The sequence below is a fragment of the Eufriesea mexicana genome, unplaced genomic scaffold (genome assembly GCF_001483705.2).
Source record: "Eufriesea mexicana isolate 0111107269 unplaced genomic scaffold, ASM148370v2 scaffold1247, whole genome shotgun sequence".
In the NCBI taxonomy this organism is placed as follows: domain Eukaryota; kingdom Metazoa; phylum Arthropoda; class Insecta; order Hymenoptera; family Apidae; genus Eufriesea; species Eufriesea mexicana.
Window position 1 is genome coordinate 495,524 of NW_016909379.1, and position 64,811 is coordinate 560,334.

Sequence of the window (64,811 nt, forward strand, 5' to 3'; positions counted from 1 at the left end):
ATCCTCGATTTGGTCAGATACAAAGCATTAAGTAACCACCGTACACCTGGACCTCCCTAACTTACTGTCAGACCAAGAGACAATCACACTCACACGTTCCCCCTGTGACAAAGAAAATGAGACGAAAGCAGAGCGTGAAAGTACCCTTATACCTTAACACAGAACTCCTTCTTCCTACAATCCCAAACAACACGCTCCAATCTCTCTTTCTCTCCAGCACACACACTCACACAGCCCAAACGAAAAATCCTTCCTCTCAGAAACATCTGAATCTGGCGACTACATCGCGAGGCTTTAGCGTAGCCAAGTGCTAACAATTCCGACTAAAATCTGAACTCCTGAGAAGCAGCTGTTAGACCCTCGGCAACGTCCATTGCACGTGGCGCAGCGAAGACATGCTACCCCTTTCTGCATCGTAATCAAAGGGCTAGCAGACAAAGGCACGTACACGTGGGCGCTTCTTTTCGCGCTAGAAGACGCATCTCGGTCCTTTCGTCGAGGCGACGTTGAAACGGGAAAAGGGAAACAGCCAAGGAGGAGGCAAAAACTTGCGAGAAGCAGCCAGGTTCCAGCGAAGCGATGTACAAACGGAAACGGGGCGGCGTTTAATCGTGTCAACGACTCGCGAGATCCCGGTAATTAATCTCAAACGCGGATCCAGCCGTGTACGTTCCGAGAAAACCGGGAGATTTCTTTAAACCCTGGGATAAAAGGGAATCGAACCGGTTCGACGGACAGGGTAGAAACATCTAGGGTAAATAACCATGAAATCCATTTACCGAGGGGGTCGATGAAAGGACCAGGAATTTTAGGTCTGGACCTTAGACTGCACGGACTTTATTTTGTATAAAGCCACTTCCCAAGAAACACATCGATTTTGCCATCTATACACTTTAGGGGGTCTGCCTTCGCGTTGTTTGTTGTTGTTATTGTATTGTGCTGTATATCGGTGGCTTATGCTTCGGTTGAGTAATGTTGGAAGGGACGAAATGAAAAGGAGGGATTCGTTTCATCCCGGGCCTGCTAATGGTTTCATCAGTAAGGCTACCTAGTAGGTCCTACCTTAGACAGAGATACTATCAATAGGTTTGGAAATTCAATATATAGCAAACGGAGGGTTTATACAAAGGACTTGCGAAAATCCTCGAGCCTCTCTTGAATCTGGAATCCATCTAGCGGCGAGGGTGAGAACGATACCGCTATATAACCATGAAATCCGTTTTCCGAGAGGTCAATGAATGGACCAGGAATTTTTGCTCTGAACCTTAGACTGCACGGACTTTATTTTGTACCAAGCCACTTTCCATGGAACACATCGACTTCGCGATCTATACACTTTAGGGGGTACACCTCCACGGTTGTTTGTTGTTGTTATTGTACTGCTGCACGTCAGGTGGTGGCTTCGATCAGGTAGCAGTGGTAGGGATGAAAGGAAACGGTAGGGATGCGTTTCGTCTCGGGCTTGCCAGTGACCTCATCATCGGTATGGCTACCTAGTTGGCCCTTAGACGTCTTAGACGAGGATACTATTGAGAGGTTTGCAATTTGCATATATGATAATCATAGAGTTTAAGACACTTGCGAGACACTAGGTCCTCCTGGATTCTCTCTTGTGATCCAGTGAACACTGTTTGCCAAAAACCCTTTCACGAAAAGTTTGTGAGAGCAATATTACACGGAAATAATTCAATGTAGCAGACCCTGCATTAGACGTGGATAATATCGATAGGCTTGGAAATTCTATACATAGAAAACAGAGGGTTTACCGAGGACTTGCGAGAATCCTCGAACCTCCTTGAGTCCGAAGTCCACCTAGCGGTGAAGATGAGAACTTTGCCGCTGTCCAAATGGATCACCGCGTCAAATCTTCGCAACCAAGCAAATCACCGTGTCCACAACACGCATAGTGAGAGGATAAGTCGAATTAGAAAATAATTCAACCTAGCAGACCCTGTCTTAGACTTGGCCACTATCGATAAGTTTAGAAAATTTATAATAGAAGAGTTTACCGAGGACTTACGAGAATCCTCGTACCTCCTTGAGTCCGAAGTCCACCTAGCGGTGAAGATGAGAACTTTGCCGCTGTCCAAATGGATCACCGCGTCAAATCTCGCCAACCAAACAAATTACCGTGTCTACAACACGCATAGTGAGAGGATAAGTCGAATTAGAAAATAATTCAACCTAGCAGACGCTGTCTTAGACTTGGCTACTATCGATAAATTTAGAAAATTTATAATAGAAGAGTTTACCGAGGACTTACGAGAATCCTCGGACCTCCTTTCATCCGGAATCCACCTGGCGGTGAAGATGAGAACTTCGTCGCTACTCGGACGCATCACCGCGTCAAATCTTGCCAACCGAACAAATCATGGTGTCCACGCTCTGTTCGTCGGTGCTTTCTGCTTCGTTCAGATCGGGCATCCACGATTCTCTTTGATGCTTCGATTCGCGTTAGATGCGAGCCGGTTATCAGCGATGATCAATTCGCGATCGTTCACGCGTACGTGACGTTAGCCTATCAATCGGGATCGATCGGGATGATATCGAGCTGGCAGAGCTTGATCGGGGAATGAAGAACACCGCGCTGATTCTGGCACGCTCCGCAGACGTCGATGCTCTAATACCTAATTACGTATGCGTGCATCGTCGTGCACGTTGGTCCACCAGGATCAGGCTCTATCCGGACAAACGGCACCGGCCTGTTCTAGTCCGATTTAACGCTGAGCCCTTAATCTCTACGTTATACCTCTTATCTGGCCAACTAGGCTGTGCCAGATCGAAAATTCAGTACAGCTATTCATTATGGATTATCCGGCGAGGCTGATCATTGAGCCGGAAGACTATATTTCGGATGGGGCCACAGCGTGGACTTGGAGACCGGCTACCGGTTGGGTAGACGGTTAATTAGACAACAGAGGAGAATCATCGTCGTTGTTTGTTGTATGGATATAATATTAGTTTGTTGATTGAGCTGAGGGTGTTGTTCGACTGGTCGATTGTTTGCGTGAGAAGGGAGTTAATTAAGGGACAATTGTTTTGTGGTTAGGCCGTTAATCGGCGTGTTCGTTGCCTGCGTGGATTGCTACTATAGTCATAGGCAAACTAGTATATCAACAAAAGATTGTGCTTTTATTTCTTTTTGTTTCCTGCTTTGTGTTCTCTATGGTCTCTTGTTTTTGATAGGTTATATTTAGACCATAAATTTGGGTTAGGTAGAGGGGGTAAAATGTTTAAAGGATCTCGTGATTGGAGATGTTAGAGGTTTTAACGAAGATGCGTGAGTTTCTGTTATTGATTAGGTTGTTGAGGAAATTACCTAAGTCGAATTAGTTATTTGTTCTTTGGTCACTAAATTCATCATTACATATACAGGGTGCCAAAATAAAAATTGACACATTAATGATCTTCAAACACATAGATCTTTTTTCATAAATCTTTTTGTAGATAGAGATACTTAAGAAATATAAAGATATTTTGTTTTCATCTTTTAATATTTATTTATTTATCAAGTAAATACCAGTATCTATAGCATGAAACAAATTATGGTCACATGGGAGATAAGTTTACTAGCTTTGGAGGTTATGTTCGAAGTGTATATTATATTATATTCTCGTGATATACGATCATTTATGTTCTCTCGTGTACTTTAGAATGTATAAACTATATCAGAGACTGTTATATTATGTATTATATTTTATACTTAAACTATAATCCATGCATTTTCGCTAATGCCAAGTTATTCGTATACTTATGCACGGTAATGTGCATCGCATAAACCACGATGGACCTGAAATCGATGAGATATCCTGATCAACAATTCAGTCGGAGAGAAATCAGGTTAGTCTGAGGTATGAAACGTCAAATCGCCTTCTGGAGCGTTGATGGTGATCGAAATTAAATATTCAATCAGCGCTGAATATCGAATCAAGCGTGAACGAAGAGGGCCAAGGAAGATCAGGAAGACTCAGGCAATGCCTTTATGAAATTACGCTAAACGATCACCGCCATAAAAACGTCAAACCTATTTCCATGGATCATGTGCAGTGAAATATCCACTTTCCTTCAGCCCCACTCCTCCGCCATATTGTCTTCCTAACCTCTCCGCGCTTCCATCTTGATTTCTGCTCGACGGTAGGAATTGCCTGCTTGATTCTATCGTTTATGGTCGTCGATATCTCGTGACTTTTGTTTTGACTTTACGAGAAATTTTATGGAGGGTTGAGATGAATATTACGGTTTAGTGTATTTGTCTTTTTCTTGTTGGAAATATAGTAAATTCTGATCTCCTTTTTTAATAATTTATGAGTATGTTAAATATAACGAAAATAAATTTTTAGGAGATAAATGTTTTCTAATTGTCCTGATTTTTGAAAATCGGTGATTGGTTATGCGTGGTATCGTTTAATTTTATGGAGGGTTGAGATAAATATTACGATTTTATGTATTTGTCTTTTTCTTGTTGGAAATATAGTAAATTCTGATCTTCTTTTCTAATAATTTTTGAGTATGTTGAATGTTATGAAAATAAATTTTATTATACGAGATAAATGTTTGCTAATTGTTCTGTTTTTTGAAAATCGGTGATTGGTTGTGCGTGGTGTCGATTAATTAACCTTTTGCACTCGAGATAAAATTTCGAAGATCGATATTAATTGATATGTCAAATTTAAAATAATGTAACTGTGTGAGAGGTATCGAAATCAAATTATTCTACGTGTTAATTATTATACGATTCCTTATTTATTGCTCAAAGAAATATCGTCAGCTTTATAACAGAAAATCTTTAAACTCCTATTCTTCTTTAGCCAAAAAATCATCGAGTGTAAAGGATTAATTTAGATGATTTATGAAATTTTGCAGGCTTAATTTCGATAAATTTTTGTACCTCCAATATAAATATTGCAAGTATATAAGTAATAATAAATGATGAATTTAAAATGTTTCTTTGTAATAGTATTGCATTGAGAATATTTGCTAATGTTATATTGTATAATATTGTATAATTTTATAATAATATTTGTGCATGTTATATTGAGAATTTATTAAATTTAAACTCACAGAAGACGTCGTGAGTAGGGGAAGATTCGTTCTAACCCTTGAACCGACTTTTCTATGAAAAATTAATACGTGGAACTAAATTTTGTTAAAATAAGAATATTCTTCAAAAACAAATTCAGAATTGACTATAAATGACGTAATATTCGTCAATAATTTATATTCAAAGCAATTTCTATTCTTACCCCTTAACTTTCTCGAGTTTAATTAAAATTGTAGATGATCCCAGGAAGATACTAAATTCTACTTATCTCTGCAGAATAAGCTCTTCATCTACTGTTCCCTAAACTACATTCTGAACCTTTAATATAAATGTTGAAGAACTCCTAACAAGTTCAGCGGTTTAATAATTCAAGAGCCTGGCGAGTCGTTGTATTGCTCGAAAAGTTCAGTTCCCGAAAGATAGCATCTCGAATTTTTCTCGAATAATCGGGATACGTGTGCGTTTTGTATACTGAAGTTTGGTAAACAACGTCATAAATATTAAATAACATGATGAATTTAATTTAGAAATATCCACTTCGTGAATTTACCATTTCCTAACACTTAAAACCACATACGCACATATATAGGGTGTCCAGGTTGTACAACCGGATAGGCCATGCTTCTGCATGAAAAAGCAAATCAAAAATGTAGAATAAAATTTTTTCATTCGAAGCTTCGTTGTCGAGAAAATCGACTTTGAATATTCACCGAGTACACGTGCACTGAACTATGGCTTGGATGGGTAGACCATCGATACACCAGCATCGGTGGGATAATCGAGGGGGAGATAATTCTACGTGAAAAAGCAAATCGAAAATGTAGAATAAAATTTTTTCATTCGAAGCTTCGTTGTCGAGAAAATCGACTTTGAATATTCACCGAGTACACGTGCACTTAACTATGGCTTGGATGGGTAGACCATCGATACACCAGCATCGGTGGTATAATCGAGGGGGAGATAATTCTACGTGAAAAAGCAAATCGAAAATGTAGAATAAAATTTTTTCATTCGAAGCTTCGTTGTCGAGAAAATCGACTTTGAATATTCACCGAGTACACGTGCACTTAACTATGGCTTGGATGGGTAGACCATCGATACACCAGCATCGGTGGTATAATCGAGGGGGAGATAATTCTACGTGAAAAAGCAAATCGAAAATGTAGAATAAAATTTTTTCATTCGAAGCTTCGTTGTCGAGAAAATCGACTTTGAATATTCACCGAGTACACGTGCACTTAACTATGGCTTGGATGGGTAGACCATCGATACACCAGCATCGGTGGTATAATCGAGGGGGAGATAATTCTACGTGAAAAAGCAAATCGAAAATGTAGAATAAAATTTTTTCTTTCGAAGCTTCGTTGTCGAGAAAATCGACTTTGAATATTCACCGAGTACACGTGCACTTAACTATGGCTTGGATGGGTAGACCATCGATACACCAGCATCGGTGGTATAATCGAGGGGGAGATAATTCTACGTGGAAAAGCAAATCGAAAATGTAGAATAAAATTTTTTCATTCGAAGCTTCGTTGTCGAGAAAATCGACTTTGAATATTCACCGAATACGGTGGTATTCTTATGCTCCACCCACCTTAGCCGAAATTAAGTGCACGCATACCCAATGAATATTCAAAGTCGATTTTCTCGATAACGAAGCTTCAAATGGAAAAATTTTATTCTTTATTTTCGATTTGTTTTTTCATGTAGAATTACCCCCATTCCGTTTATACTACCGTTGCTGAGACACATGATACACATTTATATAAACATATATAAATAACATACAGACGTTCATATTGCAAATAATAATAATCAGTCCAATTTAAGTAATTTTTAAATTCATATTTTTATATGGGAAATTCAAATTTTAAATTGTTTATGAAAAATACGAATAATATGCTGTTGAAATAATTTGTAGAAGCATGTTGATCATGCTTCCATTGTTTTAACGACATATTTTTAAAATCGTAGCGGAACAGGTAGATTCGTTTAATAAATTCCTCGAAGCTACTGAAATTGAAAATTCTCCAATTTCGCTGTAAGATTTATGCGCTGTGGGATTTGATATTAGAGTATCGCGTGAATTGCAGTCTCCGAGTTAGTATTCTGTCCAAAAATGGAATTTATTCTTGGCTATTGAGATGTGAAACGCAGACGGATAGTCGGTCCAGAAAGTTCACGTGGAATCTAATTTCCGAGCTTGCTTACCTTCCCTAGTTGATGTAACCTCCTCGCTGCTGCTGATTGAGAGACTTCAACCTTTTGTGCGAATCCTCGACTGGCAAGTTTTAAACTGAATATCAGTCCAAACTCGACGAACACCGAGAGAGAGGCGTATTGTTCAGATAAAAATTCACATTCTTCAGGTACTTGGAACGCTGATATTCTCTGGTGTTCAGAACTTCGTTGTTAAATGTACCGTAAATATTATCCTCCATTGTATTACTTTCTTCGGGGTCGTATAATATTATACAGGTTGGTCCTGCAGCTGAATGAGATCACCTAAATACCTATATTTCCTATAAAGAAGGTACCCTATGCCTCTTTTCCTACATTTCTATGCGACATAAGGAACAATAACGAGTTTCTACGTTAAAATGCTACGATGTTGCCTGTGTCATTCCAATTCTCAAAGTCGTGTGCTACAAAGATATTCACTTACTGAAACAGACAATTAACAATCACGTAATTACGTTCTCAGCCATTTTCCAAGAGTCAAATTTAATCTTACTGAGACACCTGATTACTGCAACATCAAGTACAGCTGATTCTTAGGACTTTGGAAACTATTCCTACACTGCGAGACTAGCAGCAAGTTTAACCCCTATGGAGACTACAATAAGGATTCACAGGTAGCGACGAAGTTAAGTCACTTCGAACCCTATCGCTTGATTAGCTTCGCAAGTTAGCACAGGAGTAAGGAAAATAAGTCGATGGCTCTACCCATCCATCACATCGACGATGTCCGCTAGTTTCCGTCAGTTCAAGTGACTAACACTTCGACTGGAGTCGAAAATTGTATTAAATAGAGCGTTTTTCTTCCAATTAGACCCACGATCCATTCATAGGCCTTGTGACGCACGCGCAGTACCCTCAATGGCGTCCAAAGTACACAGTCGCATCGCAACTTTGGGAAGCCTTTCGCTACTATGGGTGACTATAGTCATCGGCCATGTGGTGCCACCTGTACACGACGGGCGACTATAGTCACCGGCAACGTGGCGCCACCTGCACTCGACGGGTAACTATAATCGCCGGCCACGAGACGCCACCTGCGCACGATGGGTGATTATAGTCACCGGCCACGTGGCGCCACCTGCACGCGACGGATAACTGTAATCATCGGCCACGAGGTGCCACCTATACACGATAGGTGACTATAGCCACCGTTCAGAAGGCGCCACCTACGCACGATGAATGACTATAGTCACCGGCCACGTGGCGCCACCTGCACGCGACGGGTAACTACAATCACCGGCCACGAGGCGCCACCTACACACGATAGGTGACTATAGTCACCCTTCAGGAGGCGCCACCTACACACGACAAGTGACTATAGTCACAGGCCATAAAAATTAACCCAAAGTTAAGACAAATGCTCCCATTCTACGTAACTCTCCTCTCATAGAATTGCAAACGCTATTGCAATTATCGGTTTTTCTTTTTCTTTTTCTTCCTCTCCAAAAGACTTGGCCCGTAATACCAAAGACTGAGCAAGCGTAATGTTTCTACCTTTGACACGGTGGTTCGTTCTACATAACGATGCCCACCATAGCGAAAGGGTTAAATCCCTTGCTCTGCTCTCGTGACACTTCAGAAACCCATAACCTAGAATAACAGTAACCGATTCGATCCTGACATTGGACGAGGTGCCTCTGGAAGCCTCGAGGACCCAGCCTCTCTCAAAAATAGCCAAGATCCTCAACCGTGACAGGAATTACATCAACCGTGTCCACTGATAGACCAGATTCTCATAGTCCAGTCGTGGAATAGATCACTACCTGAGAAGCAAACCCAAGAACCCTGGACAGACGGTCTGCCTCGACACCCTACGAGTCTCATCCTGCTACTTGGCTCTGTACAGAAGCATCGTTGCCGGTACGTTCAGCAGCAAACGATGCGAAACAGATCTCGTGCGCGGTGAAATTGAAGGAAGACGAGGCGACATGGCCGGCAAAGTTGCGGGCGTTGGAAACATAGCAGGAAGAAGCGATTCTGTCGAGAACGAGGCGGAAGAAAGTTCCGACTGGCGTGGACGGGGTTGGTTTCAATCGGAAATGGGCTTCCAACCGGCCGAATAAACGACAACCGAGCCGTGATAGACGGTGGCGGTGCAATTTAAACTTTCCCGTTCTCGCCGGCTTACAGCTCTTTCGCCCCACGGACCAACGGGGGATTCTGGGTGACAGCTCAGAAGAAAGACGCCGAAGGACGACAGGGATAATATACATAAACCCTGGATCCGACTCAAAACGATCAAAGTATCGGCAAGATTTTTGGCAACGGTCCTACGAACATTGGTTGTTGCAGAGGAAACTGGGACTGGGTATCTTGACAATACTCGTGGAAGAAAATGTTTCCTGAATTACGTCCGACGAGGCCAGATATGGGACAATTACGCGTGACCAGGACAGGCTCGTTAATTTCCGGGCCCCCGTACATCCGCAGATCGTACATCGCGGAAGAAAATATTTTCAGAAACTTATTTTTCACGTTTAAGAAATTAAATAAATTTTATGTAAACGGGGAAAAGAGTATTGGAATATTCGTAATTTTGTTTGTTTGCGTGGTATACGGTGACTCGAATAAATTTTATGTTTGGAACATAATATCGTGGATGGTTTAATCCCTATGGGTATCACAATTGCAAACAAGCATATTGCATGGCTTACGAAAAATTTACCGAGATACTGTTCTATATTGCTGCATGTCGCAATGGACACCCTGTATGTAAGATATAGTAATACCGAAGCGAAGAATTCAATTTTCAAACCGTAGAAATAATTAGGGAAAATTCGTCACAGGTTGGCTGAATAAAGCATATCCTTTTTTAACAAAACGTAGTGGAGATGAACGGGTCTGCAAACGGAAGAGGATGCTGCAACGGTCAATATTTGAAATAGAAAGCGAATTTTACAGGGAAACGATCAAAGCGATGAAGAATACTTTTGGTACATTTCCAACGAGCCAGGGTCAAAGCGGCGCTCTAGTTATGTTTAATTTCATTACGAATTCCGACGAGTACCGTTTATGACCATCGAGAAATATTTCCCTGATAGAAATGGAGAAAAAAGCTGGCAACACGGCGAAAAGGTAAAAAAAATTTTTAACGAGTAATACCGAGACTCGTAAATTATTCGATATGACTTTTTGAAATTTCGAGGTATTAAATTTCGAGGTATATCAAAAAATCGAGAAAAACGAAGAAAAATTTAAATTTAGGTGAAAAACAAGAACGAAAGTGAAGCAGAATGGTATTAACATGAATATTCTGCTCCGTGATATCACTATAATCGCGATGTACTTTGTTCCTTTTCTGTTCCATAGAGTACACGCACTCTAGATGCACGACGTACATATATTTCTAGAACCGCGCGACGTTCCTGCCATCTAGCGTCAGAACTACACGTAATTGATCATATATTACTTATCTTTTAACAGAATGACTAATTATAATACGATTGTAGGATTTAAAATGACATTCATTTGTCATACTAATCTCGATAATAATTTACAATACTGTAAAATTTTATAGTAAGTCGATAAATTCTCTGTGACACAGCTTTTGTGACAGACGTAACTATAAAATATTCTCTTAGTTTAAAAGGTATTGAGCAATAAAAAGATTTATCTGTAATACGATTGGACTATCTAAGGTTTCACTTAACATGGAGAGTTTAGAGCTTCTTCGTGGGGTTATAAAATCGGAATATTTTTTATAGGAACATTTGGGATAATGGAATTACTACATCAAAGTTAGGTTATGTACTTGTAAATGGACACTCCGTTGTTATACAAGCAACTTCTTGAATAAATCTGTAGTTAACGGAACTCTTGGTGCGTCGGCTACGTGTAATGGTTTCCCTGGCGGCCATTTTGATGTCCGCACCGTACGCGACTTTCCCGCGTTAACCTAATTGTCGCGGAACGAGCTTCTAAAAGAAACTGGGTATAAAAATAGGACACGAAGTCCGGGAAATCGATAATTCTACACGTTGCATTCCATAATATATAGCGCTTATGGAGATCTTTATAGCGTTCGCCCATTTTGGGCTCGCCCGGTAAACAATTCATGGCGGACATTATTAACGCGTTGCGGATGAAACTTGAAATCCTCTTCCCTCTGTTCCAACACTGTGGTTTCATCACGAGAATTCTGTGTTCTCGTGTTGCTATTAAATAATAACTGTGTAAATATTATAATTTAATACTATTTAACTATTATGTAATTTAAATTGTTATTATATAATATATTATTATACACCATATAGTAATTTTGGTCGGTACCAGCTTGCTATTATTAGGTTAGTATGCGAAATGTCGTTTCATTAAGGTTGAATTTTCCAATTTTTCAATATTTATATATATACAAATATTAATGTGGATTCTTGTTGTTTTCACTATGCTTTTAATTTTGTGAGAAGTATATTAGTTGTTGAATTGGTTAAGTTATAGGTTTAGGCATTAGAAAATTTAAAAATATTAAATAACTATTTTTGAAGAAATATTATTTCTTTGCGTAACATAATATTTTTATTTATTAAGACGTGGAAGAAACAAATATTAATCAAGGAATTTTTCTTGGTTTATTATTTCTAATGGTTTGATATATGCTGTATCTTTTTATTTGCACTTCTTTTAAGATGGCGTTTAAAATAGCACCGTTATCTTTTAAGTTGCACTTCTTTTAAAATAGCTTCGACCTACTGGTAAGCAAACTAAAAATACGTCTCGTCCCTGAAAGATTAATACTCTCGCGATTGTAGACCAACGCATGGTTCAGTTCATAAATTGGAACAAGTAAAATCATAATCTTTTTAGATGGATGGAATATGATTGTTTAATTCTGATGGATACATCAAGATTATGTATCAGTAAATATTATAGGAATAATGAAATAAGTTTATAGGTTATGATCACACTATAAATTCTCATATATATAATAATTATTTATCAATAAATAGTATAAATAATGAAATGAGTTTGTAGGTTATGATCAGACTATAAATTCTCATATACATATATATATATGTTAAGATTACATACATACATACATTTATAGTGTGATCATAACCTATAAACTCATTTCATTATTTATATTATTTATATTCTTTATTGATAAATAATTTCGATGTATCTGACAGAATATAAATACGTATATGTATGTGAGAATTTATATTGTGATCATAACCTATAAACTCATTTCATATATATATATGCCAAAATTAAATATATATGTACATATATATATCTCTACACATAGTCTGTTCTTCTTGGTTTATTCTTTATCCTCACTTTCACCATTTAAATTGCCAACCTGAAACTTGAAAACGTTTAAAAAATATAAATAAATAGCTCAAACTTTGTTTTAAATAAAACTAAAAATAATTTTTATTGTATCTTCGTATCTAACTACTTATTTCAATCACACATATATTATATTCTATGTATTGCAACTATTATTATAATCAACAAAAATAATTCCATAGTCTTCAATAATATAGCGCTTATGGAGATCTTTATAGCGTTCGCCCATTTTGGGCTCGCCCGGTAAACAATTCATGGCGGACATTATTAACGCGTTGCCGATGAAACTTGAAATCCTCTTCCCTCTGTTCCAACACTGTGGTTTCATCACGAGAATTCTGTCTTCTCGTGTTGCTATTAAATAATAACTGTGTAAATATTATAATTTAATACTATTTAACTATTATGTAATTTAAATTGTTATTATATAATATATTATTATACACCATATAGTAATTTTGGTCGGTACCAGCTTGCTATTATTAGGTTAGTATGCGAAATGTCGTTTCATTGAGGTTGAATTTTCCAATTTTTCAATATTTATAGATATACAAATATTAATGTGGATTCTTGTTGTTTTCACTATGCTTTTAATTTTGTGAGAAGTATATTAGTTGTTGAATTGGTTAAGTTATAGGTTTAGGCATTAGAAAATTTAAAAATATTAAATAACTATTTTTGAAGAAATATTATTTCTTTGCGTAACATAATATTTTTATTTATTAAGACGTGGAAGAAACAAATATTAATCAAGGAATTTTTCTTGGTTTATTATTTCTAATGGTTTGATATATGCTGTATCTTTTTATTTGCACTTCTTTTAAGATGGCGTTTAAAATAGCACCGTTATCTTTTAAGTTGCACTTCTTTTAAAATAGCTTCGACCTACTGGTAAGCAAACTAAAAATACGTCTCGTCCCTGAAAGATTAATACTCTCGCGATTGTAGACCAACGCATGGTTCAGTTCATAAATTGGAACAAGTAAAATCATAATCTTTTTAGATGGATGGAATATGATTGTTTAATTCTGATGGATACATCAAGATTATGTATCAGTAAATATTATAGGAATAATGAAATAAGTTTATAGGTTATGATCACACTATAAATTCTCATATATATAATAATTATTTATCAATAAATAGTATAAATAATGAAATGAGTTTGTAGGTTATGATCAGACTATAAATTCTCATATACATATATATATATATATGTTAAGATTACATACATACATACATTTATAGTGTGATCATAACCTATAAACTCATTTCATTATTTATATTATTTATATTCTTTATTGATAAATAATTTCGATGTATCTGACAGAATATAAATACGTATATGTATGTGAGAATTTATATTGTGATCATAACCTATAAACTCATTTCATATATATATATGCCAAAATTAAATATATATGTACATATATATATCTCTACACATAGTCTGTTCTTCTTGGTTTATTCTTTATCCTCACTTTCACCATTTAAATTGCCAACCTGAAACTTGAAAACGTTTAAAAAATATAAATAAATAGCTCAAACTTTGTTTTAAATAAAACTAAAAATAATTTTTATTGTATCTTCGTATCTAACTACTTATTTCAATCACACATATATTATATTCTATGTATTGCAACTATTATTATAATCAACAAAAATAATTCCATAGTCTTCAATCCTCAACATCTGCTCTAATGGCTCAAACAAAATTTTTCATCCCATTTAGGTTAGAAATATATTATCAAAAGAAGTAAAATAAAATTATTATAATTATCAATAATTATTATAAAAGAGAAGTGAATAAGAGAAACGAAGAATTTAATTTATTGTTTAAAAATCGCTTTACTTTTTCCTCTTTTTGTAAATTTCACATTTTTAAAATTCAACAAAATATTTTCCCTGCAAATGCACTTTTTGAATTTGAATGTTGAAAAATTCAAAGGGTTTAATGACACCAGATTTTTTCATCGTTGCAGTGGAGCAGAAATTTTTATATTCCGCCAGCTGCAGCGAGTTTCTATGATTATTTATCTATCAGGTTTTCAAAGGGAACGAAAACTGAAGTTTTCGACAGGTCTGCGCGCGCGGAAGAGTAATTTATTTGAACGCGGTTTTGCGAAGTGGCAGCGCAAACCGGAAGAGTCCAGCCTACACAAACGAACAAACCGAAAATCTGCAGTGACAATTTTCCATACGAGGCTCCGTTTCCAATTAAATCGACGTAAAAGACTCATCGAGTACGAAAGCCAACAATTGGTATACCACAAGTTCAATTTGTTTTCCGAAGCACTTTTACAATGCTTATTCGACTATGCATTTCCTCATAATAAAAACTGGTCCCTATACTCACTGTGATATAAAAATAAAAATATTCTTCTAATTTTTCCAACGAAAAATTAAAAAATTTCCTGTAATATCGAATAGCTTGAAGGCTATCCTTACGTCCATACTCCTTTAATATTTATTGTATTTAATATTATTACTATGTGGTTATAGTTACTTAATATAAATATTTTTCTTCTAATTTTTTGAAGGAAAAATTAAAAAATTTCCTGTAATATAGTTATATCCCTAACTTAAAGGTTATCTTTATGTTCCTTTAATATTTATTCAGTATTATTAGTGTGTGATTATGGTGAAATAAAAATTATTATTTTATACCAATTATTCTTAATTGTTAATTGATAATTAAATTTCTGTTTTGTACATTGAAATTGAAAATTGTAAACAATTATGGTTTTTCTATTTCATAAACACTATGAATTCTGATTATGTGAGATTAACAATTGTGCAAAGCATATGTCATAATGTGTTATATTGCAAGTAGGTTAACTTGGTTATATTATTAAGTCACTGGGTCAATGGTAGATTACTAATAGATTTCTATTAAGTCGCTATTAGGTCAATCATAACATTATATCATTAATGGTTCATTGTTACATTTGCTTGCTAATCATGCTCGTTATTAGGTTATTATTGTTTCTTTTAAGTCATAATTAGCTCACTCTATTGGGGTCACTATTAGGTTAGTATTATATCAATGTTAGGTCGTTATTGGACCACTAGTAGATTACTATTAAGTCTCTATTAGGTCATTATTAGGTCTTTATTTCGTCACTGTTAGATTACTATTACATTATTGAATTATTAGTGAATTACTTTTGAATTATTATTGGATTACTATTAGATCATTAGGTAATTACTTTTGGATTACTATTGGACCACTGTTGGGTTACTATAAAATTTTTACTGGATCTCTAGTGAATTACTTTTCGATTACTATTGGGTTACTATAACATCACTATTGGATTACTATTGAGCCACTGTTGAGCTGCTCTAACATCACTCTTGAATCACTACTGAATTACTATTGGGTCACTATTGAACCACTAGTGAATTACTTTTGGATTACTATTGGGTTACTATAACATCACTATTGGATTACTATTGGGTTACTATAACATCACTATTGGATTACTATTGTGCCACTGTTGAGCTGCTCTAACATCACTGTTGAATCACTACTGAATTACTATTGGGTCACTATTGAACCACTAGTGAATTACTTTTGGATTACTATTGGATTACTATAACATCACTATTGAATCACTACTGAATTACTATTGGGTCACTATTCGATCACTAGTGAATTACTTTTGGATTACTATTCGGTTACTATAACATCACTATTGAATCACTACTGAATTACTATTGGGTCACTATTCGATCACTAGTGAATTACTTTTGGATTACTATTGGGTTACTATAACATCACTATTGGATTACTATTGAGCCACTGTTAGATTGCTCTAACATCACTATTGAGTCACTACTGAATTACTATTGGGTCACTATTGGATCACTATTGAATTACTATTGGGTCACTATTGGATACCATAGAAACACTATTAACACCCCAATAAATCTTCAGTGAATAACTTAATGTCATTTTCAATTGTCAACATTTACTTAATTTACCTAAAAACAGCTCAAAAGCTGAAATCCCAAATACTCATCACATAATTTGTGATTCCTCGGTAAGGATTACAATACACGAAAATCAGCCAATCTTATCAACCCTCATCAGTGATATTATAGAACTGATAGATAGGATTACACATACAGACTGTAGAGTATTCACCGGCACGATAGATGCGAGAACAAAGGACTTTTGGTGTAGAGCGTTAGAGGTGTGAAAGAGAAATGTTTGGATCGAGTGCTCGGGATTATCTCGTGGACATAGGAAATGAATGTCTCTTAGGAATGGCTGACAGGAAAATAGAGAAAGAGGGAATATGCGTGTGCAAGGATATATAGCTAGAGAAAACGTCTGCATGGGGCAATTAAGAGGAAGAATCGAAGGGTTGAGAATTAAAGTCAGACTAGAGGGGTTTGAGAAAATGGAGAGCATGTCGAGCTATAGTATCCATTTAATTCCTTTCCCATTACGTTATCTTATCACCAAATACAGTCAAAGTTCAAGTTTTCTGAGACTTTAGACATCGAGCAATGAAAATTTAGAAAATCAAATATTTCTTAATAAAATTGTCGAGATTTTTTATCAATATTATTAATTTAATATTTCGTGTATTCGTATGTTATTTTAAATAATAATATAGTCATTGTCCATAAATTTCTATGAATTTTAAAATTCTCCATGTATTTTATAAAATTTCCGAGCTAAAATTGTGTGTACATAGAATAACTAAAACTTAAAAATAATAGATCATACTATGTAAATACAATTTTCTTCATATACAGGATTAATTTTGTACGATCCTTTCTCTAGTACAAAACAATTTTCTTAATCTATTGTACAATATCCCTAACTGTAGTTATTCATTATAAATTAAAATAATCAGTACACTATTTAACAAAACTTTCCTTTTTTTTCAAAATATTTTTATAATTACCAATTATACTAATAATATTAATAATATTTTTTTACTAACTCAGTATTATGTAAATATTAAATGTATCTAAATTCTTCGACTCAAATGTGAGAAGTCATGCTGTACACATCTCGCATAGTCGTCGCTACTATACTCTCAAAATTCCAGAACACGTATATATTTCTTTGAAAATAACATATAACAGATATAATAATAGGACACTCGATGGGTTCACTGTGTATCAAATATCGGATACGAGAGCAATTAATTAGGTTTAACCGGTAATTATCGAAATTCTTAATTACAGTAACGTGGATTGGACAATACGTCCGTGGGAGTCGAAAGCGTTCACGTCGTTTCCACGCAATTCGATATTCAAGGATTGGCAATTACGTTAAAAACAGCCTTTGATTCGAAGCCAGTTTAAACGATCGTTCTGACCGAGACAGCTTCAAGTTGCAGGCAAAGCTAGGTACAGTTGCCTGCCCAATTTCCTTCCACTTAGCTGAGTGGATTGAACAAAACTTGACTGGCTGTACAGACAACGACGCACGCTGTGAAGGCAGCTACAAAGGACCAGGCTGGCCAACCTTCATTGCGTCTCAATAGGGCTCGTATGTTAGTTATCTTGTGGATTCTTTCTCGAACGATGAAATTGAGAAATTCCAGACGGTGTTCTTTGATATTAATTGTAATTATGATCCTACTTCTTTCTTCTATATTTTTCGTGTTAAGGTGGCATGATAATTTGAAATTTTGAAGAAATCAATTTTTTTCTTTGTCTTAAGTAGTAGTCTGAAGTCTTAATAGTAATACACGAAAGGTCCCAGGTTTTGAAACAAATTATTTTTGCATATAATTGTAATATGTTGAAACGAGTCACGAAAGCTTATATTAATCAAACGATTACTTTTTGTTTTGACTGTTTCTTTGAAGTATCGCTAATTTTTAAGCGCGTCCAACTGTCCTGCCCTCTTAAGGATTAGACTCGATTAGGCTCGTTCCAAATTTTGAAACTTTGATATTCATGGCTGTTGTGTTAGTAACCATGGTGATTTTTCTTTCAGTGTTGAAGTGTAACAGCATTCTTATTTTATGAAAAATAAAAATTAGAAAAATAGAAAATTAATAATAATAAATCGAAAATTAATAAATGGGATGATTTCCTTTTATGGTGCTTTGATTTTTGGTTCTTTGATTTTTTTTACTGCTATTAATAATTTTTATAGGATTCTTTGATATTGAGATAATATCCAAGTCAAGATCCATGTGTATGTATGTATTTTGATTCTGTATATTTTATGTTGGTATTGAAGTTGCTAACTTACGATTAATCGAATTATCAAATTTCCGAATTTTTCTTTTTATATTTACCGAGAGCGTGCAACTACTTTCGATTGTATTACAAAACTGAAGCTTTAATAATTCCATTATCAGTTACTGCGTGCATAATTACTTCCGATTCGACCGTTAACTGTGTACAATGAAATTATTAAATGAAATTGAACGCCGATGTGGAAACGGTACAGTACGTTGAAAAAACATTGCCTCTTTAAAGGTACCTAAATACAGCATTTTTAACAAACTAATAAATAAATTAATCATCCAAATATGAACACCATCAGACTGTCGACATCTTGAATAAAACATTAAAAAATACAATGATTCCATCAGACGTACAGTAAATTCCAAAATTTTTAATCGCCATATCAGAATTATTCTCGAATTTCACAAATTTCTTGCTGTAAAATTACCAAGGTAAAACGGAGAAATAAAAATAGAGAAGAATGGAGGATCGGAATATGTTCTCTCAGACAAATCGTAAATACCGCATAATCCCTCGGCTTAGACGCTGAGAATAAACAACCGGAGAGAACACGTATTGCGGAACAGCGTTACTCGAGACGTTTAATAAGGTACAAACGGCTGTTTGTACTATGTGTAAATCATCCGCCGGTGCATTTCCCATAAGCGAATCGTTCGCGTGTTCCTGGAAAAGTATTCATATATTCCGCATCTGCAGTCGCACGCTCATGTAAATTACATAAAGCTTTAGGGGTGCATCGTCGTGAACGAACAGCAAGTCTCGCGTCGTTGTTTAGGGCATTGAACCGAACTGAATTTATGGATCGACCGCCAGGATGCGCCGCCATTTTTGACGCTGTCGCGCGTCGCGGTTTCGCCCATTTTTAGGTTAGGATCGCTTGTCGCGCGCAACGTTATGTCCTCGCTGTACATAATTCTAGGTGAAAAATTCGAAGACTCGCAGCTTTTTGCAATTTAAAGTTTCGAATGCAGTAACGCGTTTACATCGATAACATAACCTCAAATTAAAGGTTGTTTAATAGCTCTGAAAATCTCGATTCAAACTACTGAAAGTCAAGAAACTCGTGTTTCCTGTTTCTATTTTAAACAGAATACCTGAAAATTATGTAAAATTGAACTTATGAACGAATTGTTAAATAAATTTAAATAAATACGAATAAACTGATTACTAATTCTGAACTTATACGACGAATTATGTATGTGTGTATAATTATACAGGAAATTAGTGATTTTTGTGCACACAGTTCTATCCTTACACTCCACTTGTTGTTCTACTGATACGATCAATTGAATAGAGCTCAAACTCGCGAACCCATCGCGAGTTCAAGAGAATTCTAACATGCATAGTTCAGTAGTCATACGAGTTCTAATTGCAGCAGAATCGCATGAGCTCTGTTCAATCCAGTCCAGTAGTTATAGGAATGTTCATGTGATCAGTCTTGTGGTTCAACAAGTTCTAATTCGTATAAAGCATGGAATGATTTGTACTAATCTGTTCTAGCTACTGTCAGCAAAATGGTCCTGGAATATTTCAGACATTTTTCTGGAGTATTTAGACTTTAAATAATCCAATCGCGAATAACTTTTCAATTACACGGCAAATCCAAAGCTAAGAAAAGCTTTTACACTTAGCCCTGTGAGAAGAGTGACGGGAACAGTGCTTCGTCCTAGGAAAACTTCGACCACGGATGTTTGGACCGATACTTCTTTTACTCGAGCATCAAGGCGTGTGGAGAGTCGTCGGCGAGGTCGTGAAAAGACAATGCTGCTTTTAAGAGGATTAATGAACTAAGACCTGTGTACATTTTAGAATGACTTTGTCTGATTGAGATACGATCGTAGGATTTGGGATAAAATTTTTACAAAGGTTCTGTAATAGCTCGCCGAACTCGCCGGCTTGATTCGGTACTTTTCCCACAGTTAGGTTCAACTTTGTGGGTCAAAACTAAAAGGATTAAGGTACTAGGCTATTATGTATAATTTAAGAGCACTTTGTATTGAAGTCCCGAGTTAGAAGGTAATAAAGAATCGAAAGAAACGATGGAAAGGTTGCATTTGTACAAAAAAGCAGGGAGGGAAATTAAACGAAATGAACTAACAGGAATTCAATGGGATCTTTTAGTGTGACACGAAGAAGCACGTGTATAAAGGAGAAGAAACCTCTTAATGCCCTCAATGAGCATGGAACACGATCTAGATGCACAACGTGCGTGTATTTCTAAGTCCACGCGACGCTAGTGACATCTACATGCCGCTGTTGAAATTGTACCCAATCAATTTAGATTAGACCTATTCACTTTCGAATACTCTAACTGACTGAAATGCGATCATAGGACATACCACCGTCCAAAAGTTAGATCATACTATCATTTTCAATGTGTCTTGATAACATCAAAGTGGTATAATATACATATATTGGCGAAAGAAGGAATTATATGATTATAAATCAAATTTAATTTTACAAGAGAGGATTAATAGTGTACGATTCAGTTGATAAAAGATATTGTTCCCAAAAATTTTTCTTTCGTGCCTTTGGAAAGGTTAAGGCACATCCATCTAGAATACGTATACCCTATGACAAAGAAAAAGGGTATCTATCGCGTGAAATGTCTTCCGTGACCTGGAAAAGGTTAAGAAACACCTATCTGGAATGCATATATTCTATGACAAAGAAAAGGGATCTCTATCACGATAATAGTGCTCCGTGATCCAAAAAAAGATTAAGAAGCACCTACCTAGAGTACATATACTCTATGAAAAAGAAAAAGGATCTTTATCGCGATAAGAGTGTTCCGTGATCTAGAAAAGGTTAAGAAGCACCCATCTATCAGAGTATGTATATTATATCAAGGACCTCTATGCGTATAAAAATGTTCCATGATCTGGAAAAGGTTGAGAAGCACCCATCTAGAGTGTATATACTCTATGACAAAAGGAAAGGGCCCGCATCACGAAATTAGTATTCCCTGGTCTAGAGAGGGTTAAGAAATACCAATCTAGAGTGCATATACTCTATGACAAACAAAAAGGGTATCTACCATGACAAAAGTATTCTGTCATCCAGAAAAGATTAAGAAGCACTCATCTCCTAGGGTCTATATACTCCGTGATCCAAAAAAGATTAAAAAGCACCCATCTAGATTACATATACTCTATGACAAAGAAATAGAGTATCTACCACAACAAAAATGTTCCATCATCCAGAAAAGGTTATGAAGCACTTGTTTACTAGGGTGTATGTACTCCGTGATCCAAAAAAGATTAAAAAGCACCCATCTAGAGTATATATACTCTATGACAAAGAAAAAGAAATCTCTATCGTAACAAAACCGTTTCATGATCTGAAAAAGATTAAGAAGCACCCATCTACTAGAACATGTATACTCTATGACAAAGAAAAAGGACCTCTATCTCTATAAAAATGTTCCGTGATCTGAAAAATGTTAAGAATCACCCATCTATAGTGCATATACTCTATGACAAAAGAAAAGAGCCCATATCGCGACATTAGTGTTCCCCGATCTAGAGAAGGTTAAGAAACACCAATCTAGAGTGCATATACTCTATGACAAAGAGATATAACCTCTATCTCTATAAAAATGTTCCGTGATCAGAAAAATGTTAAGAAACACCCATCTATAGTGCACATACTCTATGACAAAGAAAAAGCGTATCTACCGTGACAAATGTGTTCCGTCATCCAGAAAAGGTTAAGAAGCACCCATCTCGAGTGCATATACTCTACGACAAAGCGGAAGCGTATCTATCTCTCGGAAAACCGAGATAATTAAAAGATCGTCGATTGAAAGGCACGGAAACTCGAGGTCTCATGCGAATCGATACTTCCTGTTCCCGGACTCTCTTGGCCGATCGGAACACCCCGTGATCCCGTGACACAGAGGCTCTTTGAGTCCTCTGCAGTCGGCTTTTACGAGCGTTACATTCGCGAAATTACGGCGGGGGGAGGGGGGGGTTACGAAGAAAAAGCTTGCGAAATTACGCGCATCTGCCGTGAAATCCCTCTTTATGTACGCGAAGGGAGAATACGCCTGGGCCAGCGCCATAATTTCCGTTCTCCTCACGGCTATGCGAATTCACGCTGAAGGTGAATTAAACGCTTCTGCAGGGACAACGTAGCGTTAGGTGATACGATATTATGGCTGAAATTGGGAGCTCACCTTGGGGAATGTGATTTCGGTTAACGCGCGTTGTCTGCTGCATCTATTTTTGCGACTTCCTCTTTGCAAAATGCGTACTCATGTAGGGATACTTTTGATTGGCAAATATAGGGAATAGATGTTCCGTCCTGGAGAGCCTATTCATAGCATAACTCTTATTTTAATCTTCGATAATTCTAAAGATTTTATTATTTTGTATTACGACTGTTACGCCCAGGGTTAGACATGCCTCGACGCCCTCTCAGCAGATTAAATCATATATCTAAGTAGGTGGCGTCTCGGGGCCGGTGACTATAGTCACCTGTCGTGTGTAAATGGCATCTCGTGGCCGATGACTATAGTCGCCCGTGGCGTGCATGTGGCGCCTGCTAGCCGGTGACTATAGTCACCCGTCGTATGTAGGTGGCGCTTCGTAGCCGGTGATTATAGTCACCCGTCGTATATAGGTGGCATCTCGTGGCCGGGGACTATAGTCACCCGTGACGTGCATGTGGCGCCTCCTGGAGGGTGACTATAGTCACCCGTCGTATGTAGGTGGCGCTTCGTAGCCGGTGATTATAGTCACCCGTCGTATATAGGTGGCATCTCGTGGCCGGTGACTATAGTCACCCGTGACGTGCATGTGGCGCCTCCTGGAGGGTGACTATAGTCACCTATCGTGTGTAGATGGCATCTCGTGGCCGATGACTATAGTCGCCCGTGGCGTGCATGTGGCGCCTCCTAGCCGATGACTATAGTCACCCGTCGTGTGTAGGTTGCATCTCGTGACCGGTGACTATAGTCACCCGTCTCATGCATGTGGCGCCTCCTGGCCGGTGACTATAGTCACCCGTCGTGTGTAACCCGTCGTGTGTAGGTTGCATCTCGTGACCGGTGACTATAGTCACCCGTCTCATGCATGTGGCGCCTCCTGGCCGGTGACTATAGTCACCCGTCGTGTGTAAATGGCGTCTCGTGGCCTGTGCCTATAGTCACCCCTAGTAGCGAAAGGATTAATATTGGACAACTGTTTCATAGTGAGTGAATGAAACATAGTGAGTAGAGAATCGTGTGTTTGAGAGTTAGAGTTGAGAGAAACCTAGTGTAATATTTTAATTTAAATGAATCTGTTTTGCCATGAAAAAGGAGTCGTTTATTAGACGCTCAGATCTGTGTCAGCATAGGATTAATCTAGCATTAATCCTACAATAATAATATAGTTATTGTAATGAAAACGGATAATGGAAATAATGGTAGTTTATCTGATTTTAAAGAAAACGAGGATCCCTGTCGTGTCATTTCGTCTTAATCCTCGTTTAGGTATGACAGCTGACTCAACTGGTATCTCTATAACCAGTTCTGATAAAACTCGAAGCGTATCTTGGTTTTCCGTTTCACTGAATTACGATTGACCTGTGACCCGTGTTATGATTGCACGGCTGATAACCCGCAATACTCGATCTTAACATCGCTGGCTGATAGTTTCAGCTCACGAAAATTGCGTGTCCCGCAATAGAACGTAGCGAGCTTTCCGGTCGACGAAGCACACTTGTCTCGACAGTTTCTGTTTACATCCAAAGATTTGGAAAACGCGAATACTCTGCGATGAATTGTAGCATTTTTTACGCTGAACGATTCCACGAATAAAAGCGATTGAAAAGCGTGGAACAGAATTTTTCGATATTGAAAGACTGGCTATTCGGGGAAATTGAATTTGATGATTCTTAGAGTGAAGAGTAAAAACAAAACACCCGATGATTTTATCAATGAATCGTGTTCTTTGTTATTTGCTCTATCTCAAATTTGATTAAGTGTGCTATAAATTGAAACTCTATCGTTTTTCTCCAATTTCGATTATTTTTCTTTACTGTTTTTAAAAGGAATCATTAATTGCAGTGTGCAATGAATTGTCAATTAGTATATACATATATTTTCAGAAAAATTTCTCAAGCTTCTGTAACTTTCATTTTATTAAAAACATTATATTATAATTAATTATATTAATTATTATTATATATTGTTATAATATTAATTTTATAATATTAATTATATTGTATTAATTAATTATAAAAATTATATTGAATTAATAAAAACAACTATATTTTTCATTTAAATAACAGCATATTGCCATTTTAAAAACAAAAAGAAATATAAATATACAATAAAATAATCAAAATAGACAGAAACCACTAAATTTTTCATTTCATTAACAACATATAGCTTGCTTAAAATATATATATATTTATATAAAGAAAAAGGGAGAGAGAGAGAGAGATAAGATTAACAGAATTAACAAAAGCCACCAAATTTCCAATTTCATTAATAACATACAGCTTACTTAAAAGAAGAAAAAATATATATACAGAAGAAAGTAATCAGAATTAATAAAAATCACTATATCTTTCGTTTCGTTAACAAGATATAGCCTCCTTACAAAAATAAATATATTTTTTACCAATATTTTGACCAAATTAACCGAATTAGTAGCAATCACCACATTTTTCATTTCATTATAACATACAGGTTATTGAAGAAAGGAAAAAATAATCAAAATTAATAAAAATCTCTAAATTTTGCATTTCATTAACAACATAGAGCCTCCTTGAAAAAGAGAAAACATACATATATATAGAACAAAATAATTAAAATTGATAAAAACTATCAAAGTAAACATACAGTTTGAAAAGGAAAAACTAATCAAAATTGTTTTGAAAAAAGGAAAAAATAATCAAAATTAATAAAAATCTCTAAATTTTCCATTTCATTAACAATATAGAGTCTCCTTAAAAAGCAGAAAACACATGCATATACGCAGAACAAAATAATGAAAATAAAAACTACCGAAGTAAACATTCACGAAATTTACAAATCTCACGGTGTGACTCAATTCAATCCCTGTTTCACCGTTGGCTCTTCATAATTCGGAATGGGAAAAAGACCCGTATCCAATTAAAACAGCGAATTCTCGAAAACATCCGCGGAAACATTTTCCAAACGTGACGTGTATCCCCATCCGGGAAGACTCGGCTTAATACGCGATAACGTTTGCGTGTCCGGCTGTTGTTTAATTTTCATAAATTACCGAACGTCAAACGCGCCTGACGGGATCAGTTTGAATGGAGCGTCGCGGCGACACGTAAAGAGCATTATTCTATACATTGATCACACCCATAGATTCCACGGGAATATTTTTCCATTTAAACCACGCTAATTAATTCAAGCATCAAACGTCAGTTTCGCGGAAACGCCGCGAGATATTCGCGAAATTTTCTGTTAATTCCGGTTCGCGCTCGAAATGGAACGATGGCCGCATGCGTGGCCATTGTGATCGAGCACGGTGCTTCGTGCACTTTTATCGGTATTCGCCGTTGCAAAAGATTTCGAGAGAGCGCGGTTTTGCAAATTAAATCAAACGATCAAACGTGACTGGCGGGAGGGGGGGCGGGGGGGCAACCGGTGACGGATGCGGCTTTTGAAGTGTTCCGCGGGATTTTGGTTAAACAATGTTTTCGCTAACGATGATCCGATGTTTTATCCACGTTGCAGAGAAAAACCGTTTTCATTCTGGGAAAAATTATTTCCCTCCCTTTCTCTTCGATATCGATTTTTACGGTTGGGATTTGTAATTTCGGAAAATGGCCTCTTTGATTCTTTGCGCTCGAGTTGCCATTTTGAAAAAATTCTAAAGATCGAGATTAATTAATACGTTGGATTTAAAGTAACGCGAAGTTTCGTGAGATACCGAAATCAAATGATTCTACGCGATTGCTTATTTACTATACTAAAAAATGGCGATGACTTTATGGCAATTTCGAATTTCTATTTTTCTGTGACGAAAAAATGCCAAGTGCAAGGACTGATGTGATCCTATTATGTATTATATACAAATTGTAGTTATAAATAATAATAATAATAAACTGTGTATATCCTAGTTATAATATATATAGGTTAGGTTATATATTATTAGTATATGGTTTATGGGAGAAATAATGGAGTAATTTAATAATTGCTGATTTTAATATAAAGAAATAATTCAATCGAGATACATTAAAATTTCAGAAATATTTGTAATAGGTGTATAGGTATTTTATATGCAAAGTAAAATTTGTTGAGAAAAATTGTTTCCTATATAAAATGCAATATTGGGACTTGATAATTTATAAATATAATTAATGGTAGATTAATAAAATGTAATATTAGTTTTATAGTAAATGTATTATAGTATATTAATACCTTATAAATATTATTTATCACGTTGATACAAGCAGGAAGATCTAATCGAATACAGAGATCACCATAGTGTCTGTTTTTCTAGAAGGGAAACTCGATGTTGCGAAGACTAACGCCATCTGTTGATTCCCTAGGATATAACTATTTTCGAATAATATAATTATACTAATATTATTAGTAAAGTTTTATTATAAGAACATATTTATAGTAATTAGAGGAGGAGAAAGTCGAAAATGAGAAACAAGGGAGTAGTTAACGCGCTCATTGGTTTTGTGTCGACATCTAGCGGCGTTGGAGTAGGTTACGGCGGGAGAATTTGAATACGTTCGTGAATAATAAAATAATGCTTTATAGCAGAAACAAAGATAATGTTATATAGTGAAGTAAAATAGTGTAAATTTATATATAATTGTATAATTACGCTAATATTAATGATTCTTTCTTTTCTGGTTACAGCAAAGTTGGATGGAGTGAAAACCTATATGAGGATGAGGAGAGTGCCAAAGCATCTTCAGGTGAAGGTGATCAAATGGTTCGACTACCTTTGGCTGACGCAAAAATGTTCGGACGAAGAAAAAGCTGTCAGCTGTCTTCCCGGTAAGCTTTATCTGAATCCATTTCTAAAAAAGCTCGTTCTTGCTTAGATCAGAAGCTTGCATTTTTGGAAAGAAAATGACGAAGAAAATAATATCTAATGAATAATCATACTATATTCGCATTAAATAAATGATAACGTTATTTTTTCTACTAGAAAACAAATTTTTGGAAATAATAAATAAAACGTAGTAGTTAAAGTGAATGAAGTTAGGTTTAAGTGACGGCCTTAGAAAAGTGAACATTTAAATTTGAATATCGATAAGTTCCTAAGTGAAAATACTTGTTTAATTGCTTAGATAAACAATATTTTATTCGATATAAAGAATTATACTTCTCACTTGACACTCGAATGACTAAATGATTTCCTTCTCATTTTCTTCACGTCACACTAATACTTTCGTGGATAACGCGTTGATTGATGAGCAGATACTTCCAAACATTTCTGATAGATGTGAAAATATTGACGAAATTATGAAGGAATGCTAGGAAAATAAACGAAAAATTAAATAATCAATAGAAATGAAAGACATTAATAAAAATACTATACTACAGGCATATAATTAATATATTCTGTAATACAGAAGTACAGTATTATGTGATATATTAAAGGGTGTCTCAAAATTTACGCAGTAGTAATTTTAACTAGTATAATTTATAATTTATTATTATTTATTACTATTTTATGAAGTAAGTAATTTATTACTATTTATTACTATTTTAGGAAGAAAATTTTAGTAGAAAACAAACAAACTTTATTTTTGAAGTATTGCTCAACAGTGAAGACGCGTTGTTCTTTCGTGTAACGCTCCATTTTTAATAACTCTGAACCGTCAGCTGTCACGCCATCTTTTTCTTTTTGTTGGCAACACTTCACCGCACAAATGGCGCAAAATTCAAATCTGAAGTGAATTTTCGGACATCCTTTATAATACAATATAACATGATATAGTTTACATCTGTAAGTGAAAATTTAATACTAATGTTGTATTCAAAATAAAACTAGTAATATTATTAGCATTATTGTGTACTAATATGTGGTACTATATAATACTATATAATACTATATTGTACTAACATAGTAATAATAATATTAGTAATATGAATATAATATAAATAACAGTATTATTAAATAAATTAATAGATAATATTGTTATATGCATAGTACTTAACTAAGGTATAATAACATACGATATTTTCATGACACAAAATATTTAAAAACATTTTATTACAGATTTCACATGCATAAATGTTCCTTCGAAGTATATCAAATTCTCTATTTCTCTAATTTTTTCCACAGCATTTAGCATCCTACGCGATGCTTTTCTGCCTCGATAATTTCTTCTTCCTTCCCCCTTATTTCTCCTCATACATGTGAATCGCGTATCAAGGTTTATTCCAGCGGATTTATTTTACTCGTCGTTGCACCAGTCTTATTTCGTCTCGCATTAATGTGACGCACGTAGAAATTTTCCTTCGTACTTTTATTTGGCCAGGGGGATGCACGTAACGTCGGTGAAACATTTTCCTGAGACAATTTGTCGCTGAATTCCGATCTCATATGTGCATTTCGAGCATTAACCGTAGCAAACAGCTCGTTTAAGTACGTTAGTAAGATGACATAATTTAGCACGATAATGTAATATAAAAATAACGTATTATAAAAATTAAAGTATCAAGAATTAAAGTATTATTAAAATTGGTATGAAAACGATTGAAGAATAATTAAAATTGGAAACGAAAATGATTAAAATGTAACTAAGTCTAGAAATAAAAATAGGAAATAATTAAGATTAAAAATGCAAATAATTATGAATGAGGATAGAAATCAGAATGAAAGAATAATCAAAATTTAATACAAATACAAATCGGAGAATAATTCCAATTAGAAAAATTGAAAAATAATTAAGATTGGTAACAGAAAATTGAAAAATAATTGCAGTTCGAAATAAAAATTGAAACACGATTGAAATTGGAAATTAAAATTCAAGAATAATTAAGATCGCTTCCAAAAAATTGAAAAATAATTGAAATTAGAAATAAAAATTTAGGAATACTTAAAATTCGAAATAAAAGTTGAAAAATAATTGAAATTGGAAATAAAATTCAAGAATAATTAAGATTGAGTAAAAAACGTTGAAAAATAATTGAAATTGCAAATAAATATTAAGGAATACTTAAAATTCGAAATCAAAATTGAAAAATAATTAAAATTGGGAATGAAATTCAAGAATAATTAAAACTGGGTCCAAAACGTTAAAAAATGATTGAAATTGAAAATAAATATTAAGAAATACTTAAAATTCGAAATAAAAATTGTAAAATAATTAAAATTGGAAATAAAACAAGAATAATTAAGGTTAGGTCCAGAAGATTGAAAAATAATTGAAATTGTAAATAAAAATTAAGGAATAATTAAAATTCGAAATAAAAGTTAAAAAATAATTGAAACTAGGAACAGAAATTGAAAAATAATTGAAACTGGAAATAGAAACAATAAAGAAATAATTAAGATTAAAGGATGAAGACAACGCAGAAAGAAATAAAATTTAAAAGGAGAGATAAATTCATCCAGGTCCCTCGAAAAACCTTGCCCGATCTCTGAAGTCTAAATCCTGTCATCCCAAATCGTGCGAGTCGAAACAAGAGCCTGTCCAACTCTGAAATTAATCTTATCACATAACATTGCAGACAAGCTGAAGGCCGAAATCGCGATAAACGTTCACCTGGACACGTTGCGGAGGGTGGAGATCTTCCAGAACACGGAGGCTGGCTTCCTGTGCGAGCTGGTGCTAAGACTGCGACCCGTACTTTTCTCACCTGGCGACTACATCTGTCGCAAAGGTAACCTGCAGCTTCCGCGCCTCCGGATTTCCTCCCTTCCTCTTCCGTTCCTCCATCTTTCCTTCTTTTTTCTCCATCTTACACATCACGACACGTTTTTCCTAGACACGACGCAAACGAGCAGCTGGAACCCTGCCAATGGATGTACCCTAGCTGGCAGAGCTTCCACAAGCGATTGCCTACCCTTTCCACTTGGCCCCGTTGCCAATAGCGTACCCAGAAGGCGCAGTTATGAACGAAATACTTTATTCGCCAAGATAACTAGCCCTGGACCAGATCGAGGGAATCACTGGTGGCCGGATGACTTATTAAAAATTTTCCATGCTAAGCGTCCCCTCGGAACTTTATCTTCTCGGACGTTCCTCTCGGGGACCAAGCAAACGAGGTTCGGGGTTAACGCGAAGAAACGTGTGTTCGATAACAGGACGCGATTATCTGCATCTATCTTGGACCCCCCTCTGCTCTTTGTCGTTAATGAGCGTGATAAGCACGACTTTTAGGTTGGAGTTCAGACTTAAATTGCGAGAAAGTGGTAATGAGTTTGGGTAGGTAGTTTAGGCAATTTGATTTTCGGTCTGACTTGGTGATTTGGTTAAATTTATGATGAGAGAGAATGAAGAGAAGAGTGGAAATGTAAACTGATTTTGTTAATTTGTGTTTTGAGATACTTTGGGCTACCTTGTGCAAGGTTTTTTCGTGTTATTCGTTCCACTGTCTAGGTGATGACTGGCGTTTGTGAATGATAGAAATTGATTTTATATGGAAGGGGTTGATTGTAGAATCTATATTGGTTGGATCTCGTTTATCCTTTTTGATGAGTATATTATGAGTCTTTCAGGTCTTGAAGCATTTTCTTCAGCATCGTGTGTAATGATTCGAATTCTAATTCTTTTGGTGTAGGTAAGATTCTGTGTCTTCTAAGTACTCCCTTCGAGATGATGTTTTGAACTACAAAAAAGAAGAAAGGGACAGAAAAGGAATCATTATAAAAATCCAACACCATCGAACAGAAACCTAAATACATATCAGAAACAGAAATAATAGGAATAAAATTTGACATAAAATATTCAAGCTTTTAACCTCAAAAAGTGAACAATTCCAAATAGAATGGATTTGTTACGGAATAATTAACATCATCGAACAAAAACCTCAAAAGCACATAACAAAAAGAACAAGTCAAGAATTTGAAACAAATAATTCATATCATTAAACATAGATCCTAAATCGCAAAAAGGAAGAAAATAAGAGTAACCAGCACCATAGGATAAAAATCCTGAAGCACATGACAAAAGGAACTAGGAAAAAATTTGATACGAATAATCCACATCATCGAATATAAAAACGCCAAACCATAAAAAGAAAGAAAGGTGAAAATCAGAGTATCCAGCGCCATAGGATAATCTCAAAACAGATATCAAAAAGAACGAAGAAAAAATTTGATACAAATAATCCACATCATGAAACGTAAATCTTAAATCGCAAAAAAGAAGAAAATAAGAGTAACCAACATCATGGAATAAAAACCCTAAAGCACGTAACAAACGGACCAAGAATGAATTGGATACAAAGAATTCACATCATCCAATGTAAAAACTCTAGACCACAAAAAGAAAAAGAAAGATTAAAATAAGGGTAACCAAGTGCATAAAACAAAAGCCCCAAAGCACATAGCAAAAAGAACTAGGAAAAAATTTAACACTAATGATCCACATCATCGAATGTAAAAACCCCAATCCATAAAAAGAAAGAAAGGTAAAAATAAGAGTAACCAACATCATAGAATAAAAATCGCAAAGCAGACAACAAAAGAACTAGGAAAAAATTTTATACGAATAATCCGCGTTACCAAACGTAAATCCTAAATCGCAAAAAGGAAAATAAGAGTTAACCAACACCATTAAACAAAAATCCCCAAGCACGTAACTAAAGAACTAGGAAGAAATTTGATACGAATAATCCACATTATGAAATGTAAAAATCCCAAACCACAAAAAGAAAGAAAGGTAAAAGTAAGAGTAACCAACACCACAAGATAAAAATCCCAAAGCACATAAAAAGAACTAGGAAAAAATTTAACACGAATAATCCGCGTCGTCAAATGTAAATCCTAAATCGCAAAAAGGAAAATAAGAGTAACCAACAGCATCAAACAAAAGCCCCAAAGCACATCCATCCACAATCCACATCATCAAATGTAAAAACCCCATAATACATAACAAAAATAACCAGAAAAATATTTGATAGAAAATATGCAAATCATGAGACATAAATCGGAAATCGGAAAATGGAAGAGAAGGAAGAAAGATCGGAAAGGATATATCACGAAGAAACGTGTCTAAGCGAATGAAATCGTGGATTTAATTAAAAGCAACCAAGCGTGGAATAGTTTTCGTTGGATACGTCAGCGATCGGTCAGTATTTCTTCGGTGGCTGGCGCGAACGAACGTGAGCAGCCAGGCAAATAATTTTCCCTCCCTCGGGGTTAAGAACGGTACCGAGGGACAGAGAGGGCGCGACGTGGATGCTGCAAGCGGACAGAGAAGGAAGCCATCGTCTTCCTTCCCTGTAGTCTCTTCATCGCCGTGGAAACGACTGCGGCATGACCGTTGGAACGCGGCGGACGCCATTTCCTACCGCGCTAGATGCTGCTGTCTGATGGCCGACCCTACTTCGAGTGCATCACTGCCGCGTAGTTGGCGTCAGCCGAGTTGAGCCCGACTTATGACTGCCCGTTACTACTTTAACCCGCCAACGCTGACTTTGTCGTGGCTTCCTGGAAACAAATCGCATCTCGCCGATGGCTCTCCGAAGGAGTTTCCTCTTTGCTATTCCGTTTGACTATCGACTGTTATCCCAATTAAAGTGTCTTCCGAAAGTCATCACTTTTGACTTTGTCGCGGTCTTCTGCAAACAAATCGCATCTCGCCGATGGCTCTCCAGAGATGGACTTTCTCCTTTGCTGTTCCGTTTGACTTCTATTGTGTATGTAGAGCGTCTCAGACGCGGTGTTCTGCTCTTACATAACCTGGACGATTGGCCTGTAACCTGGAGACATTGGATGCGAAACCAACACTCCATATCCAAACGGTACCACACCCAATCGTATAGAGTAATAGGACTATTTGACCCATAATCAGCCATAAGGAGTTTTTCTCTTTGATTGCTTCTGATCTGACTAAATATGTAGAAAATCCAGCAGTTGCATCACCATGGCCGACGTTGTCATTCATTCTTCCCCATTCAGTTGGAGGACCCATACCCACCCGGAGTATGGGTGTCACTATAGAGAGTTGAAGTAAGTGGATTTGATCGGAGTGGGCCCACTAGCTTCCCCAAAATTTGCTGCATCCTAGAACTATAGAGCTATAGGCAAACGTCAGCTTCATCGGGGGTTCTGAACACGTCAGTTGGTTTGATTCCATTTGATTATAGAGGGCGTCAGTCCATAAAAGCTGACAGTACACTTTTCGTTTAGATTATAGGAGAACTTTTCCAAGGTTGTTGTTGTCAGTTGGTTAGCAGGTATCCTCGGTGTTACGGTGGTGCTAGAAAGGATGAAAGTAAAAGGTAGAGATGCTGGTGGACTCATCAGTAAGGCTACCTAGCAGGCCCTGCCTTAGACAGGGATACTATTGGAAAGTTTTGAAAACTCTATATATAGGAAGCAGAGGGTTTACCGAGAACTTGCCAGAAAATCCTCAAACCTCCTTGAACCTGGAATCCATCCAGTGCCGAGGGTGAGAATGATACATTTAATGTATTTAAAAAGGTTCGAAAGCTAACTTTCTATACCATTATACTGTCTTTCTCAATGGACATTGGCTGCATCGTACTCGTAGACCGAACGGATAACTGCGAACCACACTCAACGTATTGAAATATTTTCCAAAAGTGATCACTCTTGACATTCTCATGACCTTCTGAAAACAAATCGCGATCATTCGTCATTTAAAATGTCGTTTGGTTCCCAACTGTTGCCCTAATTACTAATTTTTGCAAATGATTTAAATAATGTGTATTCAATATAGTTATAAGTGCGTCAGTGATTATGAAGTTTCATGTTTTACAGTAATTGACGAATATCTTGAACATACGTTTTCTGACGTGCATAGAAAATCAAGTTTCGACGCCACTTGATGTAGGTTTAATCCCCGGAAGTAGTGGAACGGATAAGGTGGCTTAGGATAAGGGTAGGATGACAAGATAGACATCAGAGGTGTCTAGAACACGGGAAAATGCATGCCTAGCTGCTAGTACCGTCATCTGCAAATAGGATGCACCCTATTATAAGCTAGGCTACTAATGAAATATTGGTACTGGAGATTTAGTTCCACGAAATCTGCCAAAATTCGCTAGATTATTTCCTCGGGCAGTAAATATTCCTATCGCATGATATTCTACGATGTACACACTTCCTGAGTCTTCTTCTGAAGAACAGTGTACAAAATGCTGAGACGAGGATAGTTGATCAAATATTAAGCACTCTGCAGTATCTTCCCTAACGATAAACTGGAGAGAACTCGAGGTAGCCTAAGTTTATAGCAGACTATAGCTGAACAGTATAGTCAAGCTTGAGAAAATCTTGGACGTGTTCCACAAATGTATCGATCCCCCAACCAACCATTAACTGAACACTCGATAGTGCAAATACTAAGACCAGTTGTAGACACGAATCCTAGATCAATTCAGATCGTAGCTTAAAGTCAAACCAAACTCTTGCATAGAAATATTCAAGTGCCGCGTGTTCTAATGCGTATCATCGACTCTGTGTAAAACTGATGATCATTTTCCTAGTGGTAGTCTTCTTTTACAAAATCTGCTTGGGTCTGTTTCAGGTGAGGTAGGCAAGGAGATGTACATAGTGAACAGAGGGCGACTGCAGGTGGTGACTGATAACGGGAAGACAGTCCTCGCTACCCTTAAGGCTGGTTCCTACTTCGGAGAGATCAGCATTCTCAATATGAGGACTGCAGGTAAAGAGTGCGGTAAATATTCCAAGCGGACCAGGGGCCCGTGAGCTGTCCCCCTCGTGTTTCACGATCACGTTTTCACGTTTCACGTTCTTACCACTCTGTGAGAGGGCAAGCCGTCGAGCCGGTATGAGCCGATCTAAAAACCGAACTTTCTAGTAACATCCTACCTTTTCTTCTACTCTTTTATACTTATTCTATCACTCACAATCCTCGTGTCGACTCCTCCCTGCGATCGACGTTCACGCAACGAATACCGAGAATTATTGCAAGGTACTGAAACTTCAATGAAGCGACTTTTGAACATATTTTTCAAGAGAATGTGCGAAGTCTAATACGAATAAGAAGAAAAGCCAGCGCTCATGATCGAAATATTACGAATACAAGGCAGTATCGATGAAAACGCACGCAGTGAGAAGAAAATGGTGGACCGCAATCGAAGCAAAATGGCCGACCGCGATGAAAATAAAATGGCCGATGGCATTAAAGCAAAATGACAACTCACAGTGGAAACGAAATGGCGGGTTTGGACGAAAACAAAATGATAGACCGAAATCGAAGCAAAATGGCCGACTGCGGTGAAAACAAAATGGCGGACCGCATCAGAGGAAAATGATTACTCGCAATGGATACGAAATGACGGGTCTCAATGGAACAAAAATGGTGGACCGTAATGGAAACGATATGACGAACTGGATTGAGAACAAAATGGTGGACACGGATATTCGAATTTTAAGATTCTCTTTATCCTTTCGCCCATTTTTTCCCGTATATGAACACAAACGTGATTGCACGATCTCTTTTGTGCACGCGTTTCTCTCGACAACTGAAAGAGATGGGAGAATAATAGCTGCGATTGGATTAGAAAAAAGTGGACGATACAAACTCGTTGCGAGATCGTCGATGCGTACTGAACAAGGCCCGTGACACGTATTGCCCTTTAGCCTTTGCCCCTCTGTTTTTATCGATTATTGTCTTCCAGCCGATAGACCAACACGACCTACTGGAACGTAATGGGTATCGTACGAAAATAAATGATATTTTACAACGCGGAGATCTCCGTGGCCTCGGCCATGATAAAAATACGAGCGTTCCAAAAATACGGGAGACAAGACCTTCGCGCGAGAGGATCAATCGTGGGACGTGTTGGTCCATCGATCCAACAGGACAGAGATATACTTTTTAGTCACACCTGTTTTTATCACGCTTTCGTAGTAACGTTAGTATACTTAGCTTAGAATTGATTCCATTTGGAAGTTGGACATGCTCCTTCAGCGTTATTTCGATTTGCTTCTGTGACATGCTGATACCTACGTATATTCCTCGTCATCTCTTTACGTTCTCTGTGTATAGGGGAAGGAAATATTTGCGGTGATTGTTTATTTCGATTAATACGTCCGATTGATATCGACGTTTGCGGAGTAGGTCCTGGAAGTGGTACTTGATTTTATTATCGACGTCAGTGGTCAAGTCATCGTGGCTTGGAGAGGAGAGTAGTACATTGTTGGATGGATGTTGTGTACTTCAGGTATAAGAACTGGATTTTGTGGCTTTTTCCTGGACATATTTTTCTCTCCATTAAGTTTGGCTTACAATGGATATATTTTTCTTTCCTTTTTAAAGGAGAGATGTACGAATGTGTGTCTGATGGTAGTTGATATTAAAAGACACGTTTTTCTGTTCTTTGCATGGGAAATATTTTAGAAAATTATATTTTTAAGCAATAGACTTAACCATATAAAACCTTAATATTAAATATAATAATTGAAATATTAATATTATAGTGTGATATAATTAAATAAAGTATAACATAATAAATAAATTGTAACATAATTAAATAATTAGTATAGGATCTAAATGTAGGTACAATACTTTTTGTTGCCATAAGTAATTCAGAAAATATTTACAGTAGCTATTAATCGTATTTATTATATCTATTTATAGTAATCTTATTTATATTATTTACTAATAGATAAAATAACGATACATAAAATTGACGAAGAAAAATATTGCATCGTTTAATCGTTTTCGTTGAATTTTGTTTAAACATAAATTGATTCTTATTCATATTTCTATGGTTTTGTAATAAATATATTTGGGTAATTATACAGGTAGATTCGTTTAAAACAAAACATATTTGCTACGGGGAAAAAGGATGAAGTACACGTATGTACGTATAATACCTGTATCTCTTGAGAAAAATATGGCACAGGAAAATGGAAGTCACTAAACAAGATAACATGTCCTTCCATCAATTTTCTTCATCCTCTCTTAGAAAAGAGCTATAGCCCGGCCCAGTTTCTCAAATTACCCTGTATAAAGAAGATGACAAAGAATCATAAATACGACATGTTAGATATGACATCGACATACGTTGAACATCACCCAAAATATGAAATATTTTTGGAAGCATTCATTTTACGATATCTTCACTTTTTCATTACTATAAAATAGTCAGGTTGGTCAGTTTATCTGCAAAGAGTTACAGTTTCTGAAAAGAAAATTTTCATTATGAATATCTGAATAAGTTATTACGAGTCATGATCTTTATTCAGATTCTAATGTAGTTATTACATTAATCAACCATATTTTTATATTATTATAATTTAATTATAATCATTGTGCTAGTAATTATGAAAATGATCTGAAAAAAATGATTTCATCGCTTATTTTTCGTTACTTACTTTATTTATACTGCAATAAAATAAAAATGTTTTCGATAATAGGAGAAATGGGGGAAAAGTGAATCGTTATATTAAATTTGTAGCTTTGAGTAATTAATTTTGTAATTTTAAATATATTTGAAATGCGAAATTTGTAATAATTTGGAACGAAATATACGTGACTCATGTTAGTTTCATATCACTCATGCAATTAATGATTAATATAATAATTATACAATTACAGTTAATGATTAATGTAATAATCTAGATATTATAATTAGTAATTAATATAATACTCTATTTATTATAATTAATCATTAATATTGTAATCTAATTATTATAATTACGAAATGAATATAATTTTCAGATTATTAATATAGATTGTAGATCATTGCTGGCTGACTTTGCGAACACAGCAAATATTTCCTTCACTCACGTTAATTTCTATATTCTCCTATTGTTTCCAGTGCACTGTTTATGTCTTACATTTCTCACAATTCTTCACCACCATTTCTTAACGTAGTATCTTAATAATTATTGTAACCTACTGCAACAATAGTTTAATCCCCGGAAGTAGTGGAACGGATAAGGTGGCTTAGGATAAGGGTAGGATGACAAGATAGACATCAGAGGTGTCTAGAACACGGGAAAATGCATGCCTAGCTGCTAGTACCGTCATCTGCAAATAGGATGCACCCTATTATAAGCTAGGCTACTAATGAAATATTGGTACTGGAGATTTAGTTCCACGAAATCTGCCAAAATTCGCTAGATTATTTCCTCGGGCAGTAAATATTCCTATCGCATGATATTCTACGATGTACACACTTCCTGAGTCTTCTTCTGAAGAACAGTGTACAAAATGCTGAGACGAGGATAGTTGATCAAATATTAAGCACTCTGCAGTATCTTCCCTAACGATAAACTGGAGAGAACTCGAGGTAGCCTAAGTTTATAGCAGACTATAGCTGAACAGTATAGTCAAGCTTGAGAAAATCTTGGACGTGTTCCACAAATGTATCGATCCCCCAACCAACCATTAACTGAACACTCGATAGTGCAAATACTAAGACCAGTTGTAGACACGAATCCTAGATCAATTCAGATCGTAGCTTAAAGTCAAACCAAACTCTTGCATAGAAATATTCAAGTGCCGCGTGTTCTAATGCGTATCATCGACTCTGTGTAAAACTGATGATCATTTTCCTAGTGGTAGTCTTCTTTTACAAAATCTGCTTGGGTCTGTTTCAGGTGAGGTAGGCAAGGAGATGTACATAGTGAACAGAGGGCGACTGCAGGTGGTGACTGATAACGGGAAGACAGTCCTCGCTACCCTTAAGGCTGGTTCCTACTTCGGAGAGATCAGCATTCTCAATATGAGGACTGCAGGTAAAGAGTGCGGTAAATATTCCAAGCGGACCAGGGGCCCGTGAGCTGTCCCCCTCGTGTTTCACGATCACGTTTTCACGTTTCACGTTCTTACCACTCTGTGAGAGGGCAAGCCGTCGAGCCGGTATGAGCCGATCTAAAAACCGAACTTTCTAGTAACATCCTACCTTTTCTTCTACTCTTTTATACTTATTCTATCACTCACAATCCTCGTGTCGACTCCTCCCTGCGATCGACGTTCACGCAACGAATACCGAGAATTATTGCAAGGTACTGAAACTTCAATGAAGCGACTTTTGAACATATTTTTCAAGAGAATGTGCGAAGTCTAATACGAATAAGAAGAAAAGCCAGCGCTCATGATCGAAATATTACGAATACAAGGCAGTATCGATGAAAACGCACGCAGTGAGAAGAAAATGGTGGACCGCAATCGAAGCAAAATGGCCGACCGCGATGAAAATAAAATGGCCGATGGCATTAAAGCAAAATGACAACTCACAGTGGAAACGAAATGGCGGGTTTGGACGAAAACAAAATGATAGACCGAAATCGAAGCAAAATGGCCGACTGCGGTGAAAACAAAATGGCGGACCGCATCAGAGGAAAATGATTACTCGCAATGGATACGAAATGACGGGTCTCAATGGAACAAAAATGGTGGACCGTAATGGAAACGATATGACGAACTGGATTGAGAACAAAATGGTGGACACGGATATTCGAATTTTAAGATTCTCTTTATCCTTTCGCCCATTTTTTCCCGTATATGAACACAAACGTGATTGCACGATCTCTTTTGTGCACGCGTTTCTCTCGACAACTGAAAGAGATGGGAGAATAATAGCTGCGATTGGATTAGAAAAAAGTGGACGATACAAACTCGTTGCGAGATCGTCGATGCGTACTGAACAAGGCCCGTGACACGTATTGCCCTTTAGCCTTTGCCCCTCTGTTTTTATCGATTATTGTCTTCCAGCCGATAGACCAACACGACCTACTGGAACGTAATGGGTATCGTACGAAAATAAATGATATTTTACAACGCGGAGATCTCCGTGGCCTCGGCCATGATAAAAATACGAGCGTTCCAAAAATACGGGAGACAAGACCTTCGCGCGAGAGGATCAATCGTGGGACGTGTTGGTCCATCGATCCAACAGGACAGAGATATACTTTTTAGTCACACCTGTTTTTATCACGCTTTCGTAGTAACGTTAGTATACTTAGCTTAGAATTGATTCCATTTGGAAGTTGGACATGCTCCTTCAGCGTTATTTCGATTTGCTTCTGTGACATGCTGATACCTACGTATATTCCTCGTCATCTCTTTACGTTCTCTGTGTATAGGGGAAGGAAATATTTGCGGTGATTGTTTATTTCGATTAATACGTCCGATTGATATCGACGTTTGCGGAGTAGGTCCTGGAAGTGGTACTTGATTTTATTATCGACGTCAGTGGTCAAGTCATCGTGGCTTGGAGAGGAGAGTAGTACATTGTTGGATGGATGTTGTGTACTTCAGGTATAAGAACTGGATTTTGTGGCTTTTTCCTGGACATATTTTTCTCTCCATTAAGTTTGGCTTACAATGGATATATTTTTCTTTCCTTTTTAAAGGAGAGATGTACGAATGTGTGTCTGATGGTAGTTGATATTAAAAGACACGTTTTTCTGTTCTTTGCATGGGAAATATTTTAGAAAATTATATTTTTAAGCAATAGACTTAACCATATAAAACCTTAATATTAAATATAATAATTGAAATATTAATATTATAGTGTGATATAATTAAATAAAGTATAACATAATAAATAAATTGTAACATAATTAAATAATTAGTATAGGATCTAAATGTAGGTACAATACTTTTTGTTGCCATAAGTAATTCAGAAAATATTTACAGTAGCTATTAATCGTATTTATTATATCTATTTATAGTAATCTTATTTATATTATTTACTAATAGATAAAATAACGATACATAAAATTGACGAAGAAAAATATTGCATCGTTTAATCGTTTTCGTTGAATTTTGTTTAAACATAAATTGATTCTTATTCATATTTCTATGGTTTTGTAATAAATATATTTGGGTAATTATACAGGTAGATTCGTTTAAAACAAAACATATTTGCTACGGGGAAAAAGGATGAAGTACACGTATGTACGTATAATACCTGTATCTCTTGAGAAAAATATGGCACAGGAAAATGGAAGTCACTAAACAAGATAACATGTCCTTCCATCAATTTTCTTCATCCTCTCTTAGAAAAGAGCTATAGCCCGGCCCAGTTTCTCAAATTACCCTGTATAAAGAAGATGACAAAGAATCATAAATACGACATGTTAGATATGACATCGACATACGTTGAACATCACCCAAAATATGAAATATTTTTGGAAGCATTCATTTTACGATATCTTCACTTTTTCATTACTATAAAATAGTCAGGTTGGTCAGTTTATCTGCAAAGAGTTACAGTTTCTGAAAAGAAAATTTTCATTATGAATATCTGAATAAGTTATTACGAGTCATGATCTTTATTCAGATTCTAATATAGTTATTACATTAATCAACCATATTTTTATATTATTATAATTTAATTATAATCATTGTGCTAGTAATTATGAAAATGATCTGAAAAAAATGATTTCATCGCTTATTTTTCGTTACTTACTTTATTTATACTGCAATAAAATAAAAATGTTTTCGATAATAGGAGAAATGGGGGAAAAGTGAATCGTTATATTAAATTTGTAGCTTTGAGTAATTAATTTTGTAATTTTAAATATATTTGAAATGCGAAATTTGTAATAATTTGGAACGAAATATACGTGACTCATGTTAGTTTCATATCACTCATGCAATTAATGATTAATATAATAATTATACAATTACAGTTAATGATTAATGTAATAATCTAGATATTATAATTAATAATTAATATAATACTCTATTTATTATAATTAATCATTAATATTGTAATCTAATTATTATAATTACGAAATGAATATAATTTTCAGATTATTAATATAGATTGTAGATCATTGCTGGCTGACTTTGCGAACACAGCAAATATTTCCTTCACTCACGTTAATTTCTATATTCTCCTATTGTTTCCAGTGCACTGTTTATGTCTTACATTTCTCACAATTCTTCACCACCATTTCTTAACGTAGTATCTTAATAATTATTGTAACCTACTGCAACAATGATTCGTGCTCATTACACGGATATGACAATTGTCTGCAATCGTGAACGATTTTTATCTTACATGTCCTTACGTTGATTATCGTAGTCAGCTTCTTATACATTAGACGATCTGCGTCAAAGATGAATTTTTTACCAACAATATTCATTAGGAAGGTTAAAGTAATATCTGAATATCATTGGTATTAAAAAGCATGATTTTATAATATTTTTCTGAATATCATACATTAAAATCGTTAAATGAAATATCTTATTGAGAATAATCTTTGAATTTCAATTATAATTAGCTCGAGTATTATAAAAAGCATAATTCTTTGATATCATTCTGTATATTATTAAAATTATTAAACAAATTATTTCATAATATTTAAACATTTGTTAAAATATGATCGTTTTTCGTACGCAGAAAAATTAAAGGAATAATCAATAAATTTATATATATATTTTCCATGAAGAAAAAATAATAATTTAATTTGAAAATCAAAGATTGCACATTTTAATATTACGTTTATCAAGACTGATGTATAATACAGTCGTGAAAATAATTATATTTGCGTAACAATTGCAATATATCAATCATTATTCGTTATATGATTCATGCTTTGTGACAATTTAATTAATTTCTTTCAAGGTAAGATTTTGTCAAACTTTTGAAATATATTTCATGTAGAAACGTTGACGAACAATATTACACTTATTTAAACAAACACCAAACACAAAAGTATCACATAAACGTATCCTGATTGGGAACATGTGTATTACGATTAACAAATTTTTATTTCTTGTTATGTTACAATACATAATATCGTAATTTTTCCTGGACCAACTCTGTCATTCTTCTTATACTATATTCTCGTCAGAACAAATGAAATATGTATATAATTATTTATATAATATTAATTTTAATAATCAGTATACAGAAAATGTCTTATACAACGCTTACGTGGTTTGAACTGCCGCGAAAAAATGGCTGCCAGAAAACCGCGCATGCGCTGTGAAAATGAAAGGTTACATTCTTACGAAAAATCGTAGTAATATCATAATTAACCTTAAATTCAGGATAATTAATTAATTTTATACTCACAAATGAACATTTTGAAATATCTAGTAATTAATATCTAAGGATTAATATCTAGTGGTGACATTTGTTGTCGATTATCCATCATTAACCTCTTTTTACGTTGGATCATAATTGAAAATTCCTTCACATCTTCATATTTCGTATTTTTAATAAACCATAAAAATTTATATAAAATTCCTTTGTTACTCATTGTCCTCCTTATTTAAAAATTGACGTAATTAGATATTTAATTAAGTATTTCTCATACAAATGCATACAACGTACTGACAATGTTTGTCTGGGAAAAATTAAGACCTTTGTTTATTACTAACTGGTAATTTATACCGTATTGCCGATATTACTTCGTTATTGTTGATTTTTAATTATTCCAATTAATTATAAATTAAAACACGCTGTTCGAAAATGAAAATTAAATTTCGATCATTCTGTCAGAAACCCATAACTTACCAAATACTCGAATTGCTGCGACACACATTTCATTGGTAAAAATAAAACCATCACAATGTATAATACCGTGTACACGAACAAAAGTATATTTACATATCAGTCATCAATAGGACATCTCGTCAATTAGTTTCTAAATAAATACACGTTTCCTGCGTATTTACCAACGTACAATTCGATATTTTTGCATGTTTCGAACGATATTTGCACATGCGCGAATAAATTTGATTTTACCCTTTGCCTGTCAGGTAAATTACAGTGGATTATTCCCTTTATTTCACTTTATCAGTCGCGACATCGATGACTAATTCGATTATGTACGATTCCGATGTATACCCACGTTGAGACTTGTATCTCTGTTTCTACAATATAAGTGTTTTTGGATAGTGAAAATGATTAATCACATTTGGGAAAATTGAAAAATAGGCTATTTCGAAAACTAAAACCGAATTACAAGCAAAGATATCACGTAGTAATCCTTTTACGAGTACATGTTCGACCAAATAATTTGTGTTAGTAATATTGTACAAACAATATGGCACACATAGCAAAAGGAAAATTCCAGGATTATATCAGTAAAATTAGAAAATAATTCAACGATAGGTACTATAGTTACATTACATTTATTGGAGATATGGACCGTGGTGGCGCTAGTGAGTTAAGTGGAAAATCGTCTCAAGGCTGCCTTAAAACACTCACTCGTGAAAGGGTTAATGGTGTTAATATTCACGTGTTAAATTTTTATGACATAAGTGTAATAAAACATAATATTTTGTTTTTCTTCAAAGAGAGAAGAGATTATTATTAGGGTTGAAAAATTTGTAATATATGCATAGGTGAAATTGTAGGTTAGAATCCTTGTTCTTGAATTTGGAAACGAGCCTTTGTTAAAAATTGGAATAGCAGAATTGCAATCAGTGATTTCTAGCTTTTTTATAAAACCCCATGACCCAAATAATTACAATAATTTTTTATTATTATTTATCATCTTGATTGAATATTAAATATTCTTTTGTAAACAGAAGCCCTCAAAAATTAGAATAATAAATTATTTACATAATATTTATAATCATCAATATATTGGTTACTTAATAACTAATATTTCAAATATGAAATTAAATAAAAAAATATTTTTTACAACAATTTATGAAAAAAGTAGCATTTTAAAGCTATTCAGAGTTATTAAAATTACATTATAATAAATAATAAAATTATTGATTAATTCGAATATAATATTATACTTTAGCTTCTATTGAGAAAAAATTCGTTCATTTTCTCAATAGAAATAGGCCATAATTTTATATAAACATCTAGATAGGCCTTTGTTTAAATTAAACAGGTTGTTATACATAGAAACTACTAAAGTCCTTAATAATTTTGTTAATAATAATTAATTAATTAATAAATCAACAATTTCATATTTTACAACTCTGTTATGGTTGTCTGGTTAATGTTTATTTAATAGCCTATTTTTTAAAGTCCTAATCGTTCACGTTTATGTTGAAAATATGCAAAAATTTACAGTACAAGACCTCCAAAAGTTTCCAATTTCACAAGTTTCCATTATAAATATTAGGTTAGTGCATAAGAAATGTTGGTTTCTCCAGCAAAACTTTAGCCATACTTTTAAAATAATTTCCACTTTTTTAACAATTAACTAACTTCGTTGTTCCGGGAACTTGAAAATTCTATGAGCCCTACTTCTAGAGTTTCTTCACTGCAAACTAATTTATTCCTTCAAAAATTATTTAGTTGCTCGAAAAATAAAAAATCCGTAAACGAAAGATCGAGAATTTTTCATTATTTTAATAACAATAATTTTTCATGATTTTAACTCGTATTTAATTTTAAATTCGAGTACTCGGGTAATAATAATATAAAAAATTGTTCGTATTCCAATTTTTCATAATTTTAGGTAATTCTCCATTCATGAGATCTTATAATATCGTATAATAGGGCTGATTTCCATTTATTCAACAGCACTGATCGTTCCTTTATTTCATTTTACATAAATTTCGTGCATTTATTTACAATACGTATTTCCAGGATGTATCTGCTGTTATTGTAAATCCCGCCTGTAACAAATAATACTGAATAAAGCCAGCAGAGGGCGACTAAACACTCAATGTGTTATTCCCTGTGACTGAAACGTTGATTTTCTGCTATTTATGTCTCAATAATTTTCGCTTATTGTGTGAAATTTACTGTCCATCACAAATAACGATACATTTTAAAAATGAACCTCGTTTACTTCTTTAAAATTACGAAGTAATTATCTCTAGTCATCTAATCTCTCACACATCGTTTAGGTTATGTACAATTTGTCTTCTACTTTTCTGTTTAACAATACATAAATGACAAATACGAACAGAATGATATATATACAATCATTTGTTATTCAATTATTTACCATGAATTGTTGTATTACACAAAACATAACCTATAAATGCCAAAATATTTACAGAAAGATCAGTGAAATTTTTCTCAAATTCAGATTACTTCCAATAAAGCAAGGTAATATTTTATTACAAACATGGAAATATTTAAAAATATTGAAAATAATATTTATTTATAATATATAATATTTCCATAAACAAATCTCCTCAGCTCGTGTATTTACATAATAAATTAGATTACTATTGACATAATGAATGTTTGTCTCAGATACTGGTGATAATGATCGAGGATAGATCGAAGTTTAATGAAAACGACATTTCACGTGCACTAACCTAATAATGTCGCTCGTAAACACTGCCCGTAAAGGAAAGGGAAACATAACCTTACTTAACCGCACACACACTTGGATATACTTGAATAAAACTTCACGTAGTTTGTCGATTTTCGATCAGATTTTGTCAAGCATGATTTTTACGGCTTATGAGCCAAGGTTATGCTTTGATATGGTATTGAGGATGTGTCGTTAGGTAATCGGCGTTTAAGGTAGGCTCACACGTGCGATGTGGAGTGAAGGAACGATCGATCGATCGATCTGTTCCGAGCGGATACAAAAGAAAGCTTGACGCATCTCGATAACCAATAAATGGCTACATCGACGCAGGTAACCGGCGAACAGCCAGTGTGCGCTCGGTGGGCTACTCGGACCTCTTCGTCCTCAGCAAGAAGGACATGTGGGACGTCCTGAAGGAATATCCCGCGGCCAGGATCAGACTGGAAGCCATCGCAGTGAAGAGGCTGGAGAAGTATAAGAGGGCTCCCCTCGAGAAAGGTAAGGATTTATAACTGTTGTTTCATTTTAGTATCTCACAATTGGAGGTTATGCTTTATTAGTCATTAATTTCATTGATGTATGAGAATAAATTGTTATTTAATATTTGGTAAATAAATATGTAAGTAAATTTATGATGCAGAGTCAAGGAAATAGAATAAAATATAGAAGAAATAAGTAGGAAGTTGTGTATTTATGTTTAAAATTACATGGCATTATTGAGGTTATGGAAATTATTGTTCGAGTAATATATTGTAGAATTGCACGTCGTAGATTTGTGAAATATACTAAAATATTTTATGGATAATGTTCTGTATATAATAACTGAGTTGTTAATTCCACAACATCCAGATTGTTTTATTATTGGAGAAATCTTCTCTACCAACAGAGTCAATATTGTGTCTTGTTTGATAATGTTAATTTTATTTGATCTTTCTCGGTTATGTAACAAATTTTCTGATGTTAATCGTAATGTTAATGGCCATGAAACCAAAAAATACAAAAAAAGAAAAAAAAAAAAAAATAGAAATACCAGTCTGAATTTTGTTTTGTAAGAAGAGAAAAAATACTATAATTGCTATAGATAAATTGGTGGTGTAATATCACAAAAGACTTATTTTTCACATACACAAGTACAGGTATCAAAATCTCTCAAAATAAAAAATATACTTATAACAGGCTGCTGTTACAATCACTGCCACATATACATATATACACACAAGGGTGAATAAATATTAGGCAATATATTCATATTAATTATTGCTTCTATCAAAATTCAAAAACATATACTAAAACTGCTTGAAACAAACGAATAAAAAAATGCTTAAATATATTAAAATTCAGTAACATGTTATACAAGAACTACTCTAAATTAAAAAAAACAAGAAACTAAAAAAAATAAATAAATAAATGTTATTTAAACTCATCAATAAAATATTTGAATATTATGAAATATTTCTTAACATTCCCAAATACTTATGAATATTGTAAATATAATATAACTAATTTGTGAATATTCATTACCAGAAATTCATATCTGAAATTCTGGTTTTGCAAAACTTCCAGAAAATAAAATTCTGCTGGTCATTCAGAACTTTATTTTCTGTTTGCTTGAAATATCTACTATAAACTTGAGTACAAGGCTAGTCATACCAATTCTTGGTGTTTATAGAAATATTATGAGCAAGTTCAACTTTGATAATAATTCCTGATTCTTTTACTGGTACTTCACAAATTCTGCTGTGTACAAGGGAATATCAGTTTATGGTGGACACGCAAGGTCTGGCCAGTCAAGTACAGATGGCGTGCACACTGCGTCTTGGTCAGTTAACTCCAGATGGCGCACGAGTAGCACAGTCCCTGATTTATGATGGCGTGTAGCACTCTCAGACCTTGCACTTTATGACATAATAGTAACTTCAAGCGAAACATTTGTAATATTACTACTTGCAAAGAGTCACAGTTTTGATTTAAATCATTAAGAACCTGAAATAACACGCTTAAACTGGGAAACATAATTCATAAGAAGGCATGATTTCAAATAACAAATAACATGAAAACTGTAAGTCTCTAGTAGTATTTTCGAAATACAAAAACGATTCCAAATATTTTTTTTAAAATAACTGAACTTCTTAATTTGCAATATTTTTGTTTTAAATAATATAATTTATCGCAAGATCTTCTATTGAGTATGTTGTAATAAAATGACAGCCTGGAAACTCATCCATCTTTCACCTTTCATCTTTGAAACCTAAATGGCGCTGAACTTCATATCAGGCAAAGGTAGCTAACTACATAGAAAGCTTGTTTCTTCTTACAAGCATCTCCTACATTTCATATTTATGACTCCTAAAATTTTTAGAAGTTGTTATTTATGAGAGTAGTAAATGCAGTACATTTTTCTGGCTAAAGGTAGTTATGTATAAAGTTAAAAAATTAAACTCCAAGGACAAATTTTAAAATTTTAAAACTCTTGTTTTGTACGTATAGTATAGGTACTAAACACAGATACTAAATATTCATTCTAAAGAATATTCGATGTCTTTTTTTACGATATTCTACTTTTTAACGCCCGTGTAAAAATAGTTATGTCTCTTTGTGCATATTTTTCCACAACTTTTTCGAAAGAAAAATGTAACTATGAATCCATTATAAAATTTTTGTAAAAAAGATTTTCATTTGCGTAACATGCTTATCATGTTGACTATAGCGAAGCTTTACAAATGTTGGAAGATTGATTGGCGGGTAGTTGTGCTTGTTGCACGTTGCAGTAATAAAATACCGCGTCTCTCCGGCTATTGTGGTCCGTAAAAAATATCTTGAAAAGATAAAATTTAAAAATTTTCTATAGTCATGCGATACTACACCGTTGTATATTGAACAGTCATTCACATAACATTTATTAACATATTTCTGCACTTTAAATAAAATGCAATTTTGGAATTAAAAAGTTTAAAAATACATAATAGATAAAGTAAATTTATATTGTATATATATTTATAAAATTCAATTATTATGTACAATATCTTAAAAACAAAATCCCATAGAAATAACAAATTGGTATAATATTATATTGCCACCATTAGAAAATAAAAATTTGTAACTAAATTTTTAATTATTTAAAAAAGAAAAATATTCATATCAAATAAACAAAATTAAATAGGTAAATAGGAGTCTTGTCAAGTGTAATTTCATTTTACCTTTTAATGACGAATTGTCAAAAATATAGGTTATGAACGCCTGGTAAAAGCAATCCGCTGTACACTGGCCATCTCCATGTAATATCGTATCAATAACTAAGTCTGCTATAATTAAACAAATTTTTATATTTATAACTTCTCTATCACATTTTCAAAATATGACTCGTAACTATAGATCATAATTTCATTTCTCCTTCTAATAATTTCGGACAATATCTAAACCATAGATTTCTTTAAATAGGAAATATAAAAATCCTGCTATTACTTCATTATTCTATAATAATATAATATTCATGACACAAGACGAACCTAATAATTACATGGATTCAACAAAAATCTCGAAGCACTGCCAAAAGAACGACTAATTCTTTTCTCCTAAATCCCGAGTCACCGTAATAAAGTTTCGCGACATAACCTCATAGACGTAACTACAAAGAACCTGATTCACGATGCGTCGACAACAGGTGTGGGCGACCCGGTGGATTTCAATTAATTAACCCAGAAGTTGAGTGCAAAACAAACGCAACTTCTCTTCCCGCTTGTCTCGACGTTGTTCTTTCATTGGACGAAAGTTCGCGTCGTTGCGAACGACGAACTTTCGAAGCGACGCATCCCATCGTGTACTTACGTACTCCGTGGCGGTGAAGGGCTTGTCGTGTCCACGCACACATGTATACACGCGTCATGTGACGCGGTATACGCGCGAGGCGCGTGCGCGCTGTCGTCGACTGCAGTGGCTGCACAATGAGAAAGGCGGTGGCTTAATTAAAGAAGCTCACCGTGGTGAAAATGAGAAGCGGTTAGACGGCGTTGTCGAAACGCAGCCAGATCCGCGAGGCCCGTTCTCGAACAAAGGACCCGAACATGGAACAAAGCGGACAAGCTTGAGACGAATTTCGAGGGGGGGAAAAAAGATAGGAGAAAAAGGAGATGGCGCTCCAGAGCAGAGTCGACACGAAGTAACGAGCAAGTCGTTAATGTGTTTCGGTTCTATTGTGCTTTGCTGCGATATAGATGTCGCGTTTTTATGGATATCGTGTTAAATAATTTATATTTTTGTTATTTGAAGCTCGAATTTATCGTAGAAGTATCGATGTACAAAAATAACTAGTTATACATTAACTTATTAACTGTTGAAGATCTAGTTAGAAAGATCTAGTAACTATTTCTTTTTTCTCTTATAAGGTGAATAAATGCGAATTTTGTTAGATATGTTAATATCTAGTATATTTAATTTTAAAACTTAGTATCGATCTCAAGAAATAACTAGTTATATATTAATTTATTAATTATTAAAGATCTAGTAACTATTTTTTTCTTTTTTCTTTTTTTTATAAGGTGGATAAATGTGAATTTTATTATATGCATTAATGTTTAATATATTTAATTAAAAAACTTAGTATGATTTTTATTGCTTGATAAGAATTAGAATAATATAAAATTTTAATTTGCATAATTTTTAATTATTTAAAAACTTAATCACTGTTACCGGATAACGTAATATATATAGGATAACAATACTACATTAAAAAATAGACCATTTTATATTTCAAACGAGTTTCGTATTAAAGTAAATCACCTGATAAACTGAAGTAGTATAAGTACTTAATTTCCCGCCAATGAATCATCTGATTCAATGAAATAAGCTAAAGCAAAGGATCAAGAAGCTTTGAAAGCCATTCATCTCCATCAATACGACACACCACGTTTTATTTGAAGCTCGATCGTCGAAGCTCATCCTTCGTAGTTACTGAAGTGTTATGTGAGCAACTACCACCACAAATTGAAGGAATTAGATCACGATTCTTTTTGTTTCACTTTTTATAAAACAATTTCAAGAAATATTTATAAAGCACAAATTAAAAAATTACGAAAAAAGTGGAAGATATAATACATTCGTATTATAATACAGATAAATATAATATAATATATTTTACTAGCAAAATTAATATAAAAGTAACAAAATTTGTATTGGAAATGTTACATCACATTTTTATTGCAAATCTTGCATAAATATACAAATTATTTGGGTACAAAATATATAACAAGTAATTTTATTCTCTTGAATGTTACATTTTATGAAAATGAAATTAAATATTATTAAAATACCACGCAAAATTTCAACATACAGCGCCGATTGCGGACTCGTTTATAAAATCAGAATTCGAATATGAGATTGTTTTTCACAAGAACGTTGCGAATGAATAAAACACGGCATCACCGGTTATTCCCGTTGGTTATCGAAAAATCGTATGGACATGAAATCGAAAAATGTAATTCAATCGAACAGTGCAGGCGGTTCAGAAACAAAAATTGCTTGAAATTCCATCCCAATCTCGTGTTTAAAGACAAACTAGATTTTGTGTCAAAGGTAACTTTGTATGGATCAAATGTACAGGAAATAATTATTTTTCACTTATTTATTATATTTTTAAAATAAATATACGAAATGAATTTGAAATAGTAATTTACAGTAAAAATATTTGACAGTCAGTTTTATTGAATATTATTCTCTTACTCTTAGTTTATTTCAACAAAATTACACTTGAATGTCCAAAAAACATTTGCTTCTTACTAAATATTTAGAGTGATACAGTATACCATAAATCAAATCAAATTTTTTTTCCAAGTAAATTTGATTCATAATTAGCATAACATATTAATGAAATAAATAAAAAGCATCTGCATTAACATCTCACAAATTACTATCAGAACAAGAATTATTAAAAAATGAATACCTCTATTAATTAATACTAACAGAAAAATACACTAATTGTAAGATGTTATATTATATATAATATGTTATATAATATTATATATAAAACAAAATAATATTGGAAAACATCTAATTATAGTATACCTACAGGTATTAATATTTATACTACTATACTACTTTTGCAACAATTCATATAAAGTTATTTAAGTAACAAATATATTTCAAAATCTAGACGTATGAGATAAGAATAAACTATAGTTGCACCAATAAATCCATATAATAGGTGAAAATATATTTTTGACCATTCAAGGTATTATGAATAAAATAAATATCAAATATCTCTAAAATAACCAAATACTTCAATAATATCAGCAAAGAAGCAATACCATGACTTGTCAAAGTAAATTTTCCCAATTAACTAATTCACCTATCATAATATCTCATTATTTAATATATATTTATTATTCATATTAAAATCTCTAAAAATTTCTTATTTACCATAAATAATACTTATCCCTTCAATATATAATCAAGAATATAATCAGGACATATTCATTCACCCTGTACACGTCTTTACTATTATCTTGTCCACCATCTTGTAAAAGCACCTGCCTCTACATTCTACAAAACCATCAGTAGAATTCCTTGAACACGAAGATACAGACAAAACATACACGTTTGACTCGAGTAGAAGCCTTATCAGAACCCAAGGCAACTGTTTCTGCGAAAATGAACTTCATACTTGTGCCATGTCACATTTTATGTCCACGATACGAACTTTCAGCCGCAATGGGACGATGTCAAAGCACGCCAGGACTCGTGGAGTCACGAGGTCGTATACCATTGGAGGAGATGTGGGTTTCACCCGTGGACACAAAGTCCACTCACGCGTACTCGGCTGGCCACTCGTTGTTCTCTCCCAGCCCGAGCCCTGTGACGTCGCGTGGTTTGGCCGGCACAGGGAACAACGTCAACGCGAACAACGTAGCGAGGAGCATGGATAGTCCGATGAGTGCCACTAGCAGCGGCCACAGCAGCGAGGAGCAAACCGCCAGGGCACCGCAATCCGCGACCGCACCGCCATCTACCGGCAGACAATCCACTCACTCTGGCAAGTATTTCATCTTGAGCGCCACCGACTGGAAATATACGCCCCCCTACTGAATTCTTCCACCCTCGATTCTCTTTCTAAACTCTCGGACCTTCAGATTGAACGCATTTTTCCTCCCTGATTTAATGAACGTTAAATCACGAAAGAATCTTGCTATTCCCTTGAAATTGAAGCTTTCATGCCTGATGCACGGTATCGTTTGATTTACCGGTTGATTTACGTTTGAAAGGCATTCCGCGATCGGCGAGAATTCGAAGGATTTAAGAAAGAAAAAAGTGAATCTTTTTAGTAGAAAAATAAATTGGGAATTTGGAATTATAACTTTTCGTGGAGAATTCTTGGAAGAAATTAATTTTATTCATTTATTGAAAGAATATTAGTTAAGTATAGATTGTATATTACACTTGAGCCATATAGAAAGTAAATTAATCAACTTCATTTTTCGAAGATATTAATATTTTCAAAAATACTATATAATTTACCCATAACATCGCAGTGAGTTATTTATTTTAGCATAACGTGCAATGATATGTATAGTTATATAAAAGTTACCATTTATTTAAATTAAATGCTTTAGCTAATTTTGGTGTCATTAGTGACCACCATGGCGCTAGTAGCAAATTGAGTGCCAATTACTGATAACCCCTATACAGAATTCAATGTGCTAAGTACAAATTGCGAATTTTACTATTGAATAAATGGAGCACTAAATTTTCAAAATTAACTTTTAAAGACTTCCATTTTACAAAATTATTAAATTGATGGATATATTATTTTTTTAATTTCTTTTTTTTAATATTTTCATTTAATGTGTTACTCTTACATGGATAATTAATATATCATTTTTGGAAACGATTAAATACAATGGAATTCTATGTGGCTCGATATGTCAATTATTATTTTTATGGTGAGTTATGTCAAATGGTATGGAAATACATCCTAAGTGAGATTGAAGAAGACAAATAACAATAAATATTAAAGTAATAATTATTTCGTAACTTTTTCATCGCTTTTTAAAAGATCTCCTTGAAAAATGGAAATAAATAAATTGTAGAATTTTTATAATGAACTTTAATGAAACTATAAAACAAATTTTATACATAACTAATGAAAATTAAAAATAAAAACTAATTCTCTTATTTCAAACCACACGTGACAACAAAAATTATTTTTATTTAAAAATGGATGACTTTGGTTACGCTAACCAGTTCATAAATTTTTAATTAAATTTTACCCATAAAGCATTCTTTGAGTCTAAAGATTTCTTAAAACCGATAAATATATGCATATGAGCCAGAGATTGGAGTGATTCGTAATTCGTAATTGTTAATAAATTTTATATAAAAATTTGTTTTTAAATTTATATTGAAACCCGAAGTATTGTTATATAAGTATTAAAAAGCAAAAAGGTTTCACGTATATCGGTTTCGGTTGCAATTCTACTAGTTTTGGAATATTAGTTCCATATGGGTGCAATAAAATTTTATTATAAATCTTTGTTTCGAATTACATTCCCTTTCCCATAAAATGGACGTGGATACGTTTCTACAAAAGCCATATCATGCTATGTCTAAAACATTTGACATTGTTTATCTTCTGCATTGTACTAGAGGGAGTATCAGATTACATAGAAAATGGACGTAATTGTCCATATTGTTTTGACTAAAAGAAGCTTTAACAGAAGTCACATCATGTGACAAGAAATCATTTATAATTTCATAGACAGATTACGCAATCTTTATTTATGAAAACTAAACAGTCATATTTTTTAAAAATTGAGTATTAGTAAATTCAAATAATAAAAAAAAGCTCTAATAGTCAATAATAGTAGAATAATAATAATAGATTACAATACTTATATTAATAAAATCAGTAAGAGAATAATATTGATAATTATTTTGTTAATATTTGCAACAATAACTATGAATATATTATAAAATTGATATGGTAATACTAACAACTTGGTAATACTAAACAAACAATTTCTTAATTATTAACAATGTCGAAGAAAAAGGAGAAAAGATTTATAAAGAATTAATAGAAATCTTTATAACGAGTGAGTCACGAATAATTATATGATACAGCTGGAAACCTTCGGTCTCGATATAGTGGAAACTTTTGATATCTATAGTCTAGATAACACTAAAAGTAGATATAGAAATCATAGAATAATTGTAATCAGCCATCTTGTAAATTATGTCATTTATTTACAAGATGGCTGATTACAATTATTCTATGATTTCTATATCTACCTTTAGTGTTTTGAGATCATAAATTTATATTTTGAAGATAATTCGAACAATTTATAAAAGTATTTAACCCTTTGTGATTTTTTGGCTAAAGAAGGGTACGAGTTGAAAAATTATCTGTGACAAAGCTGATGGTGTTTTTTGAGCTATAAGTGAGGAATCGTATAATAATTAACACGTAGAATTATTTCTTTTCGATACCTCGCACACTGTTATATTATTCAAAATTTGATATATTAATTAATATCTAGCTTCGAAATTTTATCAAATGGCGACTGAAGGGCGCCTCTCGAGTGTAAAGGGTTAATATTCACTTATCTGATCGAATTTATCATTTCCATGATTGAGAAAGGGCATAAGAGATAATAATATTCAGAGGACTACAAAATAGAATCGATATAGAGGTAGATGCTATTAGATCCATAACTGTAACCGATATGAGACTGAAACGGGACCGATATAGAATATAAGAACTAGATACTAGAATGGTAACCGAACCCGATATCTTCAAGAATTCAATTCTTTATAACTGTTGTGGAAAATAACGATCCTTTGGAACTGTTTCCAGAATTGGAATCCATATAACAGTTTTCAGCCCCTGATCTGAACATAATATATATATATGCATACTTTCTTCTAACATTTTTCCTAATTGCATCATAAAAAGAGTAATGACTTATAACAGTTACATGACCTAGTCCATGTATTAAATGAGTGAGTCAGAGGTGTATTATAAATAATCTGCTGCATTTAGCCAAAGTATTGAATGTATATATGAATAATAATATATAATAATATATATTATGATAATATTAATTATTATTAAAATATTATACAATATTACTATTATATACTATTATTATTATATTATTATTCATATATATTCATTTAGCCAAAGTATTGAATGTATATATATATATATGAATATTCAATACTTCTAACTCATGCATTTAGTACATACACTAACTCATGTAACTGTTACAAGTCATTACTCCTTTCATGATGTAATTAAAGAAAAATATTAGAAGGAAATAAATGATTCAGATAATATTATTTTTTGAAGATCATATTCATCATATCAGTACAACAAAACATATGCATTTAGCAATTATATTAGGTTTTTAAATGGATATGTACATTTACTTCTACATATTAAAGCTTACTGAATCGTTATAAGTAAATATTTGTACATCCTATAAATTTATTTAGAGATTTAAAAGAACATTCAACACTAGTCAGAAGTTATCTTTAGTTGCAAATATAATTAAAAAGCTTCTTATGAAACGTATATAATGTAATAGACGAGAATTTGATCATTTTCATCGATAAAAATATTTATCTCTGTTTATGGTTTTATTTAGAAATCATTAATCTCCCCCAGAAATCAATTAATTTCTTAGCGTAATAGAATAGTACTGAGATTATTATCGTTTATTTCAAATGGAAATAACGAATTCTGAATAGACAATAATTCAAATCGTGCGTAATCACGTCTAATGAATTTTTAAAATTCATTTCCTTGCAAGCAAAGTTCAATGAGAAATAAAAAATTTATATTTATCAAAGCGTGAAAAATTTCCTTCTTTCTCGTTACACTACAAATTTAAATTCTTGGAAATTATTGGCAGATAAAATCTTATCTTATTTTTGCATATTCTGCACATTTATTTTGCTCTCTTTATCGTGAAATTTTTTTGTGATAACTCACACGCGTGTCCATAAGTGATCATAAATAACGAACATGAGAATATTTTTTAATAAAAAGCTATATTAACGTTTAATAGACGATATGCTTTATATGAATTACAATCTATATGCATTATCTATGCTGCATAAATTTTACATAATGAAGTTTACATAACGAAATAACATAAATAAGAAAATGAAATAAAGAAAAATATAATAAATTTTGAATATGACAATAATATTAAATCCCTGTCAGGAATAAGTATTCACCATAAGTGATTATAAAGTTACTAAATCATATATCTGAATATTTATACCACAAATAACACTGTTTTGTCCTTTAATCAAACGACTTATCTTACTTGATTAAAAAGTAAGTTAGAAATTCTCAATATTTCAATTTATCATTGATCTTATCATAAAAATGTAATTCCTAAAAATTCATTTAATCTTTTTAAAATCATACATAAAGTCACTGTTTAGCACAATGTTCATGACCTTATAAAAATATATATCTAATATATATATCTAATACTACATTATATAAGTACAGAAATAAAAATTGACTAATAACTTGTTACTATTCATAATGATGCTAACACTCCATCATTTAAGCAGATTGTCATAAATGTAACATTTTTATAATATAATATAACATATAACTATTTAAATAAATATTCAATAAAAAAGAAAACCAATCATATAGAACAAGGTATTTTGACTCAGAGAACTATACATAAAACATTGGAACAATTTGAAACTAAAATTTATTGGTAATTTATACTTTTCCTTAATTAACAAAAAATTAGGCAGGTAAATACTATAAATGGACTTATAAATTACTTATAAATTAATTATGATACAAACGTTTCTGGTTAATTGATTGATATGACATACATGATCCATTCTAGGTGTGACCGGCAACAGCATGACTCAATTAGTCGGCGAAGGTGCCACACCACTTTTAGGAACTAACGAAGCTTTATTGGCCGAAATTAAACGCCTTCGGGAACGTCTAATTTGTTTGGAGTCTGAAAACGCAGCAATGAGTTCGAAACTAAATCAACAACAATGGGAAGTTGAGAATAGATTGGCCGAAATCGAGATGCAGATTTGCGGTGCCAGCTCCTCTTCCAGTTTAGAGGACAACAATGAGAGAAATCGAGAAAGTATCATTTAACAAGAAACAAGGCCGCGAGAGCGCGGCAAGACTAAGATAGCGCGAATACGACACTACTTGGCTGATGCTACTGACGATAGGTAATGTATTATATTCCTTTTCATCCGAAACTCATCTGAAAGAATAACTTTAAATGAATTCTTTTGGATCTTTGGTTCAAGAAAATTTGAAATAACATATAGCATATATTATAATTATGTACCTAATTCTGATCAGCTTTTCATATATGTGAATTTCCGTTGTAGATATGCAGTAGATGATAAAGAAGAACTTGAAGAAGCTAGAATCTCTGGTAGATCTAGTGATACAAAATCAATTGGTAGCCTCAGTCAACATTTCTTTGAGAGTGATGAAGATGAGAAATACTATGGCACTTGTAATGGTTACGTTTCTCAACCTGGCAGCAAGTCAAATCTACTGCTATGCAGTGAATGTGATCAGAAAACTCGTACCTGCACGTACAGACCGCAAACGCCTGGCTCTTATTGTAGTAGATACGTTGAAGAACGTTTCGACGATCAACTTCAAGAACCAGGAACTTCTCGCACATATAGAAGCCCAAGTCACATGTCTTCTCCTCGGTCGGTATATCATGATCAGGATTATAGCGGTCAATCTTCTTCGCCTAAGTCATTGTATCGTGATCAAGAATATCAAGCTCGAAGAGGTTGGACGAAAAAATATGAACAGGAGCATGATCGAAGAGACTATGAAGACAGAGACCTAAAGCAAGATGATGACAGTCCTGTCTGTGAAGTCTGCCATGGAAATGGTAATGTTGTTCAATGTGAACATTGTGACTTTTCTAGCGAAGGTGATTTAATATGCTTCCGATGTCAGAGTGATGAAGGCTCATCAAATGGTCAGAATTGTCCCCGTTGTGAAAAAAATGAGAGAATACTGTCTAGTAGAATAGGATCACAAAGGGGTGCAACATCATCCAGTGATGAAGGAAAGTACCCAGTAGATGCTGTAGTAAAAATCCAAGTTAATGACCATATGATTGATGTAGACTCAGATGAGACACCTGAAAGTGACTTATCAAGTAGTCATCACCACCAGAGAAGTACAATGGAACGACTAGATACTATTGTTGAGGCAAAGGGAGACACTGCCAGTGAAAATGATGAGGAAAACGGGGGTACAAAGCTAAATGGAACTAGTAGCGCAAGATATCTCAATTATATGATCGTACTGTTTCTGTAAATAATATGGTTATGGTAGCTGCAGTTGAGCTATGGATTATGCTGGTAAATGGAGAATATTGTTTTGTTGAATTTAGTAACTGAGAAATGATAAATATAAAGATACTTATAATACTTTATAAGTTTTAAAGTCTTAAATGATTTCATAATAGGTATATACATTTATATTGCACTATTATACTATTGTTATAATATCATACTTTTTGTGCTAGTGGTATTGATAGTATACTATTATAACATTTCTTACTCTATAAAAACATACTACTTTGATAACATTAAGCTACATTCAATTTAAACTGAATTGGTATAATACAAAGCCTAATACCTTTCACTAATATGAAATTATATATATAAAAAATAACAAATTTTGCTAAATATATTTTAAACAATTCTTTTGAGAATCAATAGTGGACTGCTATTTTATGTTTTAACATAAAATATTTTAGTAAAAAGAGAATAACTATGATTGTTTTATTAGAATCTTTTTGATTTTTTTATTATAATTCTTATAGTTTTATAATTATAATAATTTATATTCCTTGCATTATAAATAAAATAAACAATATAGAAAACTCCAAACATTTAAATATCCTAAAATCAAGATTATTATAAACATTTTCAAAATAGATAAATAGAAACAAAGGAAACGTTAGAATGAAATATTTTAAAACCTTTTATACTCGTACTATTAATAAAACCTCTCCTCAACGATTTGTACCAAAAATTTGAAGAATTCACTTACTAATATTCAACAACGATGCTCTCCATTCAAGACGAAGCATTTTCAAAAATGTTATTCAGTACACGGGAAGATCTATTGATTTTAACGTGTCACAACTTTTTAAAATGTTCCGTACTTCACAGATTGCTTGACATCGAAATTAGTTGCCGTATGATATTTTCGGCGCCATGGCTCAACTCGCATGTAAATAAACTGCCAAAGGAACATTCATCCGTATATCGTAGGGCCGTATAGGTTAATAGATAACTCATAATGTTTAAAATGCTATATGAGAGAATGAGAAAGAAAGAAAGATCGAACGAGAGAGTGAAGAGTAGAAAGAAAGAGAGTGAGAGAGGGAGAGATGTCATATTACGTTCGACACGCGCAGTGTTGCCATGAGCTGAGATCCGTAATGCAACGATGACACGATTCCATGCGCGACTTTTAGAATGGGTTTGTGCAGAAATCGTGTTCGTTTTAATTTACAGTTTTGTTTTGCCCTTTTAGATTTTTTCATGAAACATTATGTTAAATTTGCTTCTATCTTAAAAGAAAGTTCACTATTACTTTTAACGGTATTGTCATATTGACTAGAAAGGAAACTAGTTTACTTATCATATACTTTTTATCACATGCAATTATCGAAACAAATTGAACATATTAAGTGCAAATATATGGAATATGTTTGCTCTGTATTTTGGATAAATTCAATTATCAGCTGATAAAGATTTGTACACAAACCTGACTAACTCATGTTCGGGACCAACTAAAGCCACCATCTACATCATTGCTTCCGACTTCTGCTTTCATTTCCGGTCATTATTTTCATTTATTATTTTCATACACGAAATACAAGAATAGTATAGATAGTTCTATATACATGATTTATTGAAATTTCAAGATTATTTCTATTTTAATGAATAATTGTTTATTTTTGTATTAGTTCAAAGTAAAAATTAACTATAGAAATAGCACTGAGACGTTTACTCATTTTCATAAGATAATTTACACAATCAAATTGAATATCATTATACATGCGAACTCGTTTTCTTATTCATCTTTCCTTTTGATGTACCGAAAACCAAATACATAAGAATTACGAACGTGAATATATTTCGACCAGAACAAAACATTCATAACGAGTCGTATCATCACTTTTGAAAGTTCAGTTCAGACGAACGATGATAGAATTCCTTGTCCTCGTACTAACAAACCATTTCTCCTCGAGGGCCTCAACGGGACCGAATTTCTCCGGATTTGAAAAATCAAAACGGGATCACGAACCCCCTTCCCTATTTCCCCCATGTTTACATGAATTTCGTAATCGATATAGAATCTCTTATCGTTCATTCACTTCATAATTTTTCATTTTACGTTGAAATAGTACCAACGATATTGTAACTAGAGTTGCAAGAATTATAGGAATTATAAGAATTAGCTGATTTACCAGATATCATTGTAAATATATTTGTCTTAATAACAGTGTCATGTGTTAAAAAAGAATTGATAGTTTGATAAAGAAACAAATAAGATATTTCATATTCAAAATTTTATTACAAACAATTTTTAGGTACTTTTAGATATTAATTACAGTGGAAATATTAAAGTAGTAATATTATTATTCCCTTATATTCCTTTGGAAGTATTGTTATTCAATTATATTAGAGTGAAAATATTATTTTATGTAAACTCTATTAATATTTCATTCACAATAATAGTTATTAAATAGCAATAAATCATTTTAATAATAATAAAACTTCATCTCTAACGTTTTTTCTTTTTTTCTCAAAAAGTAGGAAAAACAAAATCACCATAAAAATATTTAGGAGCTTGCAACTTTAGTTACGATCTTTGAAGGCATTTGAGAAAACAAAGTCCAAAGATATTCTTTTCCCAAAGATCATTTAGATGATATTAAAAAGGGCGCGAACATCGTACTCATTAAATATCCATAACGTTTAATTGCGGGGGGAAATAAGCTCCAGACTCACCCGTTTGTATTATAGAAAAAAAATAACAAAGGGGAAAGCAAAATAAATCCTCCGAACTACAAAATACGAAACCATTTGTAATAAGGATAGCGACTTTTTTAGTATTTATAAATCATCGAATAGATTTTAATAGTTAAATACATTTTTTTAACGTTCACTTCCCACTTTGTAAGCAAACCGCACGTTTATCGCTTGAACAGACGAGATTTCGATTTAACGAACGAAACGCGTAATTCCCAAGAACGAAAAAAGGAAAGGGGACAGGGAAAAAAGAAAATGCGCAAGGGATATATTGCATAGTTATCTAGTTAGCTTCGAATACTATCAAGGGATGTATTTCATGCGAAAGATTTTGCGGGTCTAGACTTATATCATCTATATGATATTGACGACGATAGACAATTATCAAGAATACCGCAAAGTCTATGGGAATAATCGTTAAAATATATCGATATTCAATAACTTACCTTACCTTGAAGCAAGGACGCAATAACTCGAAATGAGAAAGAACCAGTACCAAATTATCAAGATGATTCCTAACCTACATAGCAAAAATCAAACGCTTGTACTATGTACATATCGCTGTTTGAGAATCTGCATTCATAAATATTTCTGTAAGCAAAAATATTAAATTACAGTTAAAAGAACTAGTAAATAACATTTTTTTAAAAAAGATATTCGTTTTCTTTAGCATTAAAGTTACTCTTTCTCTTTGATTTATTTTATGTTTTATGCCTAACCTAAAAAAAATTTCTCTGACAAGTAAAAGGTAATAAATACATGTTATTAATGGCAATATTCAAATAATTAAAAAAAGATCAAAATCGATCGAGTTATTTCATCTTTGCAATAAGGTATCGGGTGTACTATTCTACTGCCACGTTCTAAAACTAGACAGAACTTTAAAATCATTGAATACCTAGTTCTATACACATCATCGCAGGATCATTACGTAGAGAACATTGGACGACTTAGTTCTCTCTTCATTTTATAAAGTTTCGAACACGATCGCATCTACCCCTGATCAAGTATTGATTTATTCGTGTCGCGCAACGCTGTAGAATTCATTTCGATCGTGAATGCAATTCTTGAATTATTCAAGATATAACATCATTGTTAGCAGCTGTAATAAAATGGAGAGAGAACTTTTGATAATATTTGATTGAAAACAGGAGCGCGTTTAATCAGCCTTACTTATACAATTATTATCTACATTATTATACTAAATTTATAAGCATGATTTGTGTACGTATATGTATGTTGACGTACTTACTTTTGATTATAGCCCTGTGAGAATGCTGTGGACAACGATTATCTCTGAGCAACGTATGGCTTGATACAGTATGTTTTTCAGATAGTTATTTTATCTCTTATCACATCATATGTATATCTTATTTACCTTTGTTGCTCGATACTCGTAATATTTATAAATGTAAAATTCTAGGCTATTTAAATGGCTGTGATACGTGTACTTTTATAATTTAGCATTTGTTATCGAACATCTAGTCATAACATGATTTATTTACATTTCTATATTTTCTATTTATTATGATACTATGTAGAAATATGTTATCAAAAGATATTTCTTTCTTTCTTTTTTTTTTTTTTTTTTTTTATTTAGCTTTTTGCTCCGGTTCTTT

The 64,811-nt window shown here is 33.7% G+C and overlaps 1 protein-coding gene across 1 annotated transcript; it reads left to right on the top strand.

Moving 5' to 3' along the window:
• Window positions 1–27,418: 27,418 nt before the first annotated feature.
• LOC108547792 (uncharacterized) lies at window positions 27,419–60,457 on the top strand. Its single transcript, XM_017900458.1, has 8 exons — window positions 27,419–27,485; window positions 27,642–27,782; window positions 30,471–30,623; window positions 35,459–35,596; window positions 47,443–47,610; window positions 53,810–54,136; window positions 58,983–59,239; window positions 59,495–60,457. The coding sequence occupies exons 1-8, from the start codon at window positions 27,419–27,421 to the stop codon at window positions 60,455–60,457; spliced, it is 2,214 nt and encodes a 737-aa protein (XP_017755947.1).
• Window positions 60,458–64,811: the final 4,354 nt, after the last annotated feature.

Coding starts and splice junctions, on each gene's coding strand:
- LOC108547792 (XM_017900458.1), top strand. CDS start 27,419: ATGAGAAACAAGGGAGTAGTTAACGCGCTCATTGGTTTTGTGTCGACA. Junction 27,783..30,470: donor AGCTGTCAGCTGTCTTCCCG/GTAAGCTTTATC, acceptor ATAACATTGCAG/ACAAGCTGAAGGCCGAAATC. Junction 47,611..53,809: donor GAGGGCTCCCCTCGAGAAAG/GTAAGGATTTAT, acceptor ACGAACTTTCAG/CCGCAATGGGACGATGTCAA.